The sequence below is a fragment of the Bubalus bubalis genome, chromosome 7, assembly GCF_019923935.1.
Source record: "Bubalus bubalis isolate 160015118507 breed Murrah chromosome 7, NDDB_SH_1, whole genome shotgun sequence".
Taxonomy (NCBI): domain Eukaryota; kingdom Metazoa; phylum Chordata; class Mammalia; order Artiodactyla; family Bovidae; genus Bubalus; species Bubalus bubalis.
The window spans coordinates 6,745,048-6,807,552 of NC_059163.1; the positions used below are offsets into that span (position 1 = coordinate 6,745,048).

The following is a 62,505-nucleotide window of genomic DNA, read 5'->3' on the forward strand; positions in this document are numbered from 1 at the left end:
AATTATTAAAGTAGATGACAATGACTGGTTTTGGGTAGGAATTCAAGAAATACTAGGCGTGGTGATGGTGATGATATTGAAGCTTACGAAGACGGTGATGATGATGGTGATAAAGGTGACTGATACTGAGGGTCAAGGAACCTGGCCTCTCCTGAACCCTGCAGTGAGCACCATGCGGAGGGGTGGATGAGCGTGTGAACCCCACAAGAGGGATAGTGGTGGGCGATGAGGAGCAACCAGGGGAGGCAGAGACAGGCAGCACGGGGAGCTAACTAGGAGACCTGTGATCACTGCCAGTGAGACATGCCCAGGGCAGCATCTCAGCTGCTCTCTAGAGACGCATGAGGTTGGACTGTAAATACATGTTATACACAATGACCATCAGACTCTGGGCAAGGGTTTACAAAAAATGGAGTGAAGTCAGGAGGAAGAGAGAGCCCTGCTCTCAGGTGGGCACATTTGAGGAACAGCTCGACCTGCAATGGGCAATTCTTTTTCTCTCCGGAGGTTTATAGGAAATGACAGAAAGTGAAAGCTCCCATTACCACTTGTGGGCACCGGGGCACCAGATTACGCCAGTTCTCACATCTGAACCTCCCACACCCGATCTCTGTGAAAAAATAAGGAGCAAGAACAGAGAAGTGGCCGTGACAACTTCTGGTTTTGTTTTCATCTTCTGGAAATGTTGTGTGTTGCGTTAAATGACCATGCACAGAAGGCAGGTTTAGTTTTCTCTTCCTGATTAGAAAAGGGATGTGCACTTATTAGAGAAAATTTGGAAAACACAAAAGGTCAAAAGTCAAGAATAGGAATCACTGAAAAGACCATTTTGCAGAGATTACTACTCTGCATTTGGGCTTCTTTTCGATCCCTGGGATGGGAAGATCCTTTGGAGGAGGAAATGGCAACCCACTCCAGTGTTCTTGCCTGGAGAATTCTAGACAGAGGAGCCTGCTAGGCTATAATCCATGCAGTTGCAAAGAGTCAGACATGACTGAGCGACTAACGCTTCCTTTCATTGATTTTGTTGTTCAGTTCCTAAGTCGTGCCTGACTATTTGTGACCATGGACTGCAGCCTGCCAGGCTTCCCTGTCTTTCACCATCACCTGGAGTTTGCTCAAATTCATGTCGAGTCAGTGATGCCATCAAACCCTCTCATCCTCTGTCACCCCCTTCTCCTCCTGCCTTCCATCTTTCCCAGCATCAGGGTCTTTTCCAATGAGTCAGCTCTTCACATCGGATGGCCAAAGTATGGGAGCTTCCGCTTCTGCATCGGTCCTTCTAGTGAATATTCAGGATTGATTGGTCTGATTCATTCATTTAAGTATGTATAGGTAACACACACACTTTGATGTGTTACATTTGTATTTTATTTGACGAGTGGATCACATGTTTTATGTTCTACATCTTATACTTATCATTGACATTTTTATATGGCATGAAATGTTCTTTGAAAATGATTTACATACAATGAAATGACTCCTTTGCATGCAGTTCTGAAAAAACTGGAAGGAGAGCTGACAAACACATAGACTCCTGTTCCCATCACCACAGTCGAGATCCAGAACAATCTGTCACCCCAACTAGAGCCCCTACAGGGCTCCTTTTTAGCTAGTGCCCTCTCCAGTCTTAACGCTGAGGCTGAGAAGTATTCCATTCCTATAATTTTGCTTATTTTCAGAATGTCATGTAAATAGAATTATATAGTACATAGCCTTTTGGTCTGGCTTTTTTTCACTTGGCACAGTGCAATTGAGACTCGCTCACAGTGCTTCATTTATCCATAGCTGGCTACTTCTTACTGCTGAGTAGGATTCCACTGTACAGATGTACCAAGGTTAGCTCCTCCATTCACTGGTTGAAGGACAGTTGGGCTGATAAGCATGACTTTTCCTATTTGAATGATATCCCATCCTCAGTTCAGTTCAGTTCAGTCGCTCAGTTGTGTCCGACTCTTTGCGACGCCATGAATCGCAGCACGCCAGGCCTCCCTGTCCATCACCAACTCCCGGAGTTCACTCAGAATCACGTCCATTGAGTCAGTGATGCCATCCAGCCATCTTATCCTCTATCGTCCCCTTCTCCTTCTGCCCTCAATCCCTCCCAGCATCAGAGTCAGTATCCCATCCTACAGATATACTAAATCATATGCAAAGAGTTCCCTATTATTAGAATTTTTAGTTCCCCCTCATTATAAATAACCATTAAATGGGCATCTTCATACACAACTCTTTGCCTACCAAACATCTTTGAATATACTTATATAGTATACATGTATTTGAAGCTGTCAACAAACAGCTCATCCTCTGTCACCCTCTTCTCCTCCTGCCTTCAATCTTTCCCAGCATTAGGGTCTTTTCCAATGTTCCACACCAGCAGTATGCCCTGCTGGTGGCATAAGAATATATGAAAATATATACACAGTTGTACTAAAATTTTCTTAAAATGTTTGCTTATATAAAAGACAGTCTGTGTCTCAATGCATTATATTATGAAAATAAGAAAATAATAATTAACTTTGCTCTAATGAAGTTGTTTTTAACCAGCTAAATAGAGCTAGATTAATTTCTGAAATCCTGAGCATGTATATCACTCACAATCCATTTCAGAACATTGTTCAGCCAGCAGGAAGCTTCTTTAGACAGTGGAACCACTTGGTGTATACAGAACAAGGATGACTGAGCAAGGACAGGCTTCAGGTGTGCGGGCCACTTAGGGCAGCATAACTGAGTTTCTAGTTACATCTGAGCAACTGAAGTGAAAGCTGCTAAAAGAGGAAAGATAAAGTAGGCACCTTGTACTGCATAAAAGGCTTCCCTTTGAGTAGATGCTGCTGCCCTGCAAATTAAAAAGGAAACAGGAAAAAAAAAGTCAGCATTGATGCATGGCACCTACTTTCGAAAAATACATGCACACCACAGGAAAATCTAAATAGTACAGAAAGGGGCTTCCCCGGCGGTCCAGTGGTTCAGAATCCGCCTGCCAATGCAGGGGACACAGGTCGGATCCCTGATCCGGGAAGATCCCACATGCCGTGGGGCAGCTAAGACTGTGAGCATGAGCTACTGAAGCCTGAGCATCTCAACTAGAGAGTAACCCCACTCACCACAACTAGGGAAAGCCCATGCACAGTGACGAAGACCCAGCACAGCCAAAAATAATAAGTCAATTCAAAATAAAGAAATAACACAGAAAGTTACAAAGTGAAAAGTAAAAGCTTCTTTGTTGTTCAGTCCCTAAGTTGGGTCCAACTCTTTGCGACCCCATGGACTGGGGCCCACCAGGCTCCTCTGTCCATGGGATTCTCCAGGCAAGAATCCTGGAGTGGGTTGCCATTTGCTCCTCCAGGGGATCGTCCCTACCCAGGCCTCCCTATTCCCACTTTGCATAGAGATAATTCTTGATAGTCTGAGCTGTCCTCTCAGGACACTCCCACGTGCACGCAAAGAAATTACCACATCTTTTCATCTAAGCACAAATGGAATCTACGATTTGTTTCTTCACCCAACACGACATCCTGGACCTGCTTCCATAGTGGTCCATATGGAGGTACTCATCCTTTCTCCTGGGTGAATTCTGATTGTATGGATGCACTATAAAGTTATCCAAATGCAGCAATATCTACTGATGGATATTACACCATTAGAGTTTAACTGGTGATGAAGAACCAGTTATGACATAAAGACATTGAGAGAGGCTCTGGCAAAATAGGGACTGTGGCCATAGCAATTAGGATCCAACCTCCAGATTTTTAAAAACAGAAGTAATGAATTCTTTGAAAGCAATCAAAGACAACGTTTTTAAATTTAGGAAACACCCTGATGTCTTTATTCCCTGGCTTTCTGCTAAGTCACTTCAGTCGTGTCCGATTCTGTGCGACCCCATAGACGGCAGCCCACCAGGCTCCCCCGTCCCTGGGATTCTCCAGGCAAGAACACTGGAGTGGGTTGCCATTTCCTTCTCCAGTGCATGAAAGTGAAAAGTGAAAGTGAAGTCGCTCAGTTGTGTCCGACTCTTAGCGACCCCATGGACTGCAGCCTACCAGGCTCCTCCGCCCATGGGAGTTCCCAGGCAAGAGTACTGGAGCGGGGTGCCTATGCCTGGCTTTCTACGAGTGGCTTATTGTTGCTTACTCCACCTGAGTGCTGATCACCCCTTTTTCCTAAAGCAATCTCCAGCAGTCCACAAAGTTGTACTATGGCTCCGCCTGCTGGACATTTTCTATAACTGCACATCTGATTCAGTTCCTCTTCTAGACTTCGTTCATTCAAAATTGATTAGTTTTTGCTTTTAAATAATTAACCCATTAAGACAGAGATAAACTTATTTTTACTTTTTAAGAAAATAAAATAATACAGAACTAAGCACAGTAATAGTGGGTCTCCCTTCCCTAGAAGTAATCACTGTTAGCGATTGGGAGTTTATCGTCTCAGATCTATTTCTACCATTTACATTCAATATCATGCACAAACAGAAATATACTTTTGTTTTCTTTCACTTTACATGTTTGGGTCCACATTATTTGCACTGACTTGTCACATGTTAGCTTAAGCTTTTCAGGCCAATGTGGAGTTGTGCTTGAGGACAGCATTTACGCAGAGAGAAAAACACATTACTTGCAGTTACTTTGGTTTTAAAAATTAATTCTAGCTATTACATTAACAAATTCAAAATCTTAACTTTCCCATACACTTTTTCTATTTCATTTATGAATAGTCGTGTTCTAATTTAAAAGCTGAATGAGCTCTGATAATAACTTCTAAGAGGACTTCAAAATTATTCTAATTCCCAGAACATTTTATGTTAGATTCTTTTAAACTTTCATTTTAAAATATTACATTTTCTTTATAAAATATTGTTAAGTGACTTCAAGTGAGCAAAATCTTCTTAAATACTTGATGCTAGTAAATTTAATAAATGTATAAAATTTAATCTTAATTCTCTTAAACATTTCAATACTGATTTAAAGAACAGGGGAGCCTGGCATGCTGCAGTCCATGGGGTCACAAAGAGTTAGACACAACTTAGCAACTGAACAGCAGCAATGACTGATTTAAAAAAGTAAAAATCTCTAATAACTTTCAACTAAAAATTCTAAGTCTAAAATCAGTTATTTAAAAGTTAATTTTATATTGGAATCACACGGCTATTCCACGAGCTATTGATATATGCTAAATCCTCTAAAATGTTATAAATACGTTAAATATCAAAAAGAAAAATACAAACTGTTACTAAACTTAACACAAAAGTAATATAAGTTGGCTTTATATCAACAGCTGCTCATTAGATTCTGAATTTCTTCAGACGAAAAGTCCTTTTCTCCACTATTCCTAAGCAAGTGAAATTTGCTCTCCTACTTTTGTGACCTAGGGCCAGGGCGGAGTAGGGGAATACATTTTGAACAGTAAACTGGGGCCAAGATGAGAAATCTGATTTTCTCCTTGGAACCCTGACTGTCACCGCAAGGCCTTATGTCAATAACACGAATATGTCTGCTTCCTCATATCCTCACCAATCCTGCAGATGATCCACACACTGAATTTTTGGCCATTAACTTATAAGTCTATAAGACTGTTTACTACACATTTCTTACTTTAGTTGTTTGTGAGAATTTTTCCATATTGTTACATGGTTTTCCACCACCCCCAGCTTTATGGAGATATAACTGACATGAACCATCTACTCTTTTTTTAACTTTTTCTTTCAACAAAGGTCTGTGTGTTTTACAAATTTTGCTGCAGGGCAGCTAAGCCCGCGCACCACATCTACTGAGCCCACGTTCGTAGAGCGTGTGCTCCGCAACAAGAAAAGCCACCGCAATGAGGCCTGCCCACTGCAACGAGAGAGCCCATGCGCAGTAACAGAGGCCCAGCGCAGCAAAAAAAATTAGTGAACTAATTAAAAACATATTTTTTAAGTGCACCACTGGGAAGATCCCCTGGAGAAGGAAATGGCAATCCATCCCAGTACTCTTGCCTGGGAGAATCCCCAGGACAGAGAAGCCTGGTGGACTACAGTCCATGGGGTTGAGGACAGTCGAACACAACTGAGCATGCGTGGCGGGGCCTGCGAGGATTCCGATCTCCGCTTCCGTGACCGCAGGGCCTTCTCCTCTGGAACCAAGCCTTCTCCTCTGGAACCAAGCCTCCTCCGCCTCCCTTTTGTCAGGACACTTACACTACATACAGGGCCCACGTGGACAGCCCAGAACTGTCTCCCCATCTCAAGACCCTTACGTTCTTATATCTGCAAAGCTGCTTTTGTAACATAAAGTAAAACCCACTCATTCCAGGGGTTAGGACCTGCACATATTTAGATGTATGACTCAGCCCAACACAGTGGGTAAATTCAGGAGTCCAGTTTGGGATGTGCTGCCTCTGAGATAAATATTAAGCAGGGAAGGGAGGGTGGGTTTCATTCTCAGGAGAGGAAAGTGAAGACCCAGGCCCTCGTCTGTTCTTTCCCTTCCTGTGAGAGGCCTCAAAAACAGGCGTGCCTAATTCACAGGGAGTGACCAGCAGAGCACTGGAGGGAGGGACTTAACCTCGCCAGCCACTCCAGGGACACGTGCAGGTACTGATGCTGTAAATGTCTTGTCTCCTTCATCGCCATTCCTTGCATGGTAGTGTGTGTACATGTCAATCCCAAGTTCCCGAGTCATTCTGTCCCGCCTGCCCCCACCATGTCCACGCACATCCATTCTCTGCGTCCGTGTCTCTATTCCTGCCCGCAAACGGGTTCATCTGTACCGTTTTTCTAGATTCCACCATATACACATTAATAGATGACATTTGTTTTTCTCTTTTTCACTTACGGCCAAGACGTACATGAAAACATGCTCAACATCACTGATTGTTAGGGAAATGCAGATCAAAACTACAATGAGGTATCACTTCACACCAGTCAGAAGGGCCATCATCAAAAAAATCTGCAAACAGTAAATGCTGGAGAGGGTGTGGAGAAAAGGGAGTCCTCTTGCACTGTTGGTGGGAATGCAAACTAGTACAGCCACTATGCAAGACAGTATGAAGATTCCTTTAAAAACTAGGAATAAAACTATCATATGATTCAGGAGTCCCACTACTGGATGGTCCATGGGGTTGCAGAGTCAGACACGACAGCGACTGACCTGAACTGAACTGAATTTCAGCATTGATTTTTTTTAATAAAAATATACATCTATGTTACAATGGAGGTAATCATTTTGGGGAAGAGCCAAAGGATATTCTTTCCACTGGGCATATACCACAATTCTAAAAGACACATGTACCCCAGTGGTCACTGCAGTACTATTTACAATAGCTAGGCCATGGAAGCAACCTAGATGTCCATTGACAGAGGAATGGATAAAGAAGTTGTGTTACATATATATACAATAGATTATTAGCCATAAAAAAGAAGGCATTTGAGTCAGTTCTAATGAGGTGGATGAACCTAGAGCCTATTTATTACACAGAGTGAAGTAAGTCAGAAAAACAACTCTCATATATTAACACATATATATGAAATTTAGAAAGATGGTACTGGTGAACCTATTTGCAGGACAGCGATGGAGACGCAGACATAGTGAATAGACTTGTTGACACAGGCAGGGAAGGAGTGGGTAGGACGAACCCGGAGAGAAGCGTGGAAACAAATACATTACCATAGGTAAAACAGACAGCCAGGAGGAGTTTACTCTATGACACACGGAGCTCAAATCTGGTGCTCTGTGACAGCCTAGAGGTGTGGGATGGGGTGGGAGGTGGGAGGGAGGTTCAAGAGGGAGGGCACATATGAATATCTGTGGCTGATTCACGCTGATGTATGGCAGAAACCAACAGAGTCTTGTAAAGCAATTACCCCCCAATTAAAAATAAATAACTTTTCTGAAAAGGCAAGTAAATAAATGAAAATAAGATGAAACGAAAAACAAACAGATGAACAAACTCACATCTGTGTCTGGTAACATATGTGTGTACTGGGATGTAGGGGCAGAAATGGACCAAAATGCTGAAAGAAATTACTTAGAGGAAATGGGCGTAGAGGGAAAGAAAGCATCTTGCCCATCGGCAGACGAGTGGATGAGGAAGCTGTGGCCCATATACTGTATATAAGAAAGGATGGAGTATTACTGTATATAAGAAAGGATGCATCTGAGTCCGTTCCAATGAGGTGGATGAAACTGGAGCCTATTATACAGAGTGAAGTAAGCCAGAAAGAGAAACACCAATACAGTATACTAACGCATATATATGGAATTTAGAAAGACGATAACGACAACCCTGTATGCAAGACAGCAAAAGAGACACAGATGTATAGAACAGACTTTTGGACTCTATGGGAGAAGGCGAGGGTGGGACGATATGAGAGAAGAGCATTCAAACGTGTATGTTACCATATGTAAAAGAGATGACCAGTGCAGTTCATTGCATGAAGGAGGGCACTCAAAGCTAGTGCTCTGAGATAACCCAGAGGAATGGGGTGAGGAGGAAGGTGGGAGGGGGTTCAGGATGGGGGGATACCTGTACACCCGTGGCTGATTCATGCTGATGTATGGCAAAACTACCACGATATTGTAAAGTAAATAGCCTCCAATTAATTAATTTTTTTAAAAAACCTCTTATTCATTGTTAATAATAGCTAAATTTTGGAAACAGTATAAATGTCCACCCATGGGTAATAAGCTAAATCATGATGTCTGCCACTGCTATATTTAAAGTGGAACCAAGAAGGACCTACTGAATAGTGCATGGAACTCTGCTCAGTGTTATGTGGCAGCTGGGATGGGAGGGGGGCTTGGGGGAGAACGGATACAGGCATCTGTGTGGCTGAGTCCCTTTGCTGCCCCCCTGAAACTATCACAACATTCTTAATAGACTATACTCCAATACAAAAGTAAAAGTTTTAGAAAAAACAGAGAGTATCTCCCATGTTAAAAAAAAGAATCATGACATATGCATACAATAGAATACCACAGGTAGGGGAATGACATTAAGACACCATTATGTGAAAAAAGCAAGTTGCAGAGTCCTGTCTACTATTATTTATAGGAAATGAAAAAGAGAAACATGTGTGTTCTAACAAACACAGAATATTCTAGAAGGGCACAAAAGAAACTAGAAATAGTAGTTGCCTCTGGGTAAGGAAATTGGTCTTCCCAGGAGGTGCAGTGGTCCTGCTGCCAATGCAAGAGACACAAGCGATGTGCGTTCGATCCCTGGATCGGGAAGATCCCCTGGAGAAGAAAATGGCAACCCACTCCAGTATTCTTGCCTGGGAAATCTCATGGACGGTAGCAAAGAGTCGGACCCAACTGAGCACACACGCACACACACAGAAGCTGGGTAATTAGAAACAGAGGAAGAAAGAGTTTTCACTTTTTCTACCCTTTCATAATTTTGAATTTCATCCTATGCACATGTATTATCTTTTCAAAAAGTTTAATATGATTTTTAAATATATCAGGATCAAGAAACGTGAAACTTCTTCAAGGGAAATCTCACCCCTCAAATGGAGTCAGGAGGCCAGAAGGGGGCGCTCTTAGGCAGGGCCAGGCACATAGATTAAAGAATTGTCAATTACAGACCTCAAAAGAAGAACCATCAGGAACACATCTTCAGTTAGAGGCCACAGCAGGAGAGATGTACACGCCGTCTTAGGTAAGGAACTGACCACCCCCGCAACTCAACCCAAGAGAGACTGTCATCACGCTTCTCTGATGGACTCTCATTCAAAACATCCCTTCCCAACTTCCTCTTTCTCTCTATAAAATAACACCCCTCTCCTTCATTTGCTGGGCCTCCCCTGCGGTTCAGCTGGTAAAGAATCTGCCTGCAATGTGGGAGACCTGGGTTCGATCCCTAGGTTGGGAAAATCCCCTGGAGAAGGGAAAGGCTACCACTCCAGTATCGCCTGTGGCTTTTGCTATAGCTTGCTTGTTCCAAACTGCAATTCCTCTACTGGTCCCAAATAAACTCGCTTTCTTAAAAAAAAAAAAAAAAAAGGCGGGGGGGGGGGGGAGGTTGGTGTGGACCATTTTTCAAGTCTTTATTGAATTTGTTATAATATTGCTTCGGTTGCACCTTTTGGTTTTTAAACCACGAGACAGGGGGTGGGGGGGTCTTAACTCCCCAGCCAAGGATCAAACCCACACCTTCTGCATTGGAAGGCAAAGTCTGAACCACCAGACCACCAGGGAGGTCCCCCAAAATAAGCCCACTCTTGCCGGTAAAATAGCTTTCATTTCTGAGGTCCACAGAAGTAAATTTTAAAAGGTGGTCCTGCCACCCCAGGTCCAGGCTTCGTGCTGCCGCTGGTGCAGCCGGAGTGGCCTTGCTCCCATGGTACATGCGGGAGTCAGCTCAGCTGCACGGATGCTCAGCAAACCTCCACTTACCCAGCAGCGCAGAGATGGAGAGCTGGGCAGTGCACAAGTACCAACCTTGCTCTGCAGCCAGGCATCTCAGGGGGTGGGCATAAAATGACACTGTGACCCACCAGCACCCTGTAAATAGTAAGGGCTGGCCATCTTCAGGAAGCAAGGAAGTTAGGTTAAAATTTTACTTACGAACTTAAGGCACAGTCAGGATGAGTGCTGTGTTCCACACACTGTAAGAGCTTCACTGGCCTGCAAAATGAAAAGAAATAATATTTAAGGGCTGATTCAAGTGACTTTCATTCATCATACATTTATGGGGAACCTGCAAGGTACTGGAGATACAAAGTCTCTGACCTTGAAGGACATAGTTTCTTTTCAAAAATATTAGCTGGCATTTGTTGAGCACTTACTATGTACCAGAAAATCTGATGATATATTAAATATTTTACATAGATGATGTCATTCCCTCCTTACAACAACCGAAGAAAGCAGGTACTAAGGAGATCAAATCAGTCCATCCTAAAGGAAAACAACCCTGAATATTCACTGGAAGGACCGATGCTAAAGCTGAAGCTCCGATACTTTGGCCCCCTGATGCAAAGAGCCAAGTCATTGGAAAAGACCCTGATGCTGGGAAAGATCGAGGGCAGGAGAAGCGGGTGGCAGAGGATGAGATAGTTAGCATCAAGGACTCAAGGGATATGAATTTGAGCAAACTCTGGGAGATGGTGAAGGACAGGGAAGCCTGGCATGCTGCAGTCCGTGGGGTCACAAAGAGTCGAACACAACTGAGCAGCTGAACAACAACAACAAATTATTATCTGCGATCAACAGCTGAGAAAGCTGTCCAGAGGAACTTGGCCAAGTTCTCACAGTAGCGAGTTGCGGAGCTGAACTTGAACCTCCCCTCCAAAGGCTGGGCATGGAACCATTTCTGTAAAGATGTACAACTTTTCTGGGAAAATCCGCTGATAAGAACTTTGGGCAGAAGGTTGGACTTGAAGCACGTGGGTAATGGCTGGTGCCCAGGCTTCAGGGAAGAAGATGCAGGTTCCAGGACAGCCTGGAGGGAAGGGAAAGTAGCAATGAAGACGGGAGCCTGGTGGCAGTGAGAGGCAGGCCAAGAGAAGATGTCAGTCAGCCACAGGGTGACTGGAGGGGACTTGGGAAGAACAGGAAAGCATTCTGTCTATGGCACGCTACGTGACCCCTCCCTAGGACTCTCTACTTCTCAGTGGACACCGTTCAGATACATTTTTTTTTTTTTAAACAAGAGTAGTCTGTTATTGGATTTCCCTGGTGGGCCACTGGTTGCAAATCCACCTACCAATGCAGGGGACACGGGTTCGATCCCTGGTCTCAGAAGATTCCACGCAGTGCAGGGCAACTCAGCCCGAGCACCCCAACTGCTGAGCCTGAGCCCTGGAGCCTGTGTTTGACAACAAGGGAAGCCCCAGCACCGCAGCTAGGGAGGAATCCCCTGCTGGCTGCAATGAGAGAAAGCCGCCTCACAGCAACAAAGATCCAGCACAGCCAAAAAATAATATTAATTTTTAAAAAGTAGCTTGGTGTTGCTGTCATGACTCCCCGCTTCCCCCACCAAAACGCACTGAGTTTCACGGAGTGTGGGTCAATACAACGCAAAGCAGAAAACAGGAGGCAAGAGAGGCTTTGAACAAGGACCTTGCCGATGTGGGGAGAAAGTTCCACCGCTGTGGCACAGAGGTCAGTGTCACCTGAAATTTGACAGGCAGGGGATTCTCACTTACATCTGGGCTTGAGTCTGATCTGTTAACCCTGGCTGCTCACCCTGTGTTAAGCCTGTTGTTATCTCTCTGGGCGCCCAGGAGAAATAAAACCCCATTTGAACACGAGAGCCCACAGGTGGTACAGAAATAGGAGCTGGGGGTTGAGCCAGGCATGCAAGGCAGAGCCTGGGGCCAGCTTAGGTGGGGCAACGTGACTCAGGAAAAGCAGGCTGAGTCCTTGAGGCTCACAGCTGTGAGTCAGGAAGGCAACCCTGGGCCCCCATTTGACCTGATGACTTGTAAAAAGACAGTCTCCTCAGGGAAGTCCCTGGGCCAAAGCAAAGTGGTCATAACTGTGGAATTTTTAGCCATTTTTTTTTTTCCTATCCCTGAGCTCTTTTAGAATCAGAACTGCCTTTTATTTAACTTACAAAAACCTGATGCTGTAAGAAAGGAGGAATCTCAGAGTAGAAAGAAAAAGGGGAAGCTCCAGGGTCACACAGTGATGGGTTCAAAACTCAGCTGTGTCACCGAGTGGTGACTTTGGGAAACTTGCTTAACCTCTGACCTTTCATTTACCCATTCATGAACAGGGGATACTTATATAAAACAGACAAAACGAATCTATGCTCTTATAAGTCCAGAGAGTGGTTCCTACTACAGGTGGATGGGGAGCCTGAAAGGGAGACCAAGAAGAGACTGGGGGTGCTGGTGACGCTCTGCCTCTTAATCCGGGTACACGTGTTCAGTGACCTGGGGAAAATTCATCCAACTGGATACTTACGGTTTCTGCATTTTTCTGAACACAGATTATCTTTTCCAAAACAAGAGTATGTGCTTTACTTTGTGTTCAAAACAGGGTGATGATAACACCTAACTAACTTCAGAGTCTTCTGAGACTGTTAGCAATAACAGATAAGGAAGAGTCCAGCTTCAAGCTGTGGGAAAAGAACAAGCATGTTCTCCTTGGGGGGAGGCCTGAGGAGGGGTAGACCCACACTTCTGGGGGCTTTGCTCAGGTGGGAGGGTCACCAGGTCCCTTTTGAGAAGGCCAGAGGGCGGCAGGGCCAGCTGGACAGTCCCTGGCGCTGGTAAAGGCTGCAGATGTAACGTGCACCCTGCCGCACTCACAAACATTCGGGAAAGCCCCTAAATCACTGAAGTATTGGGCTCCGGCCCCCGGGGAAACAAACAGGCCCGCAAACTCAGGAGCCGACACATAAAGACACATAGAGAAGCAGGAAGCGATAGGTGAGTAATTCCCAGGCCAGGGGAGGGCTTTCAATCATCTCAGAATTTGAGCCAAACTTACATTTCCAAGAATCAGGAGCACCCCAAAATGATCTCTGACTACATGTATATAAAGTACCTGGCCCATAAATCCGTGATAAATGGTAGCTATGATGACTTCAGTTGGTCCACAGCCACCAAACATCTCTCTGTAAGTATCTCAAACTCCCCTTAATATAAATCACGGGTAGTGTGGCATCCAGAGGAGCAGTGTGCATGTGACTCCCCAAGCAGGTAAGCGAGTGAGGAGGACACCAGATACTCACAAATGATAAATGGCAAATGTCCATCCTTTAAGCATCCTTAAAAAGGGCTGAGGATAGTAGGGGGTGGGGGTCAGGGGGAACTCTAGCTGGAAACCACCACCGGTCCCCAGATCCAGTGACAACAGGAAGGCACAGTTCCATGGCCTCTGGGGCTGACCTCTGAAAAACCTTTCCAACAGCCCCCTGCTCCTTCTTTGAATATAAGCACTGATAACTGTTGCTGAAGCTGAAGCTCCAATACTTTGGCCACCTGATGTGAGGAGCCAACTCTTTGGAAAAGACCCTGATGCTGGGAAAGATGGAAGGCAAAAAGAGAAGGGTGCAGCAGAGGATGAGAGGGTTAGACAGTGTCACAGACTCGATAAGCATGCATTTGAACAAACTCCAGGAGACAGTGAAGGACAGGGAGGGTTGCAAAATGCCAGACATGACTTAGCGACTGAACAACGGATTACAATCCGCCACCTACGGGTAGTCATCGATACAGCTGTACTGGAAACCCATCTCGTCCAGCCTGTCTTCCAGGAGCTTCACGCTGCCTTCTCCACAGGATTCCCTGAAACACAAACACAGACATACACTCATCGAAGAAGCTGTTTCCGTGTTAATGAAAAGTTATACTGGCCACGTGCTACTGAGATCTACTCCTCGCTGGAGAAATACGTGGCAGATTCTCTGAATCCAGAGGTGCTGCCGGAACCCGAGCCGCCGCTCCCACGTGGAGATGCTCTGAACCTTAAACCTGTCCGAAGCCCGCGAGTCACGCACATCCATGCTCAGGCCCGCGCCGGCGCATGCGCGGTGGACCACAGGGCGCATCCCAGCCGCACCACAGACGCAGCGCTGGGCTTGGGCTCCGAGCGAGCTGACTGCCCCCTTATCCAACCCACAGCGTATTAAGTCGATCTTCAGATGGAAATAGAAAATACATACAAAATCAAAAAATATTAGAAAACTCAAATAAACAAAAAGGGCGGGGAGCCTAATCTCACATTACTGGCCATAACCGCTGCTAACATGTTGATGTACATCACTTTCGACTTTTTAAATGTATTTATTCCGACGAGACTGAAAACATAACAACCCAATTCTGCTGCCCAATGCGTGTTTAATCTGCGTTTGCCCATGTCTGTGTGTCCACGTATGTACCTCTCTGCCATTATTTTTAATTCCTGCTTGGGCTCCTTTATACAGTCTGAGCATAATTCATAAAAAGAAGTCCCCTGTTGTTAAAGGTTCAGTCCTACATTTCAGTGCCATTGACACTACATGGATACATGTACATGTATGACTGAGTCCCTTCGCTGTTCAGCTGAAACTATCACAACATGTAATCGGCTATATACCCCAAGACAAAATAAAAAGTTAAAAAAAAAAAAAAAAAAAGGAGGACTTCAAGCTTGCATTGATATCTGAGCTGATGCAACCATTGAGTTAGTGATTTCCAAGAAAAGTTTGGATCTTAAAAGCTTTCTCAGCCAGTTATCTGAGACCCAGTTATGAAACTGGTTGTTCTGTGAAAAGAATGTCTTCATTACATAGTCCATGAGTCAATTCTGAGAACTCCTGGTGAGGTTTTTGGACTTCTAATGACAGAGAGAAAAAATTGGCTTTTCCCCACACGAATGCATGAGGCCCTCTCCTATCTGATGCTGCCCTGGTCACTCAGAAAGGCTGAGAGGAGTCTCTGGATAAAGGAAGCTTTCTCTCGGCTCAGGACTGACTCGTGGCATTTCAGAAAGTCAAGCCTTTGCCTTTCTCTGTCCACCACACTATGAACAGAGAAGACAGTGGCTTCCCCAGAACTGTACATGTAAATCAGACTGGATCATATCACATCCAAGAAAAGCATGTTTGTACCATGACCATCACCAGTCGCACTGTAACTTACACCTTGGGTCCTCCGATTTCATGCATCACCCAGATCTCAATTCGTGTGATTTTATCCTTCTGGAGGTAGGGAATTTCAAAATCTGCAAAAAAACTGAGAAACACGTTTTGTCAAGTTCTAAAGCAATATGACACTGTTCCCATATCATTGTTAGTTGACTTATACATTACTTTTAACACTATTGGGGGTTGTTGGTGGTGGTGATTTTGTTGCTAAGTCTTGCAACCTCATGTACACTGTAGCCCACCAGGCTCCTGTCTCCATGGGATTCTCCAGGCAAGAATACTGGAATGGATTGCCATTTCTTTCTCCAGGGGATCTTCCTGACTCAAGTATCAAATCCGAGTCTCCTTCATTGGCAGGTGGATTTTTTACCACAGAGCCACCAGGGAAGCCCTTTGGGGATTACTTTTTAGCTTTAACTTTTAGGTTACTATTGCATTCGTGCATTCAGCTGTTAGTGGTATAAAGGTATGGACATGGCTCTGATGTCCAGGTCATTCAATGGTTTTGCTCCAGCTGAACTTACAAAAGCACTAGATTGGGATATGGGGACGATCCTCTTAAGCCTCCATTCAAAACAATTAAAAAGACATCTTGGCATCTTTGTCATATATGCTAGGGCTCACATTCTTACCCTTTTACAGGATAGGCTCCTGCTGGCTCTGAGCCATTCAGCATGACATTGATCACCCCAGAACTATCTCTTGCATACTGCAAAAAAGAAACAAGCATTTTGAGTTAGCCAAGACACCATTTTTCACCTATGAAATAGTCAACCATTTTTTTCAATTGACAATCCTCAATACTGACAAGGATGTGATAAATTTGGTATTCCACAGAGCTAGAAGGGATGTAAATTGGCATATCTTGGAAAGCAAATTGCTTTGAAATGTGCAAACCTCATGCCTGTCATCTACCGTCATAAAACAATACAGGACTTCCTTGCTGGTCCAGTGGTTAAGAATCTGCCTGCGGATACAGGGGACATGGGTTCAATCCCTGGTCTGGGAAGATCCCACAGGCCACCAAACAACTAAGTCCGTGCGCCCCAACTACTGAGCCCGTGCTCTAGAGCCTGGGCTCTGCAGGAAGAGAAGCCACTGCAAAGAGAACTCCGACACTGCCACTGGAGAAAAGCCCCTTCAAGCAGCAACAAAGACCCAGCACAGCCAACATAAATAAAGAACTATTTTAAAAAAAAATAAAAGAATCCAAAACACTATCAGATTCCAACCCTGTATCAACCAGTGTACACTATCTCATGCTGCTGCCATTACAAACAGTCTCAAAAATCCCAGTGGCTTTAAACAAGAAAGGTTTATTTCATGCATATGCTACATGTGTATCACTGGTTTTCAGATTTGGGGTTTGGGTTTTCCTACATATGCTCCTGCTCTGGGACCCGAGTTGAGGAAGTCTCCACATCTGCAGAGTCATAGTTTATCAGTGAAGGGAGAGAAAACGTGGCAAGCCACAGACCAGTAAGTCTTCCCCAGTGGCTCAGTGGTAAAGAACCTGCCTGCAATGCGGGAGCCACAGAAGATTCATGTTTGATCCTGGAGGCAGGAAGATCCCCTGGAGGAGGAAATGGCAAGCCACTCCAGTATCCTTGCCTGGAGAATCCCATGGACAGAGGAGCCTGGCGGGCTACAGTCCATGGGGTCCCAAAGAGTCAGACACGGCTAAAGTGACCTGGCGTGCATGCACGCACACACCCAGAAGTCAGGCAGTCACTCCTACTCACATCCTATTAGCCAACGCAAGTCACACAGAAGTAACTTCAAGAGACAGAATGAATGCAAAACACACGCCCAGACGATGAGCCAGAAATACTCAGGAAACATCACGAAGGATCCCCCGGTGCACAGAGGTATACTGCAGCACAGTTTGTAACCAATCTAAAACAGTCAGCTACAGGGAAGGGTAAGTCCATCGTGGTACTCACACATCTGAAATACAACCAGCCGCTGGTAAAAGCCTACAAAAGACTGGCCGTAGCCCAAGAAGTGCTTACATCCAGAGCACAGTGTGAGATGAGATGGCTTGCGCTCAACTCTGTTCAAAATGAATGGGCAGGGACTTGGCTGGTGGTCCAGTGGCTAAGCCTCTTGTGCTCTCAGTGCAGGGGGCCAGGGTTCGATCCCAGGTCAGGGACCTGGCTCCTGTGTGCTGCAACTTGAAAATATCCTGCCTGTCACAACTGAGACTCGGTGGAGTCAAATAAATAAAGAAAAACACAAAAATGAATGGGCAGAAGTGTGGGAATCAGTCAACCCCCGAAATTCCTAAGGCAGAGACAGGGCCAGAGAAATTCCCCAATCTCCTGCTCAGCATACTACTGGACCATATAATTTCCCTGATAAAATGCTTCTTCTAGACTGAAGGTGGAGCAGGGCAGGGCTGTCATGCAGATCTGAGATACGCAAGGCCGGGCTTGTTCTCTGGCAGTGTTAAGTTTTAAGTGTAAAGTTGCTCAGTCATGTTGACTCCATGATTCCATGGACTGTAGCCTGCCTGCCTCCTCTGTCCATGGAATTCTCCAGGCAAGAACACTGGAGTGGGTTACCAATTCCTTCTCCAGGGGACCTTCCTGACTCGGGGATCAAACCCTGGTCTCCTGCAACACAGGTGGATTCTTTACCATCTGAGCCACCAGGAAAGCCTGGCCGCCCAATACTGGCCATAACACTCGGCTCCATGCCACCACACCTGTCTCAGATTGCTTCCAAACATGCGAACATTCGAGCTTAAATCTGCAAATGCCAAGGTCTGATGACCACTGTGTTAAATGATTTGCTCTTAGGTAGCAGGAATGTGAATAACTACTTTTTTTCTTTATACATTCTATAATTATCATTCTCTATCATGAGCAGCTATTAAACTGGTGATACAAAAAAATTTTTTTTCATTAAAACAAAGCATGTCGGGACTTCCTTGGTGGTCCAGTGGTTAGGATGCCATTCTTCCATTGCAGGGGGCACAGGGTCAATGCCTGGTCGGGGAGCTAAGGTCCTGAATGCCACATGGCACAACCGAGAAAAAGAAAAAGGAATGCAGATGCAGTGAGGCTGTATGAAGTCACGGTGTCCAGTTGCTGCACTTGTTAGCTCAGTAATTAGTCTGATTAAGTTCCTTGGCCTCGTCACCAAGGCCTATCTGTAAAACAAGGGTAGTAAGAGTCCCTACCCATAGGATCACTGTGATGATCAAATTATTTTAAATGATACTACTATTTATGATATATTTCTCTGCCATGGTTCGGACCCTCTCCTCATCAGTATATCAATACTATATTATCTCACTTCATGTTCAGACTACCCAGCATATTCTGAGGGTTCATAAAATGTGTGTGTGTTTGTGTTAGTCACTCAGTCGAGTCCCACTCTTTGCAACTCCAATGGACTGCAGCCTGCCAGGCACCTCTGTCCATGGGATTTTCCAGGCAAGAATACTGGAGTGGGTTGCCAATTCCTTCTCCAGTCGTAAAGGTGAGCATGGTTACAAAACTCCCATTTCAGGGTTGGAGGTGGCTTGGAGCGCACTTTGAAATGGGGTAGGTCCACGGGGTAACATTTGGGTTTCTCTGCATATGATGCTGACGTCACTCCTGTGTGGTCATTAGGACCCCATGTTCAGATGATGATGCCACACACAGCCCCCCACTCCTCAATGAGGGGCTTGGCCAGCTCACCCCCTGGAGTCTGCACTCCAGGCAGAACCTGTGGGGAGCAGGCACAGACCGAGGGCTCCCCGGAGCTGGCAGGAGAGAGAGGAATAAGAACATCTTTGTTGGGAGCCACCCTCCGCTTAGTTCCAAACTGCCCCTGTAGCGGGAGATTTAACCGAAGAGTCTCTTGCCCTGATGAACAGTGGCTCCAGTGGACACCTGGTGATCCAGGGCAGGAAATGAGACCGAAAGGGACACAGATAACCCTGAAAGGGGCTCAGTGGCAGGACCGGACATCGCCAGAGCCCTAGCCAATGCAGATAACAGTCAACTGCTCTTTGTCGGGCATTTAGCTAAAAACATCACCTTCTTATTTGGAATCTTTGGTCTAATGCTGGTGGCAGGAAATGTAAGCTGCAGTCACTGGTGTTTTCTAGCTACTGATCGCTATCGATTCTGCTGATGATATTCTCCGTGGCCTTTAGGGGACTGTGGGACTCCCCTGGTGGCTCAGACGGTAAAGCGTCTGCCTACAATGCAGGGGACCGGGGTTCAGTCCATGGGTCGGGAAGATCTGCTGGAGAAGGCAATGGCAACCCACTCCAGTACTCTTGCCTGGAAAAATCCCATGGACAGAGGAGCCTAGTAGGCTACAGTCCATGGGGTTGCAAAGAGTCGGACACGACTGGGTGACTTCACTTTCACTTTCTGCATCTCCAGTTTATCTCTGGTCTGTATCATCTCCTGCCCCAAGAATATCAGCCTTCTGGACGCCTCTGACCCCCACATATAGGTCTCAGGAGGCCCAGGTTCTCCTGTAAAGCAGGGATTACGCCACTTCACATCGCAACCAATATCACATTGATTTGAAACAGTAACAACAACCGTGACCCAACAGTAATAATAACAACTGTTTAAGATCCTCAGCTGAAGCTACCATTTAGAATATTTTCTCTGTGCCAGGCAATGCATTAAGCATTTCGGCTTCTTAAATCCTCACGCCTTTATGGAGCAAAAAGGCTGAATCAGAACGTGGCAGAAAGTGAGACACAGGGAAATGAAGGACTGACGCGATGGCCCAGTGATGCCTCTGAACCCTCCAGCGCCCTCTTCACAGGTCCCACACCTCCTCTGCCACCCAGCCGTGCACTCCAGGATTACCTGGATGGATGCGCTTTTCCAGAAAGAATCCACAGGGTTGTTTTCACAGTCTTCTGATGTTGGACAGGATTGGTAGTCGAGTCCTACAGGGCAGACAGACAGACACATTTCATTTCAAAGATTATAACAGGAAGGGATTTATTGAAAATATTTGCTGGGTCCACTATAGGTATAAAGAATTTTTAGTGGATTTTTAAAAAAATCTTTATTGAATTTGTTACAATATTGCTTATGATTTACGTTTTGGCTTTATGGCCAAGAGGCACGTAGGATCTTGAGCCCTCCCCAACCAGGGCTCAAGCCCACATCCCCTGCATCGGAAGGTAAAATCTTAACCACTGGGCCACCAGGGAAGTCCCTCCAACAAAATACATTGAACTGCATTCTACAGAACATGTATGGGCTTAAAATTCATAGCTCTGTCTACCTAGGCCACAAGAAGCCTGGTGAGGAGCATCCAACCCCTGATAAGAAGACATTCATCATTCTGCTCCACACAAATGTGAAGAAGGTGGAGAAATGAACAGATGGATTATTTCTCTGCTGGAGTTCTAGCCAGTGATACATATATTGATGTGTGTGTGTGTGCTCACTCAGTCCTGTCTGACTCTTTGCAACCCCATGGACCATAGCCTGCCAGGCTCCTTTGCCCATGGAATTTTCCAGGCAAGAATACTATAATGAGTTACCATTTCCTACTCCAACATATATTGATATATATATATATATCCAAAAATTATATATAATATCATATTATAAATTATACACATATTAAAAATTATAAATATTTAAAATGTATATGCATTATATATATATATATATTTGCTTTATTGGGAGAACTGTTTTCTGTATTTAGCACAAGTGTTGGAAGTAAATACAAGAAAAACAGACCCAGACAATAACAGTCCTTAGCCAGAAAACAGAAATTTTATAACATTTAAAATATGCAAAAAGTTAAAATGTACCACGTTTAAAAATTTTAAGGGCAAAATTCAGCAGCTATATAATGGGATTTGTCCCCCATTTACACTATTTAAAAAATAAAAAAGAAGGAGAAAGTGCTCATTGACAATTCATTCCAGGGAGGACCAAGCAGAGCACCATGAGAACTGCTTGAAGGGAAATGCATGATGATTCCCTGGCCCCTATGGGTGTACCAGCATCACCAATTTGGAGGCTTCCCAAACACCATCAGAGAAGGGTTTTTATGGAGATTTCATGATGTAGGTGTCACTGTGTCAGTCATTGGTGATTGACTCAGTCTCCAGTCCCACTCCCCTTCCCAGAGGACAGAGGACGGGGTCAAAAGTTCCAGCTTTCTAATGATGCCTCTGTGTTTTTGGCAAGCAGTCCCCATCAAAAGTCACCTAGGGGCTCCCAACCACCAGTCATCACGTTACTATACAAAAGGCACTCTTATCACTCCTCAATGCCAAGGTTTTCAAGAGCCTTACCAGAAACCAGGGGACCAAGACCAATTCATTTCTATTATACCACAGTCTCCCTCTCTTCTGTCTAGTCAAAGCTATAGTTTTTCCAGTAGTCATGTACGGATGAGAGAGACCACAAAGAAGGCGGAGTGCCGAAGAATTGATGCTTTCAAACTGTGGTGTTGGAAAAGACTCTTAAGAGTCCCTTAGACTGCAAGGAGATCACACCAGTCAATCCTAAAGGAAATTAACCCTGAATATTCGTCAAGGCTGTATATTGTCACCCTGTTTATTTAACTTATATGCAGAATACATCATGAGAAACACTGGACTGGAAGAAACACAAGCTGGAATCAAGATTGCCGGGAGAAATATCAATAACCTCAGATATGCAGACGACACCACCCTTATGGCAGAAAGTGAAGAGAAACTAAAAAGCCTCTTGATGAAAGTGAAAGTGGAGAGTGAAAAAGTTGGCTTAAAGCTCAACATTCAGAAAACGAAGATCATGGCATCTGGTCCCATCACTTCACGGGAAATAGATGGGGAAACAGTGGAAACAGTGTCAGACTTTATTTTTCTGGGCTCCAAAATCATTGCAGATGGTGACTGCAGCCATGAAATTAAAAGACGCTTACTCCTTGGAAGGAAAGTTATGACCAACCTAGATAGCATATTCAAAAGTAGAGACACTACTTTGCCAACAAAGGTTTGTCTAGTCAAGGCTATGGTTTTTCCTGTGGTCATGTATGGATGTGAGAGTTGGACTGTGAAGAAGGCTGAGCGCCGAAGAATTGATGCTTTTGAACTGTGGTGTTGGAGAAGACTCTCGAGAGTCCCATGGACTGCAAGGAGATCCAACCAGTCCATTCTGAAGGAGATCAGCCCTGAGATTTCTTTGGAAGGAATGATGCTGAAGCTGAAACTCCAGTACTTTGGCCACCTCATGCGAAGAGTTGACTCATTGGAAAAGACTCTGATGCTGGGAGGGATTGGGGGCAAGAGGAAAAGGGGACGACAGAGGATGAGATGGCTGGATGGCATCACTGACTCGATGGACATGAGTCTGAGTGAACTCTGGGAGTTGGTGATGGACAGGGAGGCCTGGCGTGCTGCGATTCATGGGGTCGCAAAGAGTAGGACACGACAGAGCGACTGATCTGATCTGATCTGATTCATTGGAAGGACTGATGCTGAAGCTGAAGCTCCAATACCTTAGCTACCTGATGCAAAGAATCAACTCATTAGAAAAGAACTTGATGCTGGGAAAGATTGAAGGCAAAAGGAGAAGAGGGCATCAGAGGATAAGATGGTTAGATAGTATCACTGACTCAATGGACATGAATTTGAGCAAACTCCAGGAGATAGTAAAGGACAAGGAAGCCTGACATGCTGCAGTCCATGGGGTCGAAAAGAATAGGACACGACTGAGTGACCCAGTAACAACTCCCTCTCCTCGCAGTCTTTCCATCACGTTCCCCCTTCAGCCTCCCCACCCTCTGCAGAATAATCAAACTGTGGTCTCCTGATCACAGTCCACTGGAAGAATGTCCATGGCCATTTGATCTGTACCCTGCCATGCTTCCCATCTCACTCAAAGTGAAAGCAAGCATCCTCAGTGTCCTGTGCCATCTGGCCCTTTATTTCCCTAGCCTCATAGCCAATGACTTGCCTCTCCACTTACTGCCTGCCTTTCTGTTCCTTGAATCTGCCAGACACCCTCCCACCTCAGGGCCTTTGCACTTGCAGGAAGTGTTCTTCCTTGCAAGGAGCTGGCGTGAGGCACTCCACCCATGGCAAAGGTCATGAGAAAGGAGGCTCGACATACACAAAGGCAGGATCGAGCCTCAGGAGTCCCCCTGGAAATCCTCGAGCATCTACCCCCATAACCAGAGCCTGCCTACTTTACTACTTTGTGCTCTCATCTACACCTCTGACTTTGCGGGGGGCTGTCCCCCACCACTTCTTTCGGAGAAGGAGTTAACTTAGAGCTCCAGTTAATAATAATTCCTGGGCGTGATAGGAGTGTTTCAACCTACAAACTCCTCTGAAGGTTCTCTAGCCTGCCTGACAGGCTTGTCTGGCCACATGTGATTGCTCACAGCCTCCCAACCGTGAGAGGCACGAGATGCTTTAAACCTAAAAACAGGTTCTTTAGAGACGTTAGAAAGCTATTAGTATAAGTATAATGGGCTGATTAGAAATTATATTGGTGAAGGGTTTTTCATTTGTTGAGCCAATGTTTGTTGCTAAGGCTCCACATCCCCTGCCCTTACACACATTAATGAATATATAGAAGAAATAAGTATTAACCTTTGATATTAATCACGTTAGACCTTAGGCTAAGTAAATTCTTTCCTTAATTAAAACCCACTACACCCTCACCCTATAGGAATGTAACTTTATTTGGGTGGCGTCTGTTTTGAGAATAATCACCCCTGGAGAAATAAGTGTCCTGGTTGACTGACCGCTGTCACAAGGAGAGGGTCATAAACTGTCAGCAGGCCCCCTGGCCAGAAGATGATGTAACACCCCTAAGACCTCTGTATACATTTGTATGAAGCACCTGACTTTGATAAAAGTCAGGACTGCTGACCCCACGTGACTTTTGCATAACATCTCAGTGTTTAAAAATAGACCCTGGAAAATAAAGAATTGGGATCAGTTTCTCGAAATACTGGTCTCCCCATGTCGCTCTCTCTCACTCTGGCTGTCTCCATCTGGAGCGCAGAACCCGCCATGCTTACTAATTATGCCTGGGCTTCTAAGATCTGACCGGGGAGGCCTCTGTGTCTCCTCTCCTTTGGGAGAATGGAAGGACGCCTGCGGCCTACGTAAGTGGTGCAAGCTTCTTGTCTTGAAGTTTTATTGGTCCCCCGCGTAAACCAAGCTACTCTGCCTCTTTTCTCCACTGAATTTTCCTGCTGAGCTATCCTCATTCTATTACTCTTTATATCTCTAATTAATATTTAAATAAGTCGCTGACGCCGTCCCCGCTTCGAATACCCTGGATCAGCCGGGGCTGGACCACGGCACTTCCTCATCTCCTTCAGCCCTCTACTCAAATACCAGCCTCTCAGTGAGGCCTTTTCTGGACCCATGTAAAACTGCAAGGCTTTCCTCTCCCTTCCCCATCAGCCAGCACTCCCTACCCTCTTTTCCCTATTTTGTTTTTCTCCATAGCCTTCCGTAGTATGTCAGACTATAGCATACTTCATAGTATGGCAGACTATAAATTATCACTTGCCTATTTATGGTCTTATCTTCACCCTTGTAAGGATCAGGTGTTGATTTGATGGTTTGTTCTCTCTTGTGCTCCCAGTGCCTAGAAGAGCAAACACTGGCATGGAGCAAGTACTCTACGAACTTTAAGATGGATGAATGAATGGAGGAGAAACAGAACTGAGCTTAGGTTAACGTTTTTTTTTTAACTTTCTTAAAAATTTTTATTGGTATATAGTTTCCTTAATCATGTTGTGTTAGTTTCTGCTGTGCAGCAAAGTGAATCAGCTATGTGTGTGTGAGTGGCTCAGTTGTGTCTGACTTTTTGCAACACCAGGGACTGTAGCCAGTCAGGCTCCTCTGTCCATGGGATTTCCCAGGCAAGAGTACTGGAGTGGGTTGCCATTTCCTTCTCCAGGGACTCTTTCCAACCCAGGAATTGAACCTGGGCCTCCTACATTGCAGATGAATTCTTTACTGAGTCAGCTATACATATACATATATCTACTCTCTTGGATTTCCTTCCCATTTAGGTCACCACAGAGCACTGAGTAGAGGTCCCTGTGCTTCACAGTAGGTTCTCATTAGTTGTCTATTTTATACACAGTAAGCTAACTTTTATGTATAGTAAGTTAACCCATAAGTTGTACACGGTAAGTTAACCCATCAGTAAGGACTGATACTGAAGCTAAAACTCCAATATTTTGGCCACCTGATGTGAAGAACTGACTCCTTGGAAAAAACCCTGATGCTGGGAAAGATTGGAGGCAAGAGGAAAAGGGGACGACAGAAGATGAGATGGTTGGATGGCATTACCGACTTGATGGACATGAGTTTGAACAAGCTCTGGGAGTTGGTGATGGACAGGGAGGACTGGGGTGCTGCAGTCCATGGAGTTGCAAAGAGTCAGACATGACTGAGCGACTGAACTGAAGTTAACTTTTAAAGTGACTCCAATACTCAGGGAGGAAGAATCTCCAGTCTTCACGAAAGGGCCACCTCCCTGCACCCACTTCTTTGCTGGCCTTGGTACTGCTCAGTGTGTAAGACTCACTGAGAACTAAGAGCCTCGGGAAGCTTCTGGAGTCTCTGATCCAGGCTGGTGTCTCTCTCTGCTTATTCCTGACCGCCCAGTTCTTCTGCCTCAGAGTACACATCTCTGGACTAAATGGCCCGCCCCCACCTACCACCAAGGCTACAAGCTCCCTGAGGGCAGAGACCACTGTATCGCCAGCGGGAGTCATCGAATGAGAAGTGTCTGCATTACCATCAGGTCAGCTTCTGTGACTTTAACTTTCATTGTGAAAGTTAACTTTCGCCAACTACAAGTTGGCACTTTCCATCCACCTCTACAAGGATTAAATCATAAACCTCTGCAGTTGCTGCCCTTCAACACCCCTTGAAAAGAGTTTAGGGTGGAGATCAAGAATGAGGCGCTCTGTGCTCCGGGAAAAACTGGCAGAACAGGTCTTTGGATAGCCAGATATTTTCAAGAGATTTTAATGAACCCAATTCTTGCATCTCCTCGTACCTAGAAAAGCACTAAAATCCTTCGTGGTGATGTCTGCTCCTCATGACTGGCAGCCAGTCTTTGCTAAAGTGAGTGCCTGACTGTACGCACCCCCTTCACTGAAATCATACATAACACTGACCTTCCCCATGGCCTCTTTAGAGCAGTTTCTCAGAGCTATCTGAAATGCTGTCTCCCAGACTATAGTTTTCATGTTGCCCTAAATAAAACTGACTCACAGCTCTAACATTGTGCATTTTCTTTTTCACTTGACAATCTGAATTTCAAAATATTGGCTAGTGGTCTGGTGTGGTTTCAGAACCAGTGGGAAGAGGGGTGAATCTTGGTCCCAGTTCCTCAAGTCATTTAACTGCCTTCAGCCTCAGTTTACCCCTCTAAGGATAGTGAGACAGAGTCATGCAGGACTTAAGTCAGATGGTCTAACTTTGCTGCTAACATGCTGCGCACTCCTGAGCTAATGTGTCAGCCTTGCTGTGCCTCAGTTTCCTCATTTGTCAGAATAGGAATCAGGAGAGGACTGTCCCATGGGGCAGTTGCAGGGACTCAATAGTTAATACAGTAACTCCCCTACTACAAAGCTTCAAGTCGCGAACTTTCAAAGATGTGAGTGTGCATCTGGTTCCAGCAAGGAACCCTAATCTGTACCATCTTCAACGGGCGTGAGTGAAATCACAGCTTGCCCTCCGTCTCCTATTGCTGATGATCTTTTGGCTCTACCATCTCTCACTTCCTCTCTCTCTTCCGGTCTGTAACTCTTCTTGCCTGTTCACTGGATGCCAGCCCGGGTATGCCAGCTGTTGTCCTCTACTTTTCAAGGTATTGTACTATAAGGTTAAAAATGTCTTCTTTATTCTTGTGTTTGTTTTTTATGTATTTTTAGTGTGAAAAGTATTATGAACCTATCACAATACAGTACTATATAGCTGTGTTAGTCATGTACCTAGCTTACCTTCTTGGACTTAACGAACACACTCTTGAAATGTAACTCATTCATGTGTAGGGAACATACTGCATATGTAAAGTGCTTAGAACAGCACCTAGCAAAGATGGATGCTCCCTATTACTGTTATAAATTATTATTATTATGACCACTTTACCTGGGAGGGTTTGAGGGCAATCAGATGAGATAAATGCATATGAAAGCATTTAACAAAAATGGCAAATGCATTGAAAGTCACTCAGTCGTGTCCGACTCTTTGCAATCCCATGGATTATACAGTCCATAGAATTCTCCAGGCCAGAATACTAAAGTGGGTAGCCTTTCCCTTCTCCAGGGGATTTGCCCAACCCAGGGATCAAACCCAGGTCTCCTGCACGGCAGGTGCATTCTTTAAGCTGAGCCACCAGGGAAGCCCAAGAATACTGGAGCAGGTAGCCTGTCCCTTCTCCAGTGGATCTTCCCAACCAGGAATAGAACCGGGGTCTCCTGCATTACAGGCAGTTTCTTTACCAGCTGAGCTACCGGGGAAGTCCCATAGTAGATAGGAACACTGACTTTTCTTGTGATACATGCAGAAGTCTTACCTGAGGCATTTGTCTGTCGACACCAGTTCAAGAAATCTCCGACCCTGCCATACAGAACGTTGCAGAGTGGTACAAAGCGGCGGCCATTCTCTCCAAAGCTGGTGACAAGGAGGTGGTTGTTTTCCCAGAACAGGGACTGAGGAAAAATCAGCACAAAATGAAAACATAAAATCACAACAGATTCCTTCAGGCACAGCATCATCAAGACAAGTCAGGACAATCATTTTCCATTCAACTGAGACTTGCCTTATGACAGGCAAACATTGTCTTTGTCTTTATTGACCCCTGGAGAGGGCTACCAACTCTCTTCTCTTTATTGCAGGTGTGTGTTAGTCGCTCAGTCATGTCTGACTCTTTGCCACCCCATGGATTGTAGCCCACCAGGCTCCTCTGTCCATGGGATTCTCCAGGCAAGAATACTGGAGTGGGTTGCCATTTCCTTCTCCAGGGAAACTTCCCAACCCAGGAATTGAACCCAGGTCTCCCGCATTGCAGGCAAATACTTTACTGACTGAGCTATATGGGAAGCCCAACCCAGGGATCAAATCTGGGTCTTCCAGATTGCAGGCAGATTCTTTACCATCTGAACCACCAGCAAACCTTTTTATTACAAGGATAGCATACAAATGCTAATGAAATATTTTCCCAGCAGTGAAAAAAAGTAGATAGGTATTCCCTGATGGCTTAGATGATGGCTCAGACAGTGGCAACACAGGAGATCTGGGTTCAATTCCTGGGTCGGGAAGTTTCCCTGGAGAAGGAAATGGCAACCCACTCCAGTATTCTTGCCTGGAGAATCCCATGGGCAGAGGAGCCTGGTGGGCTACAATCCATGGGGTGGCAAATAGTCAGACATGACTAAGCACACACACACACACACATATACTTACATTTTCTAGTACTTAAAAAATGATTGAATTTTTTTTTTTTAATCAAGGGACCTGGGTTTGAATCTTGGGTCTGTCACACCCTAAATGTGTGATCATGAACACAGCAAGTCATTTCCCTTTGCCTCAGTTTCCACACGTAGAAAATGGTGAGTATGAACCCTTTCTCTTCTCTCACAGCTGTGCCTAAGATGACGTACAATCACAGATGGATTCCTAAAGGGTAAGGTGCCTCAAAAACACATTGCTTTTAGATTATACTTTATAGTTTTCTTCTATAAAGTTACAGTGTTTCCAGACACTAATAACACAAATAACAATATTCCCCTCATCACACTATCATATCCTCAGTATCCCAACTGGGGTCTTGGTCTAGACTGGATGCTACCCAAGGGCAGACTGTGTTCCCCATTGCAACTGAAACCCTGAGAACAATGCCTGGTACATAAGAGTGGCTCAGTGTTTATGAGTCTATCCATCAAAGTCTATGAGAAAGGAGAACAAACATGGCAGCTCCCAGGCACTTCCCTGAGCCTTCCCAGGTGGCGCTAGTGGGAAAGAACCCAGCTGCCAATGCACCTAAGAGATGCAGGTTCCATCCCTGGGTTGGGAAGATCCCCTAGAGAAGGGGATGACAACCCACTCCAGTATTCTTGCCTGGAGAATCCCATGGACAGAGGAAGCTGGTGGGCTACAGTCCATGGGGTCACAAAGAGTCAGCCATGACTGAAGCAACTTAGCACGCATGCATGCAGGCACTTTTCTGGCAGTCCAATGGCTACGACTCTGCACTTCCACTGCAGGGGTTGCAGGTTTGATTCCTAGTCAGGGAACTGAGATCCTTCATGCTGCACAGCACAGCCAAAAGAAAAGAAAACTCAGTAACATCTCCTCTTCTCACTGACAGAGCAACTGCAAGATTCAAGTGGCAACATATATTCAAAAAGCACATTTTCAGCCTATTATACGTTTGAACCTCCCAGTTCCATTCACCTGCCTTTACCTAAAAAAAAACCCAAAACCAGTCAGATGTTTTCATTTGTAAACATCAGTGCTACATGACTTTACAATTTAAAAAAATCAAGTTAAGATTTTATGTCAAAAATAAATATGTCCTTCATTAAGAAAAAAAGAATTTATGTCAGAGAAATAAAAATGGTATCTAGCTTTCTCTAAATTCAAGGTGTTGTTCTAAACAAGCAGTTTACAAGGATGTTTTCATTTACTTTCACTGTATTAGGGATTAGAGTGCAGACAGGATACACACATGTAAACCACTTGTGTACATGTTAACCAGTTTCTTAAAGAAACTGGGCCTGAATGGACATCATCTTAAGGCCTGAAGAGAGGAGGGACTGGCGTCCTGGAAGGATATTGGGAGGGGGGTTTTCTGAAGTCCTCAATGTTCAAGCCTCTGGGGTAGGTTAGGATGGAGATTGTTCAGAACTGGCCAGGTGCAGCGGTCCCATGGGAAACGTGTGGTGACACCCTGATGTTCTAGTGGTTCCTGCACACTGAGTTCTTGACTTAAGAAAGCGCCTTCTGCCCACGACAGGCAGGAGACCCAGGGGCACGAGTGAAGACAGAGCCACCTTCCCACCAGCCAACTGGCACTCCTTGTGAGTTGGCTGCTTGATGAAGCAGAGCAGTGTCTGAAGGCAGGGTTACCTTGTCTCTGGGAATGGAGTGTCTGGAGAGGTTAATAAAAATGTCATAATCCGAGGGGAGCACAGAACAGGGATCCTTATCCAGCACCACTTTAAAGGCTTCCCAGATGGCTGTGCAGTTCTTGTCCCTGCAGAAAAGCACATGTTTGTTTTTTGTTTTTTGTTTTTTTTTTAAGACTACATTCCAGTGTGATACATTTTCTCTTCTCTCTCCAAGTGTTTTTATGAGCAATTTTGTCAAATATCAGCACTGCATAAGTGGGCATACAAAAAAGACAGGAAATTGCCATGACTCATGCATTAACCCCAATTCAGAAGAGGAAGGAAAATAACTTTGGTAATGGATTTAGAAAGCTGACAGTGGAAATGTCTTTCAGAGGTGCCACGTACATCTCGTGGAACTTAGAACAGGCTCACAGAGGTGGCAGAGAATGCAGGGAGCTAGAAGGAGAGGATCCCGATAAATCACATGGGCTCCTGTCTTCAGGTGCCCCTTCACTTAGACACAGGTCCATCTTGAGCTTGGAGGCCAGGTGAGATCAGGTGGACAGGCAGGACCTCGTGTTAGTAAAATCAGGAGTGAGGACCAAGTGTGGAAAAGGGCTTCCACCTCCCGCTAAGGCAGGAAGCATGACCTCCAGAGCCCGCAGGAACACCTAAGTCCCACCTGGCTTTCCAAAAACACTTCCCACGCCTTTCCTACCTTGTTATTTCTCACGCTGGGCAGTGAATAACGTGGGTGTTCCCTGCATTATTCTCTGTTCTTTTTTATTTGCCTAAAATGCGTCTCAATAAAAACAAATGGCACAAAAAAGGGGCCTTGTGAAAACTGAAAAGGAACAAAAAGTACTAAGAACCACAGTGCTGGCAAGAGAGACTCAGACTTTTTAACGCCCTCTAAATGACAAGATGTGAAATTTGAACTCTCAAAGTAGCTGGGCTCCTGGAATTCCAGCTGGGGACCACGTTCCTGGGTCTGAGCATTCTGCTTAAATTTTAAGCTGGTTGCGATCCAAACACACCGCTGCCTCATCCCCATCCACGAGCCCCCACATACACCCTTCTCTTCATCTTTACAGACACACACACACGACTCACCTCCAGACCTCTACAGCGCACTCAAGCACCCAGTAGATTCCCCACCCCCTCCCTCTTTATCCCATACCCCTCCCCATTTGTCACACCCTAACCCTAACCCCCGCCCCCCTTTTTCCCACCCCTCCCCCTTTATCCCATCCCTCTGCCTTTGCCTCACTCCCCTCTCCCTTTATCCCTCCCCTCCCCTTTATCCGCCCCCCCACCCCCCCGCTTTTCCCCACCCCACCCCTTTTCCCCCCACTCCCCTCCCCCTCCGGCTCCCTAGCCCCCAGCCACGCTCACCGCAGGTCCGGGTTCTGCAGTGCGATCTGCTCGGCGCAGCGGCCCAGGAAGATGCTCTGCAGGTGCGGGGTGGTACCCGGCCCGCTCCAGGGCGCTCCCGCAGCGCCGGCGACCTGGGGCCACCGCAGATGCAGCAGCAGCAGCAGCAGCAACGCCGGCCGCGGGCGCCCCCCGCGCGCGCGCCCCGGGCCAGCCGTCGCGGGCACTTTGGGCGACTCTGCTCCGGGACCCGTCCCTCCTCTCCCAGCCGGGTTCTCCCCGAGCTGCCCCCGCGCCGCGCTCTTCGCCCAATCGGCACCCGCGCTCACTTCCTGTCCCCCACTTTCTGCTTCAGCTCCGGGATGGAGTTGGGACATCACTCTGGGCAGGACTGTTGCCCTCAGCTAACCGTGTCCGGAGTCCACCGGGAGGGAGCTCCCAAGAAGAAGCCAGGTTGGAGAAGGACGAGTTCAGTCCCCCAAGGGAAGATTTTTCCAAGTTTCACACCGACAGCTTTCAAAGACGCCCTCTTTCTCAACGGCCCAATAATAAGTGAACGATGTTTGCTTTCTCTTATTTATTACTAAGTGCCAAGCCTTAGTGCCAAGCATGCATATTTTTATTACTAAATATACAAGCATGCATATTTATTACTAAGTGCCAACCATGCATATTTTCCATTGCCTTTTGACAATTCCTCTCTGAGCTAGGTTTATCACTCCCGTTTACAGGTGAGTAACTTCAGGGAAATGAAATCGAATGTTAAAATTCCTTTCCAGATAGATGCAGAATTCCTGAGATATCAGTGCAGGGAGCAAAGATTATCAGAACTCCACGTGGAGGGCCAAGTCCTCAGTCCCTCCGTGATGATAGCTTTGAACTGAGTGCCTGGCAGACACGCGATAAATGTGGGAGGTCTGTGAGAGGTAGGGTGGGAGGATTCTAGAATTTACATTATTAAATTTACATTTAATAAATTTAACTTTTAATAAATAATTTACATTATTAAATTTAAATTTAATGATTGACAGTATTTACATTATTAAAGTTTTATTTTAATCTCCTTTTTTTTTTGAAATTTTAATCAAAATCCTCATTGTCCTGTCCATTCCCTTCATAACTGAAGTCCACTTTCCAGAAATAAGCATTTAAAATTTTTTCAGCAGGTTTTTTTCCCCCTGATGTTGACTTCCACATTTCCAAATAATAAACCTATATGCTGTTTCTTGATGTTTCCATCTTGGATAGTATCTTTGACTTCCCACTGTGGAAAAGGAAATTTGAACTTTAACTCCACATATCCTCAAAAGGCAGCCTTAGGACTTCCCTGGAGGTTCAGCAGCTAAGACTTCATGCTTCCAATGCAGGGAGCCTGGGTTCGATCCCTGGTCAGGGAACCAGATCCCACAAGCTGCAACTAGAAGTTTGCATGCCACAGCTAAAGATCTCCCAGGCTGCAACTAAAGATCTCTCATGCTGCAATAAAGACGTAGTGCAGCCAAATACACTGGGGGAAAATGCAGCCTTCTGTATCCTTCTTTAGGCAAGTCTTTTTTTTTTTTTTTAAGATTTATTTATTTTTATTATGGCTTCCTTTGTAGCTCAGTCAGTAAAGAATCTGCCTGCAGTGCAGGAGACCCAGGTTTGATCCCTGGAGAAGGAAATGGCAACCCACTCCAGTATCCTTGCCTAGAAAATCTCATGGACACAGGAGCCTGGTGGGCTGCAGTCCATGGGGTCACAAGGAGTCGGGCACGACTGGGCGACTAACACTTACGTACTTACTATTACGGCTGCACTGGGTCTTGGTTGCTGCCTGCAGTCTTTCTCTAGTTGCAGTGAGCAGGGGCTACTCTCTAGTTGCGGTGCACAGGTTTCTCCTTGACGCGGCTTCTCTCCTTGCGGAGGACAGGTTGTAGAGCTCAGGCGCTTCAGTCTTGCGGTGCGTGGGCTTAGCTGCTCCGAGGCGTGTGTGATCGCCCCAGACCAGGGCTCGTAGGCAGGCAGACTCCTTACCGCTGAGCCACTAGGGAAGCCCCCAGGCAGTTTGTATCAAAAGCTTTCACTCCATAAGCAGCATTTACAGTATTATGACTTGTGAGTATGTAATACTTTGGCCACCTGATGCGAAGAGCTGACTCATTGGAAAAGACGCTGATGCTGGGGTTGATTGAAGGCGGGAGGAGAAGGGAACGACAGAGGATGAGATGGCTGGATGGCATCGCAAACCTGATAGACATGAGTTTGAGTAAACTCTGGGAGTTGGTGATGGACAGGGAGGCCTGGCGGGCTGCAGTCCATGGGGTCACAAAGAGTCGGACATGACTGAGCGATTGAACTGAACTGAACTGTGAGTATTATTTATGGCTGAATTGTAGTATTCTATGGTTCTGTTTCCTTTCTTGTGAACTTCATGCTTACCCAGGAAGGAGTCCCTGTCTTTCTCCCACAATTCCCCACCACTGGCTTATTTGTTTGCTTGGTATAATATGTACATTTATGATTATGGTCAAATTCTCTACAAGGCTTGTAAATCCCTCAATGCATTTTAAAGCATCGGTCAATATTTCAGGTGTCTCACGCTCTCTCTGTTTTCGTTTCTTGGAAACACCCTTTCTTGTCCAGTTTATTGTCCCAATCTGAGCTCACTGCTCTCAAGTTGCTGTGTAGTTGTCTTGCAGTGGTCCAGGAAGGTGCTGGTTTTCCTCTCTTGAGTTGATGTCCTGTTTCCTAGATCTCCTGTCTTCTTTCTTGTTTTTTTAGATTGCATCTTCCAATAGCATCTTCAGAAGATGCCATAGGGGCTAAATTTTTTGACTTTTGCATAATAATGTAAAATGGCATTATTCTACCCTAACACTTTACTGAGAGTTTGGTTGGAGAGAATTTTAAGTTGAATACCATTTTCCCTCAAAATTTTGAAGGCAGCGCACCATTGTTTTCTGATGTCTATATTATTGTTGAAAGAGCCAAGGCCATTTTCCTAATCCTGTTTATTTGACTTTCTCTCTGCAAGTCTTTAGGATAAATCTCAAGAGTATGAAATTTCAGAGATGAACTTGAGAGCAAGCCATTTCCGTTCATTGTGCTGACAGCTCTAGGAAGGATGTTCCCAAGAAAAAAAAAAAACAGAGACAGAGTGAAAGAAATCACCTGAAGTATTAACTAATGCTTTTGAATGCACTGAGAGATTTATACATCTTGCAGATAATTTAACCATGATTACAAATGTATATGTTAACAGAATACCAAGCAAATAAACTTGGGAGAAGGGAGACAATTATTACCTCTAAGTTAAGCAAGTTTACAAGAAAAAAACATAATCACAGAATACTCTAAGCTCACCTATGAATAATATTCATGAGACGCAATAATGTAAATGCTGACTACTGCTTTAATGCTTACATCTAGAAAATAGAAAGAATTCAACAACTCAAAAATAAGAAAAATCACCCAAATTTTTAAATGGCATCTGCTTTTAAAATATGAGCAGACACCTCACCAAGGAAGATATTCTACTACTAGGTATTTGCCAAAGAAAAAAATGAAAATATGTCTGGAGTAACAGGCAAATTTGGCCTTGGAGTACAAAATGAAGCACGGCAAAGACTAACAGAGTTTTGCCAAGAGAACGCACTGGTCATAGCAAACAGCCTCTTCCAACAACACAGGAGAAGACTCTGCACATGGACATCACCAGATGGTCAACACCAAAATCAGATTGATTGTATTCTTTGCAGCCAAAGATTGAGAAGCTCTATAAAGTCATCAAAAACAAGACTGGGAGCCGACTGTGGCTCAGATCATGAACTCCTTATTCCAAAATTCAGACTTGAAGAAAGTAGGGAAAACCACTAGATCATTCGGGTATGACCTAAATCAAATCCCTTATGACTATACAGTGGAAGTGAGAAATAGATTCAAGGGATTAGAGCTGATAGACAGAGTGCCTGAAGAACATTGGACGGAGGTTCCTGACATTGTACAGGAGGCAGTGATCAAGACCATCCCCAAGAAAAAGAAATGCAAAAAGGAAAAATGGTTGTCTGGGGAGGCCTTACAAATAGCTGAGAAAAGAAGAGAAGCTAAAGGCAAGGAAGATAAAGAAAGATATACCCATTTGAATGCAGAGTTCCAAAGAATACCAAGGAGAGATAAGAAAGCCTTCCTCAGTGATCAATGCAAAGAAATAGAGGAAAACAATAGAATGGGAAAGACTAGAGATCTCTTCAAGAAAATTAGAGATACCTTCATGCAAAGATGGGCACAATAAAGGACAGAAATGGTATGGACCTAACAGAAGCAGACGATATTAAGAACAGGTGCCAAGAATACATAGAAGAATTATACAAAAAAAGATCTTTATGATACAGATAACCACAATGGTGTGATCATTCACCTAGAGCCAGACATCCTGGAATGCGAAGTCAAGTGGGCCTTAGAAAGCATCACTACGAACAAAGCTAGTGGAGGTGATGGAATTCCAGCTGAGCTATTTCAAATCCTAAAAGATGATGCTGCGAAAGTGCTACACTCAATATGCCAGCAAATTTGGAAAACTCAGCAGTGGTCACAGGACTGGAAAAGTTTTCATTCCAATCCCAAAGGCAATGCCAAAGAATATTCAAACTACTGCACAATTGCACTCATCTCACACGCTAGCAAAGTAATGCTCAAAACTCTCCAAGCCAGGCTTCAATAGTACATGAACCATGAACTTCCAGATGTCAAGCTGGTTTTAGAAAAGGCTGTGGTGGATTCATGTTGATATATGGCAAAACCAATACAATATTGTAAAGTTAAAAAAAAAATAAAGGAAAAAAGAAAAGAAAAGGCAGAGGAACCAGAGATCAAATTGCCAACATCCACTGGATCATCGAAAAAGCAAGAGGGTTCCAGAAAAACATCTAGTTCTGCTTTATTGACTATGCCAAAACCTTTGACTGTGTGGATCACAATAAACTGTGGAAAATCCTTCAAGAGATGGGAATACCAGACCACCTGACCTGACTCCTGAGAAATCTGTATGTAGGCCAAGAAGCAACAGTTACAACTGGACATGGAACAACAGACTGGTTCCAAATCGGGAAAGGAGGACATCAAGGCTGTATATTGTCACCCTGCTTATTTAACTTATATGTAGAGTACATCAATAAAGCAGGTCAGGACGCAACAATTAGAACTGGACATGGAACAACAGACTGGTTTCAAATAGGAAAAGGAGTACATCAAGGCTGTATATTGTCACCCTGCTTATTTAACTTATATGCAGAGTACATCATGAGAACGCTGGGCTGGAAGAAGCACAGGCTGGAATCAAGATTGCAGGGAGAAATGTCAATAACCTCAGATATGCAGATGACACCACCCTTATGGCAGAAAGTGAAAAGGAACTAAAAAGCCTCTTGATGAAAGTAAAAGAGAAGAGTGAAAAAGTTGGCTTAAAGCTCAACATTCAGAAAACGAAGATCACGGCATCTGGTCCCATCACTTCATGGCAAATAGATGGGGAAAGAGTGGAAACAGTGTCAGACTTTATTTTTGGGGGGCTCTAAAATCACAGCAGATGGTGACTGCAGCCATGAAATTAAAAGACCCTTACTCCTTGGAAGGAAAGTTATGACCAACCTAGATAGCATATTCAAAAGCAGAGACATTACTTTGCCAACAAAGGTTCGTCTAGTCAAGGCTATGGTTTTTCCTGTGGTCATGTATGGATGTGAGAGTTGGACTGTGAAGAAAGCTGAGTGCCGAAGAATTGATGCTTTTGAACTGTGGTGTTGAATAAGACTCTTGAGAGTCCCATGGACTGCAAGGAGATCCAACCAGTCCATTCTAAGGAGATCAGTCCTGGGTGTTCTTTGGAAGGAATGATGCTAAAGCTGAAACTCCAGTATTTTGGCCACCTCATGCTAAAAGTTGACTCATTGGAAAAGACTCTGATGCTGGGAGGGATTGGGAGCAGGAGGAAAGGGGACAACAGAGGATGAGATGGCTGGATGGCATCACCGACTCGATGGACGTGGGTTTGGGTGAACTCCGGGAGTCGGTGATGGACAGGGAGGCTGGCGTGCTGCGATTCATGGGGTCGCAAAGAGTTGGACACGACTGAACGACTGAACTGAACTGAACTGAGAGTACATCATGGGAAATACCAGGCTGGATGAAGCACAGGCTGGTATCAAGATTGCCATGAGAAATATACATAACCTCAGACATCAGATAACACCACACTTATGGCAGAAAGCAAAGAAGAACTAGAGTCTCTTGATGAAAGTGAAAGAGGAGAGTGAAAAAGTTGGCCTAAAACTCAACATTCAGAAAATTAATATCATGACATCTGGTCCCATCACTTTATGGGAAATAGATGGGGAAACAGTGGAAACAGTGACAGACTTTATTTTGGGGGGCTCCAAAATCACTGCAAATGGTGATTGCAGCCATGAAATTATAAGATGTTTGCTCCTTGGAAGAAAAGCTATGACCAACTTAGACAGCATATTAAAAAGCAGAGACATTACTTTGCCAACAAGGGTCCATCGAGTCAAAGCTATGGTTTTTCCAGTAGTCATGTATGGATGTGAGAGTGGGACTATAAAGCAACCTGAGTGCAGAAGAATTGCTGCTTTTGAACTGTGGTAGAGAAGACTCTTGAGAGTCCCTTGGACAGCAAGGAGATCCAACTAGTCCATCCTAAAGGAAATCAGTCCTGAATATTCATTGGAAGGACTGATGCTGAAGTTGAAACTCCAATACTTTGGTTACCTGATGCAAAGAACTGACTTATTTTAGAAAGATGGTAACGATAACCCTGTATGTGAGACAGCAAAAGAGACACAGATGTATAGAACAGTCTTTTGGACTCTGTGGGAGAGGGAGAGGGTGGGATGATTTGGGAGAATGGCATTGAAACATGTATAATATCATGTAAGAAACGAATCGCCAGTCCAGGTTCGATGCAGGATACAGGATGCTTGGGGCTGGTGCACTGGGACGACCCAGAGGGATGGTACGACCCAGAGGGGAGGGAGGTGGGAGGGGGGTTCAGCATGGGGAACATGTGTATACCTGTGGTGGATTCATGTTGATGTATGGCAAAACCAATACAATATTGTAAAGTAATTAGCCTCCAATTAAAATAAATAAATTTAAATTTAAAAAATAATTTAAAAAAAGAACTGACTCATTGGAAAAGACCCTGATGCTGGGAAGACTGAAGGCAGGAGGAGAAGGGGACAACAGAGGATGAGATAATTGGATGGTATCATCGACACAATGGACATGAGTTTGAGTAGGCTCTGGGAGTTGGTGATGGACAGAGAAGCCTGGCATGCTGCAGTCCGTGGGGTTGCAGAGTCAGACACGACTGAGTGACTGAACTGAACTGAAAGATTTATACATGAAATATGCATAGCAGCTTAATTCATAGTAGTCCCTAAACAATGCAGATACCCAACAAGGAAGGAATAAGCGAATTGTGATGTAGTCTACAATAAAATACAACTGAGAGACACAAAGGAGCAAACAATGAAGAATCTAAAAATATACATATGCTTAATGAAAGAAGCTAAACATAATAGAATACACACTTTATCATTCTCCTTATATGAGGTTCTAGAAGAAAGAAGAGAATGCTGATATACAGAATTGGGAGAAAAGATATTTCAGATGGAACCATTGCCCGAGCAAAGGCAGAACAATGAGAAAGCACGGGGCTTCACTTGAAAAAGGTATAATTTTATTTCCACTGATAAATAGGGTGCAGGTTGAGATCTGACTAAAAAAGTTAGGGTCATACCTTTGTTTTTTTTCACCCTACCTCAAGGCTTGCAGAATCTATTTCCCCAACCAGCAACTGGACACACGCCCTCGGCAGTGAAAGCATGGAGTCCTAACCACTGGACCATCAGGGAATTTCCAGGGTCATATTTTATATCTTAAAGACCTTGGACACAGTACTAATTTGAACTTTGTCCTCCTGAACAACAAGTGCTTTCAATAATTCCTGAACTTCCTTATTGAAAATTTTGTCTTGTTTGCTGGTTGGAATTTTTGGTTGCTGGAGGATGAAGCAAGAGAGAAAATGAATTAGAAGGTTTGAACAACGTTTCATAATGACCTCTCAATGAATGTTTTTAAATACTTGTGCTCAGCCGTTCAGTCACATCAGCTCTTTTGTGACCCCATGAACTGTAGCCTGCCAGGCCCCTCTGTCCGTGGAATTTCCCAGGCAAGAATACTGGAGCTGGTTGCCATTTCCTACTCCAGATCTTCCTGACCCAAGAGTTGGGATGGAAGCCATGTCTCTTCTGTCTCCTCCACTAGCACCACCCGGGAAGTCCCTTTAAATGTTTATCATTGTCTTGTTTGTTCCTTGTGTTTATTTTCAATTGTGGTCAACTGAGTAATGGTCCCACAGAGATGTCCATGTCTTAGTCCTGTGGAACCTATGAATACATCAGCTTACATGGTAAAAGGGACTTTGCAAATGTGGTTAAATTAGGGATCCTGAGATGGAGGGATTATAATGGATCGTCCGGATGGGTCCAATGGATTCATAAGTGAAGGCAATCATAGAGAGAAGCAATGTGGTGATGGAAGCAGAGAGATATTTGAAAGTGCTTTGCTGCTGGCTTTGAAGACGCAGAAAGGTGCTATGAGACAGCGAATGCAGAAAGACCCTAGAAGCTTGAAAACTCAAGGAAACAGATTCTTCCCTGGGGTTTCCAGAAGGAACAAACTCTGCTGACACCTTGACTTTAGTCCAATGAGATGATCATTGGACTTCTGCCTCCAAAAGATAATAAATCTGTGTTGCTTTAAGCCATTCATATTGTGGTCATTTGTTACAGCAGCAATAGGAAGTGAGTATAGGTTTTGGTCTCTAAAAGTGTCTCTTTCTGCTTCCCTTTGTCTTCAGATCCAAGACTAAGCTTGGGAGGGACATCATGAGCTTTTACTGCTGGCTAATCTTGGCCAGAGTCTGCCAGGAGCATACCCCAAAGAAGAAGTGGAATTGGAGAAGGAGTGTGGCGAGTTCAATCATCAGAAGAAAGATTTTTTTCAGGCTCCAAACTGTGCCAACTCTACTGTAACAAATACTAAAAATATGAAAGTGGTTTCGAAGTGGGTAATGGGTAGAAGCTGGAAGAAGTCTGAGGAACATGATAGAAAATCCTAGATTGCCATTAACAGATGGTTAGTAGAAATGTGGGTTTGGGGCACTTCCCTGCTGGTCCAGTGGTTAAGACCCCAAGCTGCCACTTCAGAGGCATGGGTTTGAACCCTACTCAGGGAACTAAGATCCCGTATGCCATGTGACACAGCCAAAAAAAGAAATATCAGTGTCTGCTGATAAAGTCTCAGGACGAAAAGAGGAATGTTTTTGGAAATTGGAAGCAAGGGGGTTCTGTTATATAATGGTAATACTGTGTCCTATAAATTATACAGAAAACGGAACTTGTAAGCAACAAATCTGGGTATTTGGCTGAGATTTCCCAGCGAAGTTCTGAAGGTGTGACCCGGTTTCTCCTTGTTGCTTTTGGTAAAGTGTGAAAGAAAAAAGTGGAGAGAACCGTTACAAAAAGTTAGCAGAATTTTATTTGGGAAATTCTTAGACTACGCAGATCGCAAATAATGCTGGAGTTGAGATTCAATGTCAGGAAAGGATGCTCTGGAGAGTTAGCCAATGATGTGGTTAGTGAGGTATTGTCTTTTTTTTTTTTTTTAATTAAAAATTTAACTGTGGTAAAATACACATTAAAGTTATCGTCTTAACCATTTTAAGTGTGGAGAGACTTTTGCTACTGCTTGGGAAGTACAAAAGGTTAGCAGATTCAAATACATAGAGGGCTCTTTGAAGGGGTCTATGACTCAGAAGCCAGAAACAGAAATGAAATGGTTCAGGAAATATCTGTGGAGTAGCCTCTTCTAACGGAGTGAATTTATCACCCACAATGTTTATGAGACTGCTGTACCAACAGAAACATAGTCACACTGGATGAAAAGGGACAGAAGACAAAATTGTAAAAGCTGTCAGATCCCCAAAATTCTACAGGCAGAAAATGGGCTGTGAACAACAGAGATGTATTACTCTTGATAAGAAATGATGATTCCAAGGGTGGAGAGCTCTGGGAGTGCAATGAGTCCAGGGGGCAGAAGCGTGAGCCATGGAAGTTATTTCTACACTTTGAAACTTAACGGAGTTTGCCTAGGTGGACTTTACAAGTGATCAACTGGCTCTTTTCCTTCATTCTCTCCCTTACTGAATGAGGAAGGACCTGTTACCCTGTGCCTGTCCCACCACTCTTATTTTTGGAACACAGACTTCCTTTCTAATTTCACAGGTCCACAGATTTTGCTCCAGGATAGGTTACACCCAGAAGTGCGCCCATACATAATTTAGATGGTGAGATATGAGATCTGAGTTGATGCTGTAATGGGCTGAGATTTTGGGAAGCCCCTGGAATAGATGAATGCATTTTTCACGTGGGACGTAGAAGAGTCTGAGAGGACTGGGGGTGGACTGTGATAGGCTGAACAATGGTTCCCACTAAAGACGGCCAAGTCTTAGTCCCTGAAACCTGTATGTTGTCACACACGGTAAAAGGGATTTTGTAGAAGTGACGTTGTTATTCAGTCGCTAAGTTGTGTCTGGCTCTTTGTGACCCCATGAACTACAGAAGTGACATATGTTGGCCATAAAGATACAAAACTTTTGGATCAGAGATACAACTTATTACTTATAGCAAGAAAAAAAAAAGGGAACCAGATGAGCATTGTGGGTTCACTGCCTATGCTCCAGTTCCCACAGGTGTCAGCTCTTCACGCAGCGCTTGCACCACAGGAGACGGGTTTTAAGGGGCTACTGGTACATCTTCCTACCCTTCTCCCCAGAGAGATTACTCATTACTCTTGGAAGGCAAGCAAATGTCTCCAGGGAAGTAAGGAGAAGACTTGACATTTACTTCCCAGGGATGTTCCTTGGAAAGAAGGATGTTTCTAGTCTCACCATCCTGAAATGTTCCCTTACATGCATATTCTTAATTTAAATCCAAATACTTTCATTCAGAGGATTCAGATTATGCAGAAATGTGAGCTCTTCATAGACAGTTGTCTTCCAGCTGAAAGCACCCAAAAGGGGGATAAGTCTATTACTTTGTTAACAGAGTAGAAAAATCTAAAAAAATCCCCAAAGATTACAATAACGCTAGGAAAGGCTGATGGAAAGGAACTGCTAACCTGTGGTTTTAGAGAAAGACCACGCCCAAAGAAACAGCTGGGGAGGGCGGTCAGGAAACGCGAGAGGCAGAAGCTGAAAGCAGTTTGAGGAAGACATGTTAAGCAATTAAGTTGCTTAATTTTCAGCAACAATGTGAGGAAGCAACATCAATCAGTGCCATTTGGGGACACTTATAATCTGACAAAGATCAGACTTTAAAAAAAATTCTGGTCACACCTCACGTCATTTGGGACCTTAGTCCCCTGAAGCGAAGTGAAAGTCGCTCAGTTGTGACTCTTTGCGACCCCACGGACTATACAGTCCATGGAATTCTCCAGGCCACAATACTGGTAGCCTTTCCCTTCTCCAGGGGATCTTCCCAAGCCAGGGATCCAATCCAGGGCTCCCACATTGCAGGCGGGTTCTTTACCGACTGAACCACAAGGTTAGTCCCCTCACCAGGGGTTGGACCTGAACTCCCTGCACTGGAAGGCAAAGTCTTAACCACCGGATCACCAGGTAAGTCCCCCCAAATCAGATATTTAAATGTAAAAAGGGCAAAGAAATTTGCCATACATTGATTCATTATTCCAGGGAATATGACTTCAGGTTACAAGTGACAGGTATCACAGATTCATTTGTGCCTCAGCAAATGTAAATGAAATATCCACTTACTATGTATCATGCAAGATGGGACACAATTTCTGCTCCTATGGAGCATGCATTCCAGGTGGCAGACTGACAGAACCAGTAACCAAATAAATACAAATATTAGAAATTACATACCACCAAGAAAGCAAAGAAATAGAAGGAAGAGTAATAAAGGATGTACCCGAACTAAGGTGATTAGGAAGGACTTCTTTAAAGAGGCAACCTTTAAATTCAATCTATTCTCAAAACAGAAGTCAGAAGGAGTTTTTGAAAACCAAATTCGCACCACGTCTCTCCTGCACAGAACCCTTCAATTGCTCTCCATGTCACTGGCAAAGCCCAGAGGCCCTAGAATGGTCCATAGTCCTTCATGATTTGGTCCTCAAATACTTCCCTGACCTCCTTTCTTATTACTTTCTATAGCACTTGTTGCGTTGCATGTGTGTTCAGTTCGTGTTCCAACTTTGTGACCCCAGGGACTGTAGCCCATCAGCTTCCTCTGTCCATGTAATTCTCTAGGCAAGAATACTGGAGTGGGTTGCCATGCCCTCCTCCAGGGCATCTTCCTGACCCAGGGATTGAACCCATGTCTCTCGTCTCCTGCATTGCAGGGGGATTTTTTACCATTGAGCCACTGGGGAAGCCCGTTCCTACAGCACTTATTACCTGCTAAATATTATAAAGGTTGTATTTATTACATTTATCATCTTTCCCTCCTTGCCAGAACTAAAGCTCCACTAGAGAATGACCTTTTGTTTTCTTCATTTCATATCCCAAATGCCTCTACAACAGTGCATGACCGCTAATCAAAATTCATTAATTTCTGTTCAATGGACATAAAATTATTTTATTAGTATTTAAATTTAACAAAAATAAAACATAAGTTACCACATACACTGCTATATTAACATTTAAATACAACACAGGAAAGGATCACAAAATATTAAACGCCAACAAAAACCAGGTCAGACTGATTTAAGGTGGGGAGTCTCCTGCCTGCGCATGAGCTCATTCCAGTCTGGAACACAGGAGGAGAGTGCTACCCGCATTTCTGCTGCACCACTGAATCCATTCCTTTCCTTTGTTTTTAACTGGGTTAAGACCGAAAATCCCAGTTCACACAAACTAGTTGTTGTGAATGGTAATAGTAGCAGGATGCTCTTTCGACTTAGCAAAGGAAAATCTTCCTTTATCTTAATCCAAAATGCTGATAAACTTAATGCTTCATAATCATTCTTCAATGTGATTGAAGAACTGAGCTGCAATAATTCATTCTCTTCTTCAGGCACCAGGTCTAACTCAGTTATTGATTCTGGGTTTTGAAAAGCAAATGGATCTTTTACCCAACAATTTTGTCTTAGTGTTTCGAATTTCTCTTCTGGGAAGAAATGGTTAAAGGTTTGAGAGAGAGACATGAGATGTAACAGTATCTCTAGTTTTATTTCCTCCAAAATGTTCTCATTAATAACATTCTCTTCAATGTGCTGCAAAAATCTTGGAAACATGTAGTAGCTAGGATGCTTGCTTTTCAGTCTCGCTTGCCACAACAATAATGTCTTTCGGAATCCTTGGATCCGTTCCATCTGTTGGAATACATCATTGTTTTTCCCCTGTAGTTTTAAACTGAGTTCATTAAGGATGCCAAAAATATCTGTTAAATATGCCAGTTTCATTACCCAAATATTATCCTCAAAAATAGTTGCCAAATGAGATCTCTCTTCAGTGAGAAAAACATGGATCTCGTTCCTGAGTTCATAAACCCTGCTTAATATTTTCCCTTGAGATAACCAGCGGACTTTGGTATGATACAGCAAGTGGGTATAGTTAGCTCCAATCTCTGAACAGAAGGTTTCAAGCAGTCGGCTGTTTAGTGAGCTTCCTTTAATAAAATTAACAACTTTCACTGCATTTTTCAATACTTCCATGAGATTTTGTGGGATCTCTCTGGACACTAATGCTTCACGATGTATAAAACAGTGATTCCACGTGGCACTAGTCACCTCGAGCAACTTTTTAATTACTCTGCTCTGTTTCCCAGTTATGTTTGCTGTTCCGTCACTTGTGATTCCTTTGCAGTTTTTCCAGTTTAAGTTATAGTGACCAACAATGCACTTTTCCAATTCTGTGAAAATATCTAATTCACTTATGCATGAGGTTAAGTTTAAACAACACAAAAAATCCTCCATGAAGTCACCTTGCCACGTGTATCTCACATAGACTAAAAGTGCTGTGCAGCTTCCAGTATCAGTGCTTTCATCAAACTGAACTGCAAAGTCTATTCCTGACTGTAATCGAGTAGTAAGCGTGGCCTCTAAATGCTCAGCAATTGTACAAATTCGAAGAGCTATCGTGTTATCGTTAGGAATAGTTTTTAATTTATCTGCAGATTTATCATCAAAAATTGTACGCACTATATCCAAGCATGCTGGAAGAATAATTTTTTCTGCAGCTGTGTAAGCCATTTTCTCTTTTGCCACCCGATATGCAACTAAGTACGATGACAATAAGGCTTTCTCACCGACAGCAGAATAGCTAAGAAATGGTGTTGGTGACTTTACGTCTTTTTTCTTCCTTTGAAAATATTCAAGAGGCTTATCAGTAAGCTCAGCATGCTGTGTTTCTAAGTGCCTTTTTAATTTGGAAGGTTTTAAGCTTTCATTTGCAAGAATATTATTACAAATAACACACTGAGGTCTGTCACTTTCAAAGGGTTTTTCACATTTGATAAAACCATATTTTAAAAAATCTTCATTATAACGTCTTACACTAACTTTTTTCTTTTTGAAATGTGGTTCAAATGCAGTTGATGTTTGCAGATTAGAGTCAGTATTTTTCTCATAATTGTCACTGGTCACACTTCCAGATCCAGAGGTAGAACTTGAGCATGCTTTTGCATATTTTGCTTCATTATTCCTCTTTCTTTTAAAAAAGAAATGATCCATTTTAAAAGCAATTTTGAATGTTACAATTGCCACTAACTCAAATATATATGTATATGTGCATATACATATTTATAGCCTAGATAACATCTTTCCAAAACATTCAATTTGCAACTGAATCTCAGTTGAACATCTCAGACTTTATATCCAGTTGCAAGTTATAATATACAACTAGACTGCATATCAGCCGTTTTGTTATGAAAACCAAACATCAATGAACAAATGACTGAAAAACCGTTTCTTAAGCAATCAATGAACACTATATTCATCATATCCCCTCCATCAAATATCTTTTCACATATTGAAACTGACCTTAGTATTCCCTGCAAGGTGCACAATTCTGGCAAAGGATTTATGCAAAGCACTCTGATATTTCAAATTTTATTTTGTTTTTAAAAATGTTCATCATGACTCACAAAATTGATTTCATGACCTACCAAATGGGTCCCACACATAGCATGGAAAATACTGATACAGAGACATTTCCTTCTGTTGTGTTGGTAGCTTGACTACATCTGCTTGATGATCAAAGAAACTAGCTGATCTGCTAAACTGCTGGCTGACACTGGAACTTCCTTGAAGTGGTGGGTATATATCTCAGATTTTTATTCCTGATACTTTCTGATGGGAAGCATATTTTTTAAGATGGCAAATTACACTTTGATCTAGTAAGGGTCCAATGAGGTTTTTCATGGCTAGGTCAACTATATGGTTGGAGCTGGTGATATATCTTTAGAGCTTTCTTGGAATGCATCCTTGACCTGGGAATAAGACCAGAAATATGACATTAAGCATTACAAGACAGAGCAGTACTGTTCCCAGTTATAGTGACCTTTACAAAATCCAAGGTCCTGGATGTTGAAGCAAAAAGCTGTAGTTCTCCTCACCACCATGTTATACAGGTTTAGGCCCATTTCTAAAAGGCATACTACTTCAACCAAGACTGGGAGAGGGAAAAAATGATGTAAGACCTGGGGGTCAGTACCAGGAGATGCAGAGTACACTGCCAAAGCTGAACACAGCAGACCATGGAGGAGCACAGCTCATCCACCAAGTGTTTTTCCTCTTAGCTCACTTTGAGTGTGCCCATTTTGAAAGTACTTACTGCACTGCTTTCTTGAATTTGGGATATTTGGGTCTTATCAACATAATACAGCACTTCCTTACAAACCTCTCCATTAAGTAATGCTACTTTGTGTGTGGGGGAGTGGGGGTCGGGGTGAGAATGGAATGCAAGAAGGGTAAAGTCTTCCATCTGTGCTCAGTCACCTCTGACTCTTTGCAATCCCAGGACTGTAGCCTGCCAGGTTCCTCTGTCCATGGCATTTTCCAGGCAAGGACACTGGAGTGGGTTGCCATTTCCTCTTCCAGGGGATTTTCCGAACCCAGGGTTTGAACCTAGGTCTTCTGAATTGGCAGGTGGATTCTTTACTACTGAGCCATCAGGGAAGCCCACAGATGATCTGAATGCCATCAATTTTCATCAGTCCGTCACCACTGTATTTATTCCAGTCTAATCTTTTAGATTTAAAGAGGCATCATGTTTTGACCTTGAAACAAGAAAGATGCTGCCAGAGGGAGAAGGCCTTGGTGAGAGTCTTCTATAAGACTTCATTAAATTGTATTTAACAGTAAACTTGAAGGGGACTTAGAGTATGTCATGTATAATACGTTTTTTTTTTTAATGTAATAAACTTAGCAACTTTAGGTTCACAGCAAAACTGAGCAAAAGGTAGAGATTTTTTCCCACATAGCCCTGCCCCTACATATGCAGTCTTCCCCATTATCAACATCCCCCACCAGAGTGGTAAGTGTTACAGGTGACAAAGCCACACCAATACATCGCCATCACCCAAAGTCCATCACTTACACTAAGGCTCACTCTTGGGGTCATACATCCTATGAGTTATGACAAATGAATAATGGCATGTATCCACCATATGGCATCAGAGAATTTTCACTGCCCTAAAACTCCTGTGCCTCTATTTATCCTTCCCTTCCTTCCTACCCCCACTGATCTTCAGTAGTCACTGATTTTTTTTTAACCACCTCAGCTTCACAATTTTGCTTTTTCCAGGATGCCACAATGTTGGAATTACATGTATATAGACTTCTCAGGTTGGCTTCTTTCACTCAGTAATATGCATTTAAAGGTCCTCCATGTAGTTTCATGACTTGATAGCTCATGTCTTCTTTGCACTGAAAAATATTTGCTTGGTTATAAGTTTATTTATACATTCACCTACTGAAAGACAGCTTAGTTGCTCCCAATTTTTGGCAATTGTAAATAAAGCTGCTATAAACATGGGCTGCCAGTGTTTGTGTGTACAAAAGTTTTCCACTCCTTTGGGTAAACACTGAGGAACCTGACTGCTGCACTGTTTGTAAACAAGCATTTTTCACAAGGATCCTCATTTTTAACAAGCCAGCCACTGGGAAAGCCCCTGATGCTGGGGAAGATTGAGGGCAGGAGGAGAAGGGGACAGGAGAGGATGAGATGGCTGGAAGGCATCACTGACTCAGTGGACATGAGTTTGAGCAAACTCAGGGAGATACTGAAGGACAGGGAAGCCTGGTGTGCTACAGTCCATGGGGTCACAAAGAGTCAGACACGACTTAGCAACCTATGGGAGAGAGAATTCAGGGTCTGGTAGATGCTTCTGACTTAATCCTTAGATGTTTCCCCAAAGATGACATGTTCAAAATATCTTACCCTCCTCTGAGAAAGAGGCAAAGCTTTTCTCTGGAGGTCTTCCGTCCTGTCTGCCAAGGTAGTTAGCAGGAGTAATGAGTTTCTGGCAGATGCCTCCCAGATGGAGGCAAAGTATGGTGGAGAGCATCACCATATTAAACCGGAACTAATCTGGATCTCTTTGATAAATAAGAAGAGCAATAATGCTCTTTTATCAGCTGTGCATCTAGTTTAGCCATGCTTTAGAAGAGACTTTCAAGAGTTAAGGTAACCAAATACTTGTAGCTGAAAGCATCTTATATACCAAGGTGTATTAATAGAGGCATGGGATACAGTTTCAGGTTAGTGACTTTCCACTAATGAATCTTTTTATCTACCTGTTCCTAGAACAGTGTTTGTCACATGGTTGGTTCTCAATAAATGCATTTGAAAGATTAAATGAGAGAATGAATGACACCTATAGTAAACTGTACCATGGACATTCTATTTTTATTAGTCAGTGAAAAATAAGTTACCAAACTATATTTGAACAATTTGGTGATATGTAAGACATAGATTAGTGAGACATTTAAAACCTCCACAATATTATATTTCAAAATAAATTGCTTATAAAAACATAAAGCAAACTATATTTAGATTTATCTTATAAAACCAAACACATAAATCTACCTGAAAATAAGAAAGACTTAAAAAAACGAATCTCTCATTTATATTATTATGAGTATGAGTAATTCTTTTTTTTTTTTTTTGAGTAATTCTTTTAGACAAAAACAATCGTCTTTAAATCATTCTGTTCTTTTTTATTTTTACTATTTTCATTTAGACCCAATCCTCTTTGAAAGTGAAAGTGTTAGCAGCTCAGTCCTGTCCAACTCTTTGAGACTCTCATGGACTATAGCCCACCAGGCCCCTCTGTCCATGGAATTCTCCAGGCAAGAATTCTGGAGTGAGCTGTCATTCCCTCCTCCAGGGGATCTTCCCGACCCAGGGATCGAACCTGGGTCTCCTGCTTTGCAGGCGGATTCTTTACTGTCTGAGCCACCAGGGAAGCCCCAAAGAAATTATAGAATGACATACGCTTCAGTCGACTCCATGGACTGTAGCCTGCCTGCTAGGCTCCTCTGTCCATGGGATTCTCCAGGCGTGAATACTGGAGTGACGTGCCATGCACTCCTCCAGAGGATCTTCCCTACCCAGTGATCAAACCCACTTCTCTTGTTATCTGCAGGAGGGTTCTTTACCACTAGTGCCACCCGGGAAGCCTCTTTAGGAGTCCATTCGGCTATGCTTCAGAGCAACAGTGTATATTGTCGTATTCAAAAAGTATTCTTAAAGGGCTTACCCGCTTTCTCCAGACAATTCACCTACAGTAATAGTAGACATAGTGTATTAGTGTACAGACCTGATAAGTGTGAGGAAGAAAGCATGTGGAAGTCCTTTTTTAACTGAAAGAGGATACAAGGTAATAACTAAATGGGAGTCTGAAGTAGAAAATGTTGCAAGCTTGACAGAAGGTATGAAATAACTGTCTACAAAAGCGCTGTGAGTGGACTAGGAGAATGTTCTAAGGTTTTAAGCAGGTCTGCATGATTGCCTTACATGCTTAACACAATGATCATTATTATGATGCCTGACAGGTGTGGTCTTTAATTACCTACCATGAATTTTTACCTCTTAGACATACTTCCATAGTGCTCTAGTACTATCTTCTAAAAATACAGCTCTGATCAGTCTCCTCATAATTCAAAAACCTCTATTGGCTATGAACCAGTGCAATCTCTTCAGGATAATGTCATTTAAATTGGTATTTCCACACAATCCTACACTTGAAGCTCTAAGACTGCCGTGAGTTCTTGAAATACCTCACGCACTTTTACACTTGTTTTCATTCTGGCTGGTATTCCCTGTGCCTGGACTACTTCTCTTGCTTTAAGTCATTTAAAATCCTATTTATTCTTTATGATTAAGCTCAAATGCCACAGCATTTATCCATTCAACTAACATGTAAGGATTTACAATGTGCCAGGCGCTGGGAATACAAAGCAAGAAAATGGATAGTGGGTATATTCATACAAAGGAACACACCTGTTCAGATGTTAACAATGAATGAGCTAGAGTTACACAACACTGTCAAATCTTACATTAAGAAAGCTGCCAAAGGATATACACATATCTGACTGTGAAAACTATGCAAAACAGCACTATGCATGTAATTAAAAAATAAAACATAAAGGTGCTTTAAAGGGGAGGGACCTTGGTCAAGAGAGAACAGAATGGAATTGGATGGAGCAGACCAAGGGCTTCAAATATATGTATTGGTTCTAGTTTTATTTCTACTTCGTGTCAGTCAAAAAATATTCTATTTTTAAAAGGGATGGCTAAGGCGTGATTCTTTCCTGAAGGCACTGCCTGCTTGTCTCATAACCAATAACTTAAAATTACCTTCTGTCTCTGATATTCTCCTTTGTTTCCTGTATTGTTATCGTGCACTCATTAGTTAATTATGCCTTAAGAGGAGGACTTTGCAGGTATGAGCTTTAACTAGATTAAAATGTAATCCTCTTCCCAGGAGACTCCCGTTTCCTCCAGATCTCAAGGGAGCTAACTAGGTCTACGAACCGCAGCCTGACCCCTTCAGCCGACCAGAGAGCATCCGCCCCCGGATCCAGGATCGCAGCTCCCTACCTCCGGTGGACGTCCATCCGTTCTCTGAGCAAAACCGAAACGTGCCTCCCACCAACGAACCCCGCAATATCTCCCTTCAGACGAATCCGGACCACTCCCACCAGAGCTCACTTTTCTTCCTTCTTACCTCCAGCCCAGAGCCGCAAGCCTCCCGCCTAACCTGCCCACCGCCAGTGTACCTCGCCCCCCATTCCCTACTCAACACCACTTCCGGCCTCGCCTCCGCACCCAGAGAAACCCATCCCACCTGCAACCGGAAGAAGGCCGGCTCGGTCCTCTGCGCACGCGCGAAGCCAGGAGGCGGCCCTGCTCTCGCGGTTGTCTCGCGGTGTTTCCTTTTCTCGCGGGAGGTATTTGAAGGCTCTGGCGGTAACCGAGCTGTCGGCTGTCTGCTGCTGACTGACCGGAGTTGGGGTCGTCTGCTGAGACGCGGATGGTGGTCAGTCTCTGGCTGTCGTCAAGCGCGGACGGCTTCGCCTCGATCCGGTCCGGCGCCATGGGAGCGGAGAAGAGGCTGGTACCAATTAAGCAGACCTTCCAGCTGGCCCAGCAACTGCTCCGGAACCGAGTTTGACGATGATTGACGATGCTGGTGACTGGTGATGCTGAACCGCCGCCTCCGGCAGGGCCGCCCCGCTCTGCCACACGCGGAACACGCTGATTTTGTCAGTCTCTGTAAGAGAATTACAGAGATTTTTTAAATTGCCGAGTCATCGGAAAAGACCCTGATGCTGGGAAAGATTGAAGGCAGGAGGAGAAGGGGACGACAGAGGATGAGATGGTTAGATGGCATCACCGACTCAGTGGGCATGAGTTTGAGCAAACTCTGGGAGATGGTGATGGATAGGAAGGTCTGGCGTGCTGCAGTCCATGGGCTCGCAAAGAGTCGGACAGGACTGAGCGGCTGAATACCAGCAACAGCTATCATTTACCTTGTTTACTTATTTAGGAAGACTTATTTTAATAATCATTTTAGGTTTGTGTCTCTAGGTTAGCAGTCCACCGATTTTTAACATAGATCTGCATTTCATCAAATAGATATAAAATGTATGCAAGTAAATATATATTTATTTTAATTTCTGCCCTGTGAATGGTTTAACAGAACGCGTTTTTAGGCACAGAATAAGTCAGTGCAAATAAAAGTTCATTTTGTTCCCAGACAACTATTTTTCAGGTTGCTTTAGGCCACTTCACTTTTAGGAAAGACCTGTATTGTATTAGTGCCTGTTTTTTTGTTTTTGTTTTTAACTGGAGGATAATTGTTTTATAATATAGTGTTGGTTTTTGCCATACATCAACATGAATCAGTGGTCGGTGTTCCCTCCCTTTTGAACCTCCTTCCCATATCCCACACCATCTTGCCCCTCTAGGTTGTCACAGAGCACCAGGGTTGATAGTTGAAGGAAATCTGGAAGGGTTTTCACCTTTACCAAAAAAAATAAGCAAAAAGCAACAAGAGTTGGTGTGCTAAGCCTTCAGAGTCTTTCACGTGGAGCCTTTACAGGGGCAGAGGCCCTGCCAAGCTCCCCTCCCTGCATCTACACTGGGCACCTCAGGTTCGGGACCCCATAAATTGGGACTATCTCTGTGAGCATCTAGGCTGCATCTTCATTTATTTCATGCATCAGCAAGTGTGTTCTAAAGTATCCCAAAAGCTTAGTGTGAAACGGGCTGTAATTTTAAGTGTTTTGATCAGGGTGAATGAAACGCCCAGTGTGTGAGTTGAATTTGCTTGGGTCCACTATTTCCATGCAGAGAGAAAGAATCTTGAAAGCTGTCAAAGTTAGTATTGCTTCTGTTGGTAACAAAGTGGTCTCCAAAGTTGGCCTCCAATGATCAGTGAACATCTAATTAACAAATAGATGGGCTTCCCTGGTGGCTCAGCGGTAAAAAATCCACCTGCATTGCAGGCAATGTGGGTTCGATCCCTGAGTCGGGAAGATCCCCTGGACAAGGGAATGGCTACCTGCTCCAGTATTGCCTGGAGAATTCCATGGACAGCAGAGCCTGGTGGACTACAGTCCATGGAGTTGCAAAGAGTCAGGTATGACTGAACAACTAACACACACATGTCTCTTTCTTAGTGTATTCCCCCTCTTTCGTTCCCAGAGGAAACCACTATCCTGAATTTTCTGTTATTCATTACTTTGCTTTTCTTTAGAGTTTATTATAAGGCTACCCTCTGTATCCCCCAGATATGCAATGTATCTTTGCTTTTTTTAACCTTATTATAAATGTAGCTATTTTGCATGTATTCTTTTGTAATGAATTTTTTTCCATTTAACCCTTTCTAAGAATGATCCAGATTTATGCATGTTGCTATGCATACTCAGTCACTCAGTTGTGTCTGACTCTTCATGCCCCCATGGACTGTAGCCCACCAGGTTCCTCTGTCCATGGGATTATCCTGGCAAGAATACTGGAGTGGGTTGCCATGCCCTCCTCCAGGGGATCTTGCCAAACCAGGGTTCGAACCCACAGCTCCTGCATTTGGCAGGCAGATCCTTTACCATTGTGCTACCTGGGAAGCCCTTGTATGTAATTATAGTCTTTTCCTTTTCACTACTATATAGTATTTTGCTTTAGAAAGACAATACACTTGAATTATCTGCTATGTTGTTTACTATTATGAACTAAATGCTATCAGCATTCTCAAACACGTACAAAAGTTTCCCTGGCTGATATTCCTAGAGGTGGTGTTATGAGCTGAACTGGGATTCTCCAAAATTCTTAATTGTGGCCCTGATTATCAACATCTCCCAGTATCTCAGGAATTGCCTGCATTTGGAGATAGAGTCTTTAAAGAGATAGTTAATTAAAATGAGACCTTTGGTGGGGAGTGCTCTAGTCTAGTCTGATGTTCTTTTAAGAAGACGAGATTGGAGAGGGGGGTTCAGGATGGGGGACACCTGTACACTCATGGCTGACTCGTGTCAATGTATGGCAAAAACCATTACAATATTGTAATTAGCCTCCAATTAAAATAAATTAATTTTAAAAAAGAAGATGAGATTGGCCATATAGAGAGACACTGGACATGTGCATTCAAAGAAGAAAGGCCAATGAAGACACGGAAGAAGACATCTGCAATGCAAGAAGAGGGGCCTGAGAAGAAACCAAACTGTGGTTTTGGACTTCTAGCCTCCAAAATGAGGAAATAAATTGGTTTTTAAACCACCCAGTCTCTAGCATTTTTGTTACCGTTACCCTGGCAGATGAATACAGTTAGAATTGCTAGATGGGATTATGCATAAGTTCAGTTTAATTAGTAATGCCAATATTATTTTGAAGTGCTTGGACCAACTTACAATCCTATTGGCATGTGTGAGAATTCTTATGCTACATCCTTGCCCAAACCTGGTTTTGTCAGACTTGAGTTTCTCCAGTCTGTTGGGATAAGAGTGGAATGTTACTGTTGTGTTGATTGCACTATCCTGAAAACTAAGGAGAGTTGAATATCTTCATGTATTTTTTAAATTTCTATATCAATAAAATTTTTGTTATGTCTTTGTCCAACTTTCTGTTATGCTATTTGTTTTTTTCTTACTGATGGGTAGTAGTTAATTTTAATGAAAGTAAGATTTATTATTGTTTAATGGCCTGTCTTATGTCTTATTTAAGAAATTCTTCCTAACCTCCAGAGTAAAAGAATATATTCTTTTTTTCTGAATGTTTTTCATTTCAATCCTTAATCTACCTGGAATTGATTTTTCTTTTTAATGTTTGATTTGAGGTAGATGTATAGTTTCATTTTTCCCTGCACTAATAACAGTTGTCCTAGCCCTATTTATTGAACAGTCTTTGGCAGCTCTGGCATACATCAAGTCTGCCTACGATGCAGTCTTCTTTCTGGTCTCTATTCTAATTATGATTTTTGTCTATCTTTAGACCATTATTCTGAAAACCAAGATCATGGCATCTGGTCCCATCACTTCATGGGGAATAGATGGGGAAACAGTGGAAAAAGTGTCAGACTTTATTTTGGGGGGCTCCAAAATCACTGCAGATGGTGACTACAGCCATGAAATTAAAAGACGCTTACTCCTTGGAAGAAAAGTTATGACCAACCTAGATAGCACATTGAAAAGCAGAGACATTACTTTGCCAACAGAGGTCCGTCTAGTCAAGGCTATGGTTTTTCCTGTGGTCATGTATGGATGTGAGAGTTGGACTGTGAAGAAAGCTGAGCGCCGAAGAATTGATGCTTTTGAACTGTGGTGTTGTAGAAGACTCTTGAGAGTCCCTTGGACTGCAAGGAGATCCAACCAGTCCATTCTGAAGGAGATCAGCTCTGGGATTTCTTTGGAAGGAATGATGCTAAAGCTGAAACTCCAGTACTTTGGCCACCTCATGGGAAGAGCTGACTCATTGGAAAAGACTCTGATGCTGGGAGGGATAGGGGGCAGGAGGAGAAGGGGGCAACAGAGGATGAGATGGCTGGATGACATCACTGACTCGATGCATGTGAGTCTGAGTGAACTCTGGGAGTTTGTGATGGACAGGGAGGCCTGGCGTGCTGCAATTCATGGGGTTGCAAAGAGTCTGACACAATTGAGCGACTGAACTGAACTGAGACCATTATTATGTTGTCTTAATTATTAATACTATGTGCACTGGTGCTCAGTCATGCCTGACTCTTGCAACCCCATGGACTGTAGCCCGCCAGGCTCCTCTGTCCATGGAATTTTCCAGGCAAGAATACTGGAGTGGGTTGCCGTTTCCTCTTCCAGGGGATCTTCCTGACTCAAAGGTCTAATCTGCATCTCCTGCTGCTCCTGCATTGATCAGATTAGATCAGATCAGTCGCTCAGTCATGTCCGACTCTTTGCGACCTCATGAATTGAAGCACGCCAGGCCTCCCTGTCCATCACCAACTCCCGGAGTTCACTCAGACTCAAGTCCATCGAGTCAGTGATGCCATCCAGCCATCTCATCCTCTGTCGTCCCCTTCTCCTCTTGCCCCCAATCCCTCCCAGCATCAGAGTCTTTTCCAATGAGTCAACTCTTCGCATTAGGTGGCCAAAGTACTGGAGTTTCAGCTTTAGCATCATTCCTTCCAAAGAAATCTCAGGGCTGATCTTCTTTAGAATGGACTGGTTGGATCTTCTTGCAGATTCTTTACCACTGAATTACCTGGGAAGCCCCTTAATAATTATGGTTTTATAATAAATCTTAATATCTTATAGTAATTGGATTTATTGTTTATATTTATGTGTGTGTGTGTGTATATATTTGGGATTCTCTGGTAGTTCCATTGGTAAAGAATCTGCCTGCAGTGTGGGAGACCCAGGTTCAACCCCTAGTTTGGAAAGATCCCCTGGAGAAGGAAATGGCAATCTACTCCAGTATTCTTGCCTGAGAATCCCATGGACAAAGGAGCATGGTAGGCCACAGCCCATGGGGTTGCAGTGAAGTGAAGTGGATCAATCGTGTCCAACTCTTTGCGACCCCATGGACTATAGCCTACCAGGCTCCATCCATGGGATTTCCCAGGCAAGAATACTGGAGTGGGTTGCCATTTCCTTCTCCAGGGGATCTTCCAGACCCGGGGATTGAACCCCGGTCTCCCGCATTGCAGGCAGATGCTTTACTGTCTGAGCCACCAGGGAAGCCATGGGGTTGCAGAGTAGAACACAACTGAGCAACTCACACACACACAGTAAGTGGATTTTTTGTTTCAAATTATTTATATATATAATACAGTAAATAAATAAATATGTAATAATAAGATTGGCTTTCCTGATGGCTCAGATGTTAGAGAATCTGCCTGTAATTCAGGAGACCTGGATTTGATCCCTGTGTTGGGAAGATCCCCTGGAATAAGTGAGCGGTTACACATTCCAGTGTTCTTGCCTGGAGAATTCCATGGACAGGGGAGACTGGCAAGCTATAGTCCGTGGGGCCACAGAGTCAGACACAACTGAGTGACTTTCACTCTCTCACTCACCCATAATTAAATTATTTAACAACTGATATGTGTATGATCTTGAAGTTGTCAAATGTGGAGAATCAAGCTAGGTGTGTTTAAGCATAGGAAATGGTTTTTGCCCCAAAGACTTAAAAAAATTCTTTTCAAGGCAACAAATGAACCTTTTAAAAAGCCATTTCTAATATGAGACCAGGGATTTGGGGGTATTATAGATGGAGTTTAGGTGAAAAAAGATGATCCATGGGTTGACCTGTCTTGAGGCTAATTAGGTGTATTAATTTTGTAGGTATCAGTGCCTTATTTTCTTAATATATGTGGAATTATCACTTGTTAGCTAGTTCAATTGGGTTTTTAAAAAGGTATTTATTTATTTGGTTGTGCCAGGTCTTAGTTGTGGCATGCAGGATCTTTATTCAAGACATGTGAACTTTTGGTGGCAGCATGTGGAATCTAATTCCCTGACCAGTGATCAAACCCAGGCCCCCTGCACTGGAAGTGAGGCATCTCTGTCACTGAACCACCTGGGAAGTCCCTCAATTGGGTTTTTAATGACTCCTTTTTTTTCCCATCTGTTTGTTTTCTTAGGATTTTGTACTTAGTTCAGAGCATTCCATATCTTCAACAAGGCCTAGTGATATATGAGGTAAACAAACATAAAGTTAATGGATTTGAAAGTCATATTTATTTTTACTGTTATGAAAATTTTCAAAGAGAATAGTAGAATGAACCTAGCAAACCAATACCTGTCTTTAACCACTATTAGTATTAGACCAGTTTTGTTTCTCTTCCTTCTCTCTTCCCACAGCCCAGACCACATGAACACATTTCACACATCCCACCCCACTCAGTTAGAATTAGTTTAAAGCAAATCTTAGCTATCATTTCATCTACTCTCCAGTGTTCAGATTTTTCTAATTTTCTCAAAAAAATTGTTTTTCACACCATTTCTTTGAATTAGGATCTAAACTATGTGTATATTTTATATGCTACTTCTTATGTCTCTTTTAATATAACAGGCTCTCTTCCCCTGTATTTCTTTGACAATTATTTGTGGTAGAGATTGGGTCATTTGTCTAGGTGAATTTCCCATATTCTGGATTTGGCTGATTTCATCCTCATAGTATCACGCAGCCTGTTTATTTCATGTATATTTCCCATGAACTGCTATTTAAGGGTAGATGATTGACTAGAAGAGTTTGTCCTTTTTTTTTTTTTTTCAGGAATTGGGGTAAAATACTTATGTGGTATTTTATAAACATTTTATTGGGGTTTATCAGGTGGTGCTAGTGTAAAGAATCTGTCTGCCAATGCAAGAGTCCTAAGAGATGATCCCTGAATTGGGAAGATCCCCTGGAGAAGGGAATGGCACCCCCACTCCAATATTCTTGCCTGGGAAATTCTATGGTCAGAGGAGCCTGGCGGGCTACAGTTCATGGGGCTGCAAAGGGTCAGACACGACTGAGCACAGCACATAAACATTCTATTGCATTCATATCAGGAGGTGAAAACAGTGTCCTAATGTGTATGATTAAGGATTATAAATGTGTTCCTCTGTAGTCTTTTCACTTCTAATATTCCTGTTTTTACAGGTGGGGAAACTAAGGCCAACCTAGACGGGTATTAAAAAACAGAGACATTACTTTGCCAACAAAGATTCATCTAGTCAAAGCTATGGTTTTTCCAGTAGTCATGTATGGATGTGAAAATTGGACTATAAAGAAAGCTTAGTGCCGAAGAATTGATGCTTCTGAACTGTGGTGTTGGAGAAGACTCTTGAGAGTCCCTTGGACTGCAAGGAGATCCAATCAGTCCATCCTAAAGGAGATCAGTCCTGAATAGTCATTGGAAGGACTGATGCTGAAGCTGAAGCTCCAATACTTTGGCCACCTGATGCGAAGAGATGACTCATTTCAAAAGACCCTGATGCTGGGAAAGATTGAAAGAGGGAGGAGAAGGGGACGACAGAGGATGAGGTGGTTGGATGGCATCATCGACTCAATGGACATGAGTTTGAGTAAGCTCCAGGAGTTGGTGATGGACAGGGAAGCCTGGCATGCTGCAGTCCATGGGGTCACAAAGAGTCGGACACGACTGAGTGACTGAACTGAACTGAACTGAAACTAAAGCCTAGAGAGTTAAACATTTGCCAAAGGGCAAACAACTAACTTAATAGAAGTAGACCTTTTTTTCCACCTGATACTCCCTTTCAAATATTCGCCTCAGGTGTGCAGACCTTCATCTGAAGATTTTCATGCATCAGAAAAAAATCAGGAGTGGTCAGGATGGCATTTCTGCCTGTTCCAAGTAGAGTTTTTGTGACTAAGAAGGTAAGTCACAGTACATGTTTAACTGTGTAAAGTGTACACAGTAGTAAACTTTCAACTCTCTTGAGTGGTTCTGTTTTTTTTCACTGCCAGTATGATGGCTAAGACTTGAGAGTGAAAGCAAGTCAGAGGGGCCCTAGTCAGGAACCTAAGCCTGAAAACCTGGTAAACCCAGGATAGGAAGAATGCAAGAAAATCTTTATAGCCTACAATGTGTGCATGTGTGCTTGTGTGTGTGTACACAGTCACTCAGTCACATCCAACTCTTTGCAACCCCATGCACTGTAGCCTGCCAGGCTCCTCTGTCCATGGGATTCTCCAGGCAAAAATACTGGAACAGGTTGCCATTTCCTACCAGGGGATCATCCCAACCCAGAGATCAAACTCCTGTCTCTTACCTTTCCTGCATTGGCAGGTAGAGTCTTTACCATTGCACCACCTGGGAACCCCATAGCCTAAAAGAGTCATTGTTTATTTAGTCCTAAATAATTTGTGTGTGAGTGTGTGTGTTCACTTTATTTCTTTTTGTACGAATATGCTTTGTTTTCCATTTTTGTTTTTACTTGTCTAATAAATATCTTCAAGTTCATACCAATTTGAAGAAAATGAGTTATGTAACAAAATAAAGGAAGTGAAAACCAGAGGGAAGTTACATTCCTCTAAGGCTTACATAACTGAACAGATGCTGTGAAGTTAGTGATGCAAAAAATCTTCTACAAGCCTGGTTACACTTCACTGAAATATCTTGAGTTGCTTCATCTTTATGATGAGTCAAAGTGGACGATAGTGTCAAGATCACTGCTTTCTTTTTCAGTAACTCTCAGTGAACTGACAGGAATTTGCAAAAACAATGATGGTAGGTACATGACAAATTTATCATGTAAAGCCATTAGTTTGATCATTTTCTAATATAGTAGAAATGAGCTGATAGGGAGAAAGGAAGATTTATGACTAAAAGTTTCATGAAATGATGCCTTTACTTTGTAGGGGAGAAATGTTATGATTAAATAAATTTCACTAATATTTAAATGCAGCATAGAAAAATAATCCCAAATAAACACAATACAGGTAAAAATCAGGAATATTTTATTTAATGTGATTAGTACGCTGTCTGTTCATAAGTTCATTCCAATCTGAGATGCACAAGAACACTTCCACATATCTTGTTAATTCTGTCTCCTTTGTTTTGATTGAATTAAATATTGAAAGTGAATCGTATTACAGTAATTCTGCTTTTCAATGAACAGTCATTTTCTAAATTGATTTATGTTTTGGTTGCGGTGGGTCTTTGTTGCTGCTCACGGACTTTCTCCAGCTGCAGTGAGCAGGGGTTTCTCTCGTGGGGCGCCGGCTCTAGGGCGCACGGACCACAGTGGCTGCAGCACAAGGCCTCAGTGGTTACGGCTCCAGGGCTCTGGAGCACAGGCTCAGTAGTTACTGGGCACAGGGTTTACTTGCTCCAAGGCATCTAAATCTTCCCAGACTAGGGATTGAATCTGCATCCCCTGCATTGGCAGGTGGATTCTTCGCCACTGTACCACCAGGGAAGTCTGTGGACAGTCTTATTTCATCAAAAAGAATCATAAATTTAATGTCTCTTAATCTTTTGCATCTGTGAAAAGCAAGCTGTAATATTTCATATTCTTTAATTACCAAGTATATGCAACTCAATTTCTGATCCAGAGTTTTTGAAGGCAAATGAATCTAACCAGATAGTTTTCTTGAATGCATCAATTTTTTTTTTTTCTGGGATACAATGGTTTAAAGTTTGAACCATGCCAGAAACAGTAAAAGAAAAAAAAATAGGCAACATATATCAAAAAATGTTGTTAAACACACTGGACATCAGGCAATGAAGAACAGGCAATAAAGGATGTGAACCCTGAGTGAGAGGAAATGAACAAGGTGAGTTCTATGGTTGCTCCCTCTTACCGCCTTGAGAGAATCTCCAGGCTCAGCATGGCTGTGGGGAACACAGGGAGAGCTTGGTGGGACCCTAGGTTGCATGAGAAAGAGCTGAGCGTCTGGTGAAACCACAGTGGCTAGAGTTTGCAGCA

The 62,505-nt window shown here is 43.6% G+C and overlaps 2 protein-coding genes across 2 annotated transcripts; both read right to left on the minus strand.

Moving 5' to 3' along the window:
• Nucleotides 1-2,396: 2,396 nt before the first annotated feature.
• Nucleotides 2,397-32,923, minus strand: BST1 (bone marrow stromal cell antigen 1). Its single transcript, XM_006054950.4, has 9 exons — nucleotides 32,029-32,923; nucleotides 30,650-30,776; nucleotides 28,095-28,230; nucleotides 20,388-20,470; nucleotides 16,194-16,270; nucleotides 15,557-15,649; nucleotides 14,135-14,221; nucleotides 10,551-10,610; nucleotides 2,397-2,839 (listed from the first exon to the last, which is right to left on the minus strand). The coding sequence occupies exons 1-9, from the start codon at nucleotides 32,382-32,384 to the stop codon at nucleotides 2,740-2,742; spliced, it is 1,119 nt and encodes a 372-aa protein (XP_006055012.4). The 5' UTR covers nucleotides 32,385-32,923; the 3' UTR covers nucleotides 2,397-2,739.
• Nucleotides 32,924-47,185: 14,262 nt separating this feature from the next.
• LOC102399857 lies at nucleotides 47,186-52,758 on the minus strand. Its single transcript, XM_006054948.4, has 2 exons — nucleotides 52,443-52,758; nucleotides 47,186-47,579 (listed from the first exon to the last, which is right to left on the minus strand). Exons 1-2 carry the CDS (start codon nucleotides 52,691-52,693, stop codon nucleotides 47,519-47,521), a joined length of 312 nt encoding a protein of 103 aa, XP_006055010.2. The 5' UTR covers nucleotides 52,694-52,758; the 3' UTR covers nucleotides 47,186-47,518.
• Between the last annotated feature and the right edge of the window lie 9,747 nt (nucleotides 52,759-62,505).

Excerpts from the sequence above, each read along its gene's own strand:
- BST1 (XM_006054950.4), bottom strand. The coding sequence starts at position 32,384 with ATGTCCCAACTCCATCCCGGAGCTGAAGCAGAAAGTGGGGGACAGGAA. Across the intron at positions 30,777-32,028 it reads CTGCAGAACCCGGACCTGCG|GGACAAGAACTGCACAGCCA; the intron begins GTGAGCGTGGCT and ends GCTTTTCTGCAG. Across the intron at positions 14,222-15,556 it reads GAAATCGGAGGACCCAAGGT|GGAATCCTGTGGAGAAGGCA; the intron begins GTAAGTTACAGT and ends TTTGTGTTTCAG.
- LOC102399857 (XM_006054948.4), bottom strand. The coding sequence starts at position 52,693 with ATGGCGCCGGACCGGATCGAGGCGAAGCCGTCCGCGCTTGACGACAGC. Across the intron at positions 47,580-52,442 it reads CGGCCTTCTTCCGGTTGCAG|GTCAAGGATGCATTCCAAGA; the intron begins GTGGGATGGGTT and ends TCTTATTCCCAG.